We start from the raw sequence: 72089 nt of genomic DNA, 5'->3' as shown, positions 1-72089 counted from the left end.
GTTCTTTAGGCACTAAATTGAAAAGGATTGCGACGCTAAGAAGAAGCAAAGTGACGATATATCAAGAGCCATAGCTGTGATTGTATGTGTGCTGTGCGCCTCCCCATCTCGCCGCACGCCAATCGCCGCATCGACATGAACAGGTTGAATTTTTAGAATTGTATTCGTGTGGACCAGTGTTAATTTTGTTCCTGACTGTTCAATAACAACTTAACTTTTACCAGAATTGTCCTATCATTTAATTATCCTCATCACTAACCTAGACAGGGTCCTTTCCACATGTTGTGCAATCCGAGTGTCCCGAAATGAAGATTTAAAGTTTATGTCAATAAGAATTACCTGCAGACCTATCTATGTTAGAATGATGTTTAAAGTACTTTGCTGTTAATGAAAATATAAGCAAAGAACAAAGGTCTGACGAAGTTGGAAGATAATTTTGGAATTAGTTTAGTAATGAAGCTTAATTAATTTGAGACAAAAATAATGGTAGTTAAATAAGCAAGAAATAAGACAAAAAGAATAGTGATTCATATATTGGAAATCTTGAGTGCTTAATGCTTTCAATAGTTACTAGTTTCAACACAGCGATCATAACAGTTTCAGGGTCCCCCCTCCACTCTTATCTTTTGTATTCATTTAAATTCTGAGGTGTACTGAACTGATTTGACCAGCAAAGTTAAAGTCAATATAAAAACCTAATTTTATCAGTGTTTTTCCCTTCTTAAAATTGACATTGTATGTGTGTTTCAAAAGTGCTATTTCTAGGGTAACCTATGCCCGATTTCAGTCGGATCAATAGACAAAACGCAGTTTGTAGTAATTATTATAGTGTAATGTTGTGTATTTATAGCTTGTCCAAATTAGTATAGAAAGGGAAAATATTAGTTCAGTAGGTTTTTCTGGTTCTAAAATTTTCCATATAATGCAGTACTACTACGTGTTGTTATGCTTGTACGTACATCCACTTGTACAAGGAAAAAACTCACTTAATGCCTAATTAGGCTGGCGACCGTATTATTAACAATTGGTAGCATCTGTTGTGCATGTTTCTTGCCCGTCCTAAGGTGTAGTTGCACTTTAGACTTGCTTGACGTATCATTGTTGTTACTGAGTGGGTGTAAGTCTGATTTTGCCTCCATTCAGGTACACGCGGTCAACATATTTACTAAAATCCTTTTTTATAAGGTGAAGCCCGTCAACCTATCATAGTACAGGCTTTAAAGAGTTAACGTACGCCCTAGCGAAGACGTTACACACCGAGTGTCTGTATTGCTGAAATTTAGCCGCCATGCGGTGCAATTACATATTTTTGTTGACTATAATTAGAGTAAACCAGTGGAATTTTCTGCCTTGTGGCCGTTAGTGTTCTGGTTACCTGCCCTGCCCACTAACGTTATTGTAGGCAGTGTGATTTCCTCACCTGTTGTCGCTGTCCAACATGGTGAGTAAATTTGACGTCTAATACACACTCCATTGTGGATTATAACGTTTGCAACCCTTTCTGTTTGAGTTTGCATGTACTGATTGATGGGAAGCAAGTCGTTGTGTCGGTCGGTCCGTGGCTGTCACCTGGTTGGGTTCCGATGGATCAAGTGTAGTTGGGCTCACCACCTGTCTCGCCTAAGTGAACGAGGGCAGACCGACTTCCTTGGAGGCTTCTGAGTGCCGTTGTCTTTTCCACCGGTGTTTAATTATCTGTTTTCAGCTTCTTAAAATTTAAGGCTTATGGTTATTTTTTCTCTTTTTCTTAAGACTGTTACAAAATTAATTGTGGGCTTTCAGTCTTGCAACCTTATGCTAATAATTATCTTTCAAGCTTAAACATTGCGGTCTTCTCCCTTTAAAACATTATTGTAATATATTTAAAAATTTTGAAACTTAATTGTGGCATTCAGCCATTGGTATTGCACCTTGCATATGTTTGTTCTATCTACTTTGCTATTTCAATTGGATTTTTATCTTGTTGGTTTTTTTAAGATTTCTTGTTTGGAGGCCTTTAGCCGTGAAAGAGTTGCGTTCGGTAAAGGTTCGGCTATGTGCTGCTTTGGTTGTAAATGTGTTAGATTCCAATAAATTACAATTAGTAGATGAAACTGACCCCAATCTTATTTGGCCCTAATTACCTGTTCTGCCCAGCTGGTTTAGCGGGAGTCTCAGAAAGGTTATCATAACTGCTACATAAACGAGACTGCAATTGTAAGAGTTCAAAGGCATGAAAGGCAAGCAGTAGTTGAGAAGGGAGTGAGACAGGCTGTAGCCCATATAAGTTTATGTTTTTTGAATTATACAATTAGTTTCTGTTCGTTACAGTCGAAAAAACTGTAACTGTGGGTTTATAATGTTGGGACTGTTTTGATTGTTGTAAATATGAAAGGTATAGTAGAATCGATGTTTTAAGAAACAACAGTACGAAGTAAAAAGTATAGTTGTACAGTTTGTTGCATTAAAATACTATTTAAGTAATTTTGTAACGTAATACAGGAATTGAATGTTGTTATGGCAACTGGAAAAAGTAGATTTTTCAACAAGTGCATATAACAGAAATCATATATTAATTGAGAAAGCAACGTATAGTGTAAAATATGAAAATATTAAAACATTTCAACATGCAAATATGTAGCACATATGTGAAATAGGGGACATGCTTTTTTAATAAAGGGAATTAAAAAGTGTACATTAAAATGAGACATGAAACAACTAAATAAATAACTCAGTGAAGAAATAAATTGTGAGAGAGTGTTTCGCAAAATGATATAGCATTAACGTCTATGCCCTCGGAATAGGCCCATATTAACCAAGACATTAGTTGTTCGTACTATATTGATGGCTTTTGTATATTTGACAGTACAGCATCGTTTCTTTGCTCATAAACATTCATGGCATTTGATTTTTAAGACAATGACCACACCCATGTGTGTTTTTATTTTCAGATATATAATAAGCTGTTTTGTTGTATTGTGTGCAATTGTGCGACAACTTAACCACGTATGTTTGCACTTCTAGACATAGAAACTGACATCTACTATTATATGACATACGCCATTTGACCGCAATTTTGGAAGCCATAACACGTCAACCTTTCCATGCTGCCGTGTGCATCATGAGATGGTGATACACGGAAACATGTAAGCCGGCCGAAGTGGCCGCGCGGTTCTGGCGCTGCAGTCTGGAACCGCGAGACCGCTACGGTCGCAGGTTCGAATCCTGCCTCGGGCATGGATGTGTGTGATGTCCTTAGGTTAGTTAGGTTTAACTAGTTCTAAGTTCTAGGGGACTAATGACCTCAGCAGTTGAGTCCCATAGTGCTCAGAGCCATTTGAACCATTTTTTTTGAAACATGTAACCAAATGTTTGTCTCATTTTGCTTCATAATGTCCGATGTGCAGAAATTATCTAGTCTCCTTTGTAATAATATGCTTCTTTCATATAACAAATATCCCCAGGCAGAAAAAAATACTTTTTTCAAGTACGAAAAAATGCTAGTGTGGTCTCGTGAAGGGTATGTAATCGCTGGGATGCGATGGATATTTTGGAAAACAGATGAGAGGCAACGGATTATATTTAATATGATGGATGCAGCCTGTAGACAATACTTGTGGTGGAAGGTGTGACGGCGGGACAGGTAGCTGTGTTACAGGCTCACAATTATTGAACTACCGATATATGAAATAAAATCGACATAACTTATGATCGGTTTGCGTTACGACGTTCAAACTGGATGGTTGGCAGCGGGGCACGTTGGGAGTTAGTATGCGCTGTACGGTTTGGTTTAGCGACGAAACCCACTTTCACTTGTATGGGGCTGTCAGTAAGCAAAATTGGCGCAATGTTGAGGACTGACAATCCGAATTTCGCAATAGAGAAGTCTCTTGACCCTGAGTGGGTGACTGTGTGGTGTGCAATGTCCAGTCACGGAATAATCGGTGCGATATTCGTTGATGGCACGGTGAGTATCAAACGGTACTTGAAAGTTTTGGAAGATGATTTCATCCCCATTATCCAAAGTAACCCTGATTTCGACAAGATGTGACTCATGCGAAAAGGAGCTCCGTCCCATCGAAGCAGACGAGTGTTTGATGTCCTAGAGGAGCACTTTGGAGACCACATTCTGGCTCTGGGGTATCCAGAGGCCACCGGCATGAGATTCGAACACATGAAACTCCTTGCTGTGGGGCTATACTGGAGACAAGATCTACAGCAATAACCCCAAAACCACTGCTGGGCTGTAAAAAGTCATTGAGGATGTCATCGACAGCATCGACGTTCCAAAACTTCAGCGAGTCGTGCAGAATTACGCTACTCGTCTGCGCCACATCATCGCCAGTGATGGCAGGCATATCGAACATGTCGTGACCTAAATCCGAATATCTGTAGTCACGTTTGCAGATTGAATAAAATGTGTGCACGCCGTAGTGTGCAACTAATTTGCATTTTTTTCATATAGTTCAATAATTGTCCGTCTGTACATGTGGATGACAATAACAAGTGGGGATACTGTTCTAAGGAATGACAGGATCTGCAGTAGGAACAGGTGTGCAGTTTTATTTTCAATTTTAGTTTGTGTTGTCGTTGCTTGTAAGGACGTTTCGGCAGCATTATCCTAGGCCTTGGGATCGGGAATGCTGTACTTGGAGTCCATGAAGATAAAGAAGCAAGTGGATTGCAGAGAAATGAGTCTTGTAAACATATGCCCGGATAGAAATACTTAACATTTGGCCTATTATATCCCGTATTATCTGTTTATTGACTCTACACAAGATTCTCAATATGGTTATTATTCACTCTAATACGTCCTTCAGACGTCCACCTCAAAGAATCGCGAACTTGTACGAATACACCTGACTGCTGCGACAATTGGTCTATCGTATTCATAGGACACGTGCTCGGTAATGTTGATGAACGTGGAGTCCACCAATAACTTTATGTTATTGGTGATATAAGCGATTAAATTCATTTGAACAGAGAGTCCATGCTACTGCACCTCTTCGATCAGTCTGCACCTATATATGCACGATTACTCTTCGGTTCACACTTACGTATTTGGCAGAGGGTGCGTAGAATCGCTTTGACACTATTCCTCTACTGTTCCACTTTCGAATAGCACGACTGAGAAATGAACACTCTGTTTCCGTGTGGCCTCTGATTTCTATTATTTTGCCACTATAATCTTTTCTCCCTATGTAGGCAGGAATAAAGAAAATATTTTGGCATTCGGAGGAGAGACTTTGAAATTTCGCGAAAATATCTCGCAGGAACGAAAAACAGTTATGTTTTGATAATTCCACCACAACTCGCCTATAATATCCGTGGCACTGTCTCACGTATTTCTCGATAATTTCTCAACTTTTTTGATCATCTGTCAGTTGTACGTGGTAAGTGTGCCTTACTGCGCAGCAATAGTACAGGAGAAAATGGGCGAAGGTAGGGAAGCTAGTCTCTTCAGTAGATATGTGGCGCCTGCTGAATATGCTGCCAGTGACACAAAGTCTATAGTCGCCTTGCCCACAACTTTTTCTCTGTGATGGTTCCATTTTAAGGACTTTCGTAGCTGTAGTCCCTAGATTGTTAGTTGAGCTGACAACCTCTAACTTTATACGATTTACCGTGTAATCGAATAATAGCTGATTTTTTTATGCTCATGTGGAGAATCATATTTTACTGTTCACGGTCAATTTTCAATTTTAGGGCGATAAATATTTATCGCCGAAATAATTTTGTAATTCTGCTATATCTTCTGATGACTTTAAAAGACGGTAAATGACGGCAGCGTCTGCAAAAATTCTAAGGTATAAGAAGGTTGAGATAGACTGCAAAGAACTGCATAGGGCCCGTAACACCTCCGTGGGAAACCCCAGGTGTAACTTCGGTTTCACTAGGTGACTTCCCGTTGGATACTCTGAACTGTGTGACCTTCGTGTCGGGAAATCACAAATCCAGTCGCGCAGTAGAAACCATGCTCCATCAGTGCGCAATCTGATTAGAGGCTTTTCGAACATTTGCGTTAGACACTATCGTGCGAGACGTACGAGGGTGGTCCAAAAACTAATGCACCGCATTTTTTTTCTCTGCCGAGAACAATGCTACGAATGCGAAAAATTACGTCTGTATTATCTGAAGTGTCCTGACAGCGTAGTTGCAGGACGGTTTCAAAATCGCGTGTGTAGCTGATGTACGTTACAAGCAACGTGCCTTCATTGAATTTCTCACTGCATGGAAAGAAACTGTGGGGAATATCCAGAAACAGTTGTGCAAAGTCTGTCGACTATCTGTTGTCGACAGAAGTACAGTTAGTCGCCTGGCGCGGAGGGCGAGGTCATCGGAAGGCGGTTCGGCGGAGCTCCGCGATCTGCGGCGCTCGGGGAGACCATCTACAGCTGTCACACCCGACATGCAGCGAGCTGATGTTGCCATTCGCGAGGGCAGATGCATTACGACTCGGCAGTTGGCACTGCATCTCTCTGTCAGTAAAGGAAACTGAATGAATTTATGCGCACTCTTAGATATTCAAAAGTGTGTGCAAGATGGGTCGTGCGGCGTCTAACGGTGGATCACAAATCGCACAGAAAAAGCATTTGTGTTGATTTGTTGCAACGTTTTGAAGCTGAGGGGAAGACCTTTTTGTCCCGGATTGTGACAGGTGATGATACCTGGTTTCACCGTTTTGAGCCCGAAACAAAACGACAATCGATGGAATGGCGCCATTCCCACTGGCCACAGAAGACAAAATTCAAAGCAAGTGCTTCCGCCGGTGAGGTCACGATCGCCATGTTCTGGGACTGTGAAGGTGTGACTCTCACGGATTTGTTCCAGCGTAATCACAAGCGCCGGCACGAAGATGAAGGACGCACGAGCAGAGAAGGCTGTAGCCAATAGGACGTCATCACGACAGGAGCGGCCTCTACAAGAGGAGGATACGAGCGGCGCTGCTGGTAGCCTCGGCCGCTCAGTAGTGTTCCGCCACTAGCAGAACAATTGTTAGTGATCCACGTCCATCGCTGGTATGGACAGAGTATATAGAGAAGGACACTGACTAATTGCATGTCGCCCATCGCCTGCGATACGCTCTTGTAAATACAAAGTTAAGTATTGTCCATATCCTTTATTGTAATAAAAACTATTAATGTGATTTGCTTGAATTGTTGTATAGCTAAGCGAGAACGTAGCATCCTTTAGGCACCCTATAAGAGAGGAATGGGCAGGATCCCAGAGATGTGATACCAAGAGGCGGTACCATTCATTCAGAACCACATGTCAGCACATTAACAAATGACGCGCCTCTGGCGACTTCGGCGCCACAGAAACCCAAGAGATGTTTTGTTGCAACACGATAACGCTCGGCCCCACACAAGTCTGCAACCTGCTGAACACATCGTAAAACAGGGTTCCACAGTTTTACCTCATCAGGCCTACAACCCTTTCCTTACACGCCTGGGACTTCCACTTGTTTGGGCCATTAAAGGAGGCCATTCGCGGAACACATTTTGAAGACGATGGCGAGGTGATTCAAACAATGAAGCACTGCCTCCTGCAACAGGACAGGGATTCGTACCGACAGGGCATACACGCCCTTGTTTCGCGCTGGAGAAAGGCCGAAGAACGGGATGGAGATGACGTGGAAGAATAGGGTGTGTAGATAAAACACCATTCTTTCGTGTGTATAATTCTCATTGTGTTCAAGAAAGAATTGTCGAAGAAAAAACAAATCTGCGATGCATTACTTTCTGGTCAACTCACGTAGAAAATGAGATGATATTCGTTCGTGTCGTGCAAAAACTGTTCGTTTCTGTAAGGATAACAGCGCTGGAAATTCTTCACGAGAAAATTGATGGTAAACGGAGCACATTAACTTATCTTGTAAAGTGTACGGTCTTCTTAGTCTGTTATCCACAATTCATGCCTACAAACTGGCAGTTAACGAAACCTGCACTTTGCTTCCATGATCGCTAGAGCATTTGCATCTGCCCACATTATGGAACTTTGTGTGACTCTCGCCATATGTGTATACAGGAGGTGGAGAAAGATATGGAACACCAAAAAAAAAAAAAAAAAAAAAACAGCACATTACCACTCGTAATACGGTTTTGGAAACCCGTTGGTATTCAAAGCAGTTTCCACTCGTCTCGAGATGGATAAATACAGGCCCTGAATGGTTTTCAGTGGAGACTTATACCATTCTTCCCGAACATTAGCGGTAAGTGCAGGTAACGGTGACGGAAGTGCACAGCGACCATGCATAGTTGTCTCCAAAGCAGAGCACAGAGGTTGAGTAACGCCGTGATATGGCGACTGTGGTGGCGAACGGAGGTGCGGCAATTCGTTCCCGCTCTCGCAAAACCACTCGTGCACGGTGCGAGCTGACTGCACCGGGGCCCTGCCGCCTTGTAAGACAGCACCGCCACTGGCCAACAGACTCTGCACCGTGGGATGACCTTATCAGCCAAAACGGTCACCTAGTCCTTGGCGGTAATGAGACCTAGCAGAAAAACCGTCGTTCCCGTGGGGTAAATCGGTACGGCTGCCCAAACCATCACCGATCACCGATTTTGGGACGTGGTTGGAAGCAGTGAGAAACAAGACTCATCCGAGCAAATGACTTTCTTCTATTGCTCTGCGGTCCAGGTTTTATGGCTGCGATACCACATTTTCCGTTATGGGAATTTGCATCACTGAGCGAGGTGCCGGGGTGGAGAACGAGACATGCACTCGACGCCCTCCTACCAGCTCATTAATTATGCGCGCAATGGTGACGAAGGAAATGATGGTGGATCCTGCTAGTTGGTAAAATAAGGAGTGCACACTCACAATAATTTAATAAAAATCGTAATCTACTCAAAAGAAGAGAACTTTATCATAATAAACAACAGGAAATGGGATTCTGCCTATATCTGCGAAATGATATGTGCATTAAATATTACAAGGAGATTTATTATATATCAGAATATGAATGCGCATGATTGTTGACACACACAGTAGGTTAAAGGATAGGGTATACTGAAATATTATGAGAATAAGAGTTGGCTCGAGAACAAGGGGCTCCTACTCTCTGCGATGCAATAGATTGACGATAATGAGTGGAGGTCCTGATGAATCAAATATTAATCTCCTGGCTATATAGCAGTATCACAATTAGTAGTGAGAGTTCAAATGGTATCACAAGCAGAAACAAGCAAGGTAGACTTGTAGCAAAGCGAGCGCGCGTGCTGCTGAGGGATTCAGTATAAAATTGGTAAGATCCTACAATGCCGGAGGCGCAAAATACTGTACCAGTACTGAAATGTGCAGCACGTCGTCAGTAGGCAGCGTCCTGATGATGTAGGCGCCGACTTCTGCCGTGCAGCGACTCTGTGTCAACCCCTGGTCGCAAGACCGTCCGACTCCGAGGGAGATCAGATCCCGGATCCCTACCTGCGCAGCACAAGAGCGAAGCCAACATTGCTGAACTGCCTACTCCCCTCGAAAACCGCGAATCAGCATTCAGTGCTGATTCCAAAATACCCCCACAATGTCTCGGAACATCATTTGCGCCAATAGCGACTCTTCCCTCAAATTTCGAACAGGGCTTTATGACGTCAACTAGCCTCAGTTTAAGTTGACCAGACATGCCTCTCCAATTCAGCTGAGGGCACTGAACTTGCCATTTGACTGGCTACGAAAACGACTTGCCTAGACCACCAGCCGTCCGGTGCCAGACAGTCGCACTCAGCAGGGTAGAGTAAACAAGTATTCTCAGAATCATGAGGGCAATACAGTCAGTCGGTGCCAGGAATCTTGGTTCCGGACGTTCCGGAACGGTAAACACAAAAACTGCGGCGACAATCAGACGTCTCTGAACCATACTGTATTTTCAAAAAATATTTTTAAGAATTTTTTTTATTTACTAGTGATTCATGAAGAACATTAACATATTTAATCACACTATGTATGCATGAAAGTAGTTGCCAGGGAGTAACAAATGAAATCATAACCAAATTCCTTTTAACAAATGGGAATTTTATTCACTTTAATAGTGCCTAAAAGCATTTTTTAAAAGAAACAGATTTAAAATTATAATCAGAAAGCACCCTCTAAATATTAAAGTTACAATTTATTCAGAGGCAGAAAGAAACAAGTTTTGACTGTACGAGCTTTCGGACAGAGAACCTTGGCACTCCCTTTTGACACGGCCGTAGTTACAACCGCTCACAACAGCCTCTGAAAGACTATACTGGTGCAAATCTACAACACATGAGATAACTTTAAACTAAGAAGATTAACAATTTAACAAGCACACAAACTATGCACCCTCCCTCCCCCCCCCCCCCCCCCCCGCGTAGGAGGGATGGAATGGTACAAAAAACTAACAATTGGCCAAACAATATTTAAGATGCTCTACAGTACCTAGATACCGCCTCTCAAGATCATAGACAATAATATCAAAGTTTTCAAAGATCAAAACATATTTTAGGTATTAGGCCGTTACACTCCAAGCAATAAATTCGTTAACACACCAAATCCGACAGACATGACAGAGGCAGCTACCAACGTATGGTAGATTGATAGGGAGATTACCGAACAACCCGAACCGCAGGTTGCTCTAACCTGCCCCTACTCCACAAGGGAAAAACCGACCACCCAATTTATAAACAACCACCTTCCCACAGGTGGGCAAACGCAGAAGAATGGTGGGACGACCCCAAACCAAAACGGCTGGTGACCTCACCAAGAAGACAAGTAGAATTTAACAAGAGTAAACCAAACAACAAATCACCAATCACTTAACTTCTAATAAACTGTGATTTCTCGAGAAGACCTCGCGCAGCACCCCCAAATCGCTCTCCCGAACCGTCCGCTGCCAGCCGCTTCAACGGACGCAGGAGCAGCCTTGAGCAGCCGCTGGTGAAGTATCAGTGCAGCAGCAGTGCAGTAGCGAGTCGCATATTTAGCTTTCATGTTTGTTTTGTAGTTTGATTCTTAATTTCTTTCCGAGTGTTTGTGCGCTTGCATATTTAATTACATAAAATCCTCGCGTATTCTCGTATTTGAGAGTAATAATATTGCTTATTGATAGCCGCAGAGTATAAATTCGCGGAGTCGTTAGATATTAGCAGTAGGATGGATAGGGTGTGTGCGTGCTGTGTGCGGGCGCAGGAGGAACTGGGCGCCGTTCGCGAGTAGCTGAGCGTGCTGTTGGCCACCGTCAGCCGCCTTCAGGCTGCTGCCTCGAGGTGCAGCGACGGCGGAGGGTCTGGCGCGCCGCTTGAGACACCCCAGGGGTCGCTTGCTGCGTCCACTGACTCAGCCGCCGAGGCACCTTCTAGTGTACCCGGCACGTTGGGGCTGCCCTCACCTCAGGGTGAGTGGCGGACGGCAACGCGTTCGCGTCATTCGAGGCGGAGGGCCAATGTGGAGGCTGGCCGGCTGGCCTCGCCCGTTCATCCTGTCAGTGGGCAGGTGGCCGCTCCTTCAACAGGGCCCGAGCAGGCACACGGGGGCAAAGGCTTGCTTGTTATTGGGAGCTCCAACGTTAGGCGGGTGATGGAGCCCCTTAGGGAAACAGCATACAGGGCTGGAAAGAAATCCAACGTGCACTCGGTTTGTCTGCCAGGGGCCCCATCCGAGATGTGGAGGCGGCCTTGCCTGCGGCTATCGAGCGTACGGGGTGCAGTCGTCTGCAAGTAGTTGCTCACGTCGGCACCAATGATGCCTGTCGCTTGGGTTCTGAGGCGATCCTCATTTCGTACAGGCGGCTGGCGGATTTGGTGAAGACCGCTGGCCTCGCACGCGGGGTGCAAGCAGAGCTCTCTATTTGCAGCATCGTTCCCAGAGTGGATCGGGGTCCTTTGGTTTGGAGCCGAGTGGAGGGTCTCAACCAGAGGCTTCGTCGACTCTGTGACGGTCTTGGCTGCATATTTCTAGACTTGCGCTATTGGGTGGCAAATTGTAGGACGCCCCTAGATAGGTCAGGGGTGCACTACACAAAGGAAGCGGCTACTCGCGTAGCGGAGTACTTGTGGCGTGCACATGGGGGTTTTTTAGGCTAGGCAGTAGTGCGAGGTGTCCTGATGAACACTCACCAGTCGACGTGCAGGCAGGGAAATCAGGACGCGCTCAGTGTAAAGACACTTCAGCTATCAAGATATTAGCACTAAATTTTCAGAGTGTTCGGAATAAAGTTTCTGAATTTACTGCCCTCCAGGAAGCGTGTGGTGCGCAAATTATTCTCGGCACTGAGACCTGGCTGAACCCTGAGATAGGAAGTTCTGAAATAGATTTGGAAGGAGAATCAGCATTGGTCGTATTTTTTTGTTTTATTATCCGCAAAATCTATTTTCGGTCACTTAGTGACCATCCTCTGTGCTGTAATATACAATTAAAATTGGTAGGCACTGGTATCAACAAGCTTAGAGCCATCACATAAACTGAGCTCAGAATGGCAGCTACCTCTAAATATAGATAAATGAAAATTAATGCAGATCAATAGGAAAAAGAATCCTGTAATGTTTGAATACTCCATTAGTCGTGTAGCGCTTGACACTGTCACGTCGATTAAATATTTGGGCGTAACATTGCAGAGCGATATGAAGTGGGACAAGCATGTAATGGCAGTTGTGGGGAAGGCGGATAATCGTCTTCGGTTCATCGGTAGAATTTTGGGAAGATGTGGTTGATCTGTAAAGGAGACCGCTTATAAAACACTATACGACCTATTCTTGAGTACTGCTCGAGCATTTGGGATCCCTATCAGGTCGGATTGAGGGAGGACATAGAAGCAATTCAAAGGCAGGCTGTTAGATTTGTTACTGGTAGGTTTGATCATCACGCGAGTGTTACGGAAATGCTTCAGGAACTCGGGTGGGAGTAAAGGAAAGGAGGCGTTCTTTTCGTGAATCGCTACTGAGGAAATTTAGAGAACCAGCATTTGAGGCTGACTGCAGTACAATTTTACTGACGCCAACTTACATTTCGCGGAAAGACCACAAGGATAAGATAAGAGAGATTAGGGCTCGTACAGAGGCATATAGGCAGTCATTTTTCCCTCGTTCTGTTTGGGAGTGGAACAGGGAGAGAAGATGCTAGTTGTGGTATGAGGTACCCTCCGCCACGCACCGTATGGTGGATTGCGGAGTATGTATGTAGATGTAGATGCAGAAGGCGCGCCGATCTCCCGTTTCACGGCGTCGCAGCTCGCACCGGCCAGACTGATGTCGTGGGTTGACTGCTATTGCTGTCGTGTCGACCACGAAGCCACTACCCCGCGCTATACGCCGCGGCCCACTGGGCTCACATACCGACCTCACATGCGTCGACGCTCAAGGCGGACATCTTGTGTCTCGGTGCGCGACCGCACAACCGATCGATCCAACCGCCAATGACCATTGCCTGAGCAAACTCGAACAGACTGGCGGCCTAACGCGCAGACAGATGCAGGAACTAAGCCCCCGACCGGGCGACCACTCGTTGAGTTCTGTCACTGCGCCACAAATTCGGACGAGAGACAGACTAGCAAGCTGAGGACGAGAGACTGACCCCAGACTGACTCCAAACTCACCCAGACTGACCGACTGGCGAGCTCATAGCGCCCCTTAAATGCACGTGAACAGGCAACCTTTCCCCTTTCCCTCCAGAGCGAGACACCAAAGCTGCGATTGCCACAGAGGGGCCACCGCCAGAAACGGGGGGCGACTGCTTCACACTACGCGCTGCGGCGCGCTCTTCAAAACAGCAATTTTCACCATGGCTCAGTCTCGCAGGTCGTTTCGCCCTGCATACAATAGACGAAACTCGACCGACGTCAGTCGTTCTGCCAGGCGCTTAAGCCTATTGTACGAACCCCTCGGAATTCAGGGAAGTGCAGCCCCCAACCGGAAGTGCCGTGTGCCGCGTCCACCGATGATCGGCACACCCAGGCCACCCACGGAAGTAAAAGAACATGTTTAGGGTTCAAGTGAAAAGTATTTTTTGAGCTCTCGGTACAAATACTCTCATTACAATAACCTTATTCGGTCTGTTACCACCGTGCAGTGACATAGAAGATTAATAAAATTGATAAAAACGGGAGGAGAGATGCAAAAGAGGGCATGGAACCTCTCAACTGATGTCTGGTTGTCGAATTTCAGTTCGCCGTACAATCACCTGTTTATCGACTTCTCTTAGTGTTGTTTTAGTGCGACAGGATTTGCGATTGTGATATTCAGTGACTTTTCACATAGCTCCGACATACACATCACGCCCTACTACATAGCACACTGTTATGACCCCACTGACACTTCCATCGTATCGAGCACATTCGACGGGTGTCGTTCATAGTGAAATACACTCCAAGACAAAAAGAAAAAAGCGACGCACAACGAAGGAATTTTCCGAATGGGGCGGAAATGGGTAGATGTGATGTACATGTGCAGATAAATGATTGCAGTTTCAGAAAAGCTGGAGGATTTATTGAAGAGAAAGAGTTTCATAAATTGAGCAAGTCAATAACGCGTTGGTCCACCTTTGGCCCTTTTGTAAGCTACACTACTCGCCATTAAAATTGCTACACCAAGATGAAATGCATATGATAAACGGGTATTCATTGGACACATATATTAAACTAGAACTGACATGTGTTTACAGTTTCACGCAATTTGGGTGCATGTTGTTGTTGTGGTCTTCAGTCCTGAGACTGGTTTGATGCAGCTCTCCATGCTACTCTATCCTGTGCAAGCTTCTTCATCTCCCAGTACCTACTGCTACCCACATCCTTCTGAATCTGCTTAGTGTATTCATCTCTTGGTCTCCCTCTACGATTTTTACCCTCCACGCTGCCCTCCAATGCTAAATTTGTGATCCCTTGATGCCTCAAAACATGTCCTACCAACCGATCCCTTCTTCTAGTCAAGTTGTGCCACAAACTTCTCTTCTCCCCAATCCTATTCAGTACCTCCTCATTAGTTACGTGATCTACCCACCTTATCTTCAGCATTCTTCTGTAGCACCACATTTCGAAAGCTTCTATTCTCTTCTTGTCCAAACTGGTTATCGTCCATGTTTCACATCCATACATGGCTACACTCCATACAAATACTTTCAGAAACGACTTCCTGACACTTAAATCTATACTCGATGTTAACAAATTTCTCTTCTTCAGAAACGATTTCCTTGCCATTGCCAGTCTACATTTTATATCCTCTCTACTTCGACCATCATCAGTTATTTTGCTCCCCAAATGGCAAAACTCCTTTACTACTTTAAGTGTCTCATTTCCTAATCTAATCCCCTCAGCATCACCCGATTTAATTTGACTACATTCCATTATCCTCGTTATGCTTTTGTTGATGTTCATCTTATATCCTCCTTTCAAGACACTGTCCATTCCGTTCAACTGCTCTTCCAAGTCTTTTGCTGTCTCTGACAGAATTACAATGTCTTCTCCATGAATTTTAATACCTACTCCGAATTTTTCTTTTGTTTCCTTTACTGCTTGCTCAATATACAGATTGAATAACATCGGGGAGAGGCTACAACCCTGTCTCACTCCTTTCCCAACCACTGCTTCCCTTTCATGTCCCTCGACTCTTATAACTGCCATCTGGTTTCTGTACAAATTGTAAATAGCCTTTCGCTCCCTGTATTTTACCCCTGCCACCTTCAGAATTTGAAAGAGAGTATTCCAGTTAACGTTGTCAAAAGCTTTCTCTAAGTCTACAAATGCTAGAAACGTAGGTTTGCCTTTTCTTAATCTTTCTTCTAAGATAAGTCGTAAGGTTAGTATTGCCTCACGTGTTCCAACATTTCTACGGAATCCAAACTGATCTTCCCCGAGGTCCGCTTCTTCCAGTTTTTCCATTCGTCTGTAAAGAATTCGTGTTAGTATTTTGCAGCTGTGACTTATTAAACTGATAGTTTGGTAATTTTCACATCTGTCAACACCTGCTTTCTTTGGGATTGGAATTATTATATTCTTCTTGAAGTCTGTGGGTATTTCGCCTGTCTCATACATCTTGCTCACCAGATGGTAGAGTTTTGTCATGACTGGCTCTCCCATCAGTAGTTCTAATGGAATGTTGTCTACTCCCGAGGCCTTGTTTCGACTCAGGTCTTTCAGTGTTCTGTCAAACTCTTCATGTAGTATTGTATCTCCCATTTCATCTTCATTAACATCCTCTTCCATTTCCATAATATTGTCCTCAAGTACATCGCCCTTGTATAAACCCTCTACATACTCCTTCCACCTTTCTGCCTTCCCTTCTTTGCTTAGAACTGGGTTGCCATCTGAGCTCTTGATATTCATACAAGTGGTTCTCTTCTCTCCAAAGGTCTATTTAATTTTCCTGTAGGCAGTATCTATCTTACCCCTAGTGAGACAAGCCTCTACATCCTTACATTTGTCCTCTAGCCATCCCTGCTTAGCCATTTTGCACTTCCTGTCGATCTCATTTTTGAGACGTTTGTATGCCTTTCTACCTGCTTCATTTACTGCATTTTTATATTTTCTCCTTTCATCAATTAAATTCAATATTTCTTCTGTTACCCAAGGATTTCTATTAGCCCTCGTCTTTTTACCTACTTGATCCTCTGCTGCCTTCACTACTTCATCCCTCAGAGCTACCCATTCTTCTTCTACTGTATTTCTTTCCCCCATTCCTGTCAATTTTTCCCTTATGCTCTCCCTGAAACTCTCTACAACCTCTGGTTCTTTCAGTTTATCCAGGTCCCATCTCCTTAAATTCCCACCGTTTTGCAGTTTCTTCAGTTTCAATCTGCAGTTCATAACCAATAGATTGTGGTCAGAATCCACATCTGCCCCTGGAAATGTCTTACAATTTAAAACCTGGTTCCTAAGTCTCTGTCTTACCATTATATAATCTATCTGATACCTTTTAGTATCTCCAGGATTCTTCCAGGTATACAACCTTCTTTTATGATTCTTGAACCAAGTGTTAGCTATGATTAAGTTATGCTCTGTGCAAAATTCTACAAGGCGGCTTCCTCTTTCATTTCTTCCCCCCAATCCATATTCACCTACTATGTTGCCTTCGTTCCCTTTTCCTACTGACGAATTCCAGTCACCCATGACTATTAAATTTTCGTCTCCCTTCACTACCTGAATAATTTCGTTTATCTCGTCATACATTTCATCAATTTCTTCATCATCTGCAGAGCTAGTTGGCATATAAACTTGTACTACTGTAGTTGGCATGGGCTTTGTGTCTATCTTGGCCACAATAATGCGTTCACTGTGCTGTTTGTAGTAGCTAACCCGCACTCCTATTTGTTTATTCATTATTAAACCTACTCCTGCATTACCCCTATTTGATTTTGTATTTATAACCCTGTAATCACCTGACCAAAAGTCTTGTTCCTCTTGCCACCGAACTTCACTAATTCCCACTATATCTAACTTTAACCTATCCATTTTCCTTTTTAAATTTTCTAACCTACCTGCCCGATTAAGGGATCTGACATTCCACGCTCCGATCCGTAGAATGCCAGTTTTCTTTCTCCTGATAACGACGTCCTCTTGAGTAGTCCCCGCCCGGAGATCCGAATGGGGGACTATTTTACCTCCGGAATATTTGGGTGCATAGATCCTGAGAATTCAGTACCCAGAGCAACCACCTCTGGCAGTAATAACGGCCTTGATACACCTGGCCATTGAGTCAAACAGAGCTTGGATGGCGTGTACAGGTACAGCTACCCATGCAGCTTCAACACGATACCACAGTTCATCAAGAGTAGTGACTGGCGTATTGTGACGAGCCAGTTGCTCGGTCACCATTGACCAGGCGTTTTCAATTGGTGAGAGATCTGGAGAAAGTGCTGGCCAGGGCAGCAGTCGAACATTTTCTGTATCCAAAAAGTCCCGTACAGGACCTGGAATATGCGGTCGTGCATTATCCTGCTGAAATGTAGGGTTTCGCAGGGATCGAATGAAGGGTAGAGCCACAGGTCATAACATATCTGAAATGTAACGTGCACTGTTCGAAGTGACGTCAATGCGAAGAAAAGGTGACAGAGACGTGTAACCAATGGCACTGCATACTATCACGTCGGGTGATATGCCAGTATGGCTATGACGAATACACGCATCCAATGTGCATTCACTGCTATGCACGGATGCGACCATCATGATGCTGTAAATAGAACCTGGATTCATCCGAAAAAAATGACGTTTTGCCACTCGTGCACCGAGGTTCGTCGTTGAGTACACCATCGCAGGCGCTCTTGTCTGCGATGCAGCGTCAAGGGTAACCGCAGCCATGGTCTCCAAGCTGATAGTCCATGCTGCTGCAAACGTCGTCGACCTGTTGAACGGTTCGTGCAGATGGTTGTTGTCTTGAAAACGTCCCCACCTGTTGACTCAGGGATCGAGGCGCGGCTGCACGATCCCGTAGAGCCACGCGGGTGCCTGTCATCTCGACTACTAGTGATACGAGGCTGTTGGGATCCAGCACGGCGTTCCGTATTAGCCTCCTGAAACCACCGATTCCATATTCTGCTAACAGTCGTTGGATCTCGACCAACGCGAGCAGTAATGTCGCGATACGATAAACCGCAATCGCGATAGTCTAGAATCCGACCTTTATCAAAGTCGGAAACGTACGCAGTTCTCCTCCTTGCACGAGGCATCACAACAACGTTTCACCAGGCATCGCCGGTCAACTCCTGTTTGTGTATGAGAAATCGGTTGGAAACTGTCCACATGTCAGCACGTCGTAGGTGTCGCCACCTTAAGTTACGTTGTGCAAGACGCGACTGCGGCGCTGCCCCCTCCTCTTTTCCCACCCTGGCAGAGGGCGACACGGCCGCAACACGACTGGAGTCGTCGCCGTTTCCCAAGCTCCGGTCGGCGGCGGCGGATTCAAATACATAACAAAAATAAGAATTCCGATTTTCTTGCTGTAAAAAATACTGTATGTTAATGCAACAAAGTTACATCGGCTCCCAGAGTTAGTTTTTCGATACAGATTCTCCTTTTACTTTAAAAAATTGAAAAGTATCTCTTCCGGTTTTGCGTGTTTTTTTCGCTGAATATTACATCTCTATCAATTGTGAGGAAAGTAAAAGGCACAGAAAACTGATGTTTGCGTATCTTACAGTTTCACATCACAGCTTGATAATGAGGTGTCTATTTTTCCGATATTCGTCACAGTTATTCCGATACTTAATTTACAAGTAACCTACTGCATAAAATTTGAATTGTGTACAGTGAAAAATGTGGTCGCTGGCTACTTTACGTATGGTTCACGTTAGGTAATACATCGTTGCCGATGAAAAGAAGCTAACATATCGAAATTATTTTTAAAGTTGGGATCAGAATGATATCGATCTCCGTTTCCGAGATTTGGGCTCATATATCTCCGGGAGCGTCGCGACTAGCCGCCAGTTCTGTCAACGCGTAACGAGAATCGTGTGGTCATCACACGATAGAGAATGCATTTGTTTTGTTTCGCTGACACATTTGGACCTAATGAAACCATTTTATGTCATATATTTCTCCGGTATGAGTTACTAATATTTCTCCATATGCTCTTGACAATTTCAGTTAAAATGCCACGAAATGTAGGTTTCTTAAAGCCAAGTGATCAAGCAGAACCCATTTTCTTGGTTTTGCTGAGGCATCTGAACCTGTTCCAAGCTTTCTTTCTCGTTTATTTCTCTGATACGAGTCCCGAATATTCCTCCATCTGTTTTTGCACATTTCACCTAAAATTCCAATGAAAGATAAGTTTATTAACAATAAGCGCACGCTAGCGTCGTTGCATTGTTTCAAGTTCTTGGCAACAAGATAGGGTTACACCTTAAACATCTCTAGAATTTTCATTCTGAACGTCTACAGTATACACTGGCAGAAATGTGGAAGAAATAATGTCCGTGCTTGTTCACAAAATTTCTCCAAATTATACTTATCAGTTTCTCCCATGCAGAAACTTTTGGAACAAGCTAAGGCAACTTTCATAGCCGACTGACTCTTTATTCCCATCCAAATGAACTTCCATATTCTTATATTCTGACAGCATACATCGTTAAGGATGACATGAACATTTAATCTTGCCAAGCTGCACTCAAAAGATGACTCCAGGATTTACAAAAGACGAATTTCAATTGTGAACTGTGTCAGACCAGAAGGGCCTTGTAAAATAGTAGTGCACTTTTGGCACAAGTTTTTTGAGCACCATCTTCTACCAATGAATTGAAGTGAATGTGACAAATTACTTATTGCAGCATACTGTTTGCGCAATCGGTTGAGAAACGCCTTCGTCAAAAACGAACATCTATTGATTACAGAAAGCTGTACAACAATCTGGTGGTGGTTTTTCACAACTAGAAGGTATCACCAAGACACCAATCTACCGTTTACTTTCAAAGTGAAGGTATTGTAAAATGTAACTTTCTCGTTGTACTTTAGATTGTTCATTTTATAATGTACTTGCCGTTTTCAATTTTTATCGTCACAGAAAAGAGTAATGCGAAAATTGACCTTCAAGTTCATTTTCATTATTCTAATTCTACATCTGCATGGATTATGCTGATTTTCATAGCAGGCCTGAAAAATTTGCATTAATGGGAAAATATTATATATTTCAGTCACCTGCCAGTTTCAACTGTGCACCAATTTCTTCCCAAATTCTGTCTCTGAACATAGTGTCTCTATATTTAGGGTTCTTCAAATCGTAAAGGCAAGGATGTTGCGAGACCAGCTCACAGACCATCACATCCTGTGAGTGGCTCATTTCAGTTTTCCTTGACTGGCTCGCCATCTTTCTGGCAGCCGTACGTCTTCGTGTCGTCCGACTTCCGTCGCAACACTGCTCACTGGTGCAGTGCTGCGGCAGCTGCCGCAACAGTCGCGCGTCGCATCCCAAACTCGAACTGCGCATGCGCCAGCAGGCAACTTCTGACGTCATGTAGCGACCCGTCGCAGTCGCTAGTGTGCGTCGCGTCTTGGACAACGTAACTTTAGCCAACCTTGTGTGAATGCTCTGAAAAGCTAATCATTTGCATATCACAGCATCTTCCTCCAGTCGGTTAAATTTCGCGTCTGTAGCATGTCATGTTCGTGGTGTAGCAATTTTAATGGCCAGTAGTGTATTATTAAGCTTCGCATTGGCAGAGTTGTTGGATGTCCTGAGGAATATCGTGCAAAATTCTGTGCAAATGACTCGTTAGATTTTCAAAAGCGCGATATGGTTGAAGGACTCTGCGCATAACAACGCTCTAGCCGTCCTCAATTTGGGCGAGATCCGGCTACCTGACTGTCCAAGGCAGGTTTCGGCAGGCAAGCAGTAGAAACTGTCGCAGAGTGGGGCGGGAATTATCTTGCTCAAATGTAAGCTCGGGTTGGATTGCCATAAGGGGCAAGAAAAAGGGGCGTAGAGTATCGTCGACTTACACGCTGCTGTGAGGGGTGTCGCCGGTGACAACCAAAGGGGTCCTGCTATAAAAAGAAATGGAATCCCAGACCGCCACTCCTGCTTGTCGAGCTGTATGGCAGGCGACACTCAGGTCAGAACCCAACCGCCGTCCGGGGCGTCCCCAGACACGTCATCACTGGCCTTCGTGGCTCAGTTCCAGCTCACTGGAGACCTACTCCAGCCATGAGATTCCAGGCCGAAGACGTGTCTGCAGACGCCCCAGACAGCGGTTGGGTTCTGACCTGACTGTCGCCTGCCATACAGCTCGACACCCGGGAGTTATTGTCTGGGGTGTTATTCCTTTTCGTGGCAGGACTCCTTTGGTTTTCATCCTCAGCACCGTCACAGCACGGAGGATCGTCTTTGTTGTCCTTCACGCAAAGCTATCCTGGCCTTACATTTCAGCAAGGTAATGGCCACCCACACACGGTGAAAATTTCTGCTGCTTTTCTTCGTGTTTGCCAAACCCTAGCGTGGCCAGCAAGGTCGCCGGCTCTCTCCCCATCTGAGGACGTCTGGTGCACTGTGGGCAGGGCTCTCCAGCCAGCTCGGTATTTTGATTGCCTGTCGCGCCAGTTGGACATAATTTGGTACGACATCCCTCTGGAGGACATCCAACAGCTCTGTCAGTCAACGCCAAGCCGAACAACTGCTTGCATAGGCGCCAGAAGTGGACCAACGCGTTTATGACTTTATCAATTTGAGAAGCTCTGTCTCTTAAACAAATAAATACAGTTTTTCTGAAATTGTAATGATATGTCCATTTTTACATGTACTTCACACCTACTATGAAATTTCCTCGGACCGGTGCATGTGTCAGTGGTGGTCACAGAACTGTGTGGCGCTCGTACAGTGGGTGCTTCGGTAACCACGCGATTTCGTATCTATTCATTTCCCGTGTTTGGTTTAACAGCAATAAAATGATCCTTTACAAATGGAACCTTAGACGTGAGAGACACTGATAGTTCCAAGAAAAACGTTACTGCATTCGTGCTGATTCTTACGGTCACATTTATAAGAATTCTCTGCTGTCCATTTATTGTCGTGAATGGAGTGCTCTCCCCGTTGGGAATCTGTTGGTTGTCGAGTCACACACGATGTGAGAGTCGTGGTTTGTTTCGTTATTTAGGAGCTATCGAGATGACAGAGTGGTAGGTCTTTTCGGAGAAAGCTGCTGTGTACGAAAAACCCATGATTATTTACAGTAAAGATGCCGTAACTTAAAGATAGTGACGTCATCTCGCTGTCCGTGGATGTTGATAAAGTGATGTTTGTTTGCGCTGTTGTTTAAACTAGCTTGAGATAACACCCCATTAGAGTTCGAGTGCAACATGGAAGATTGTTATCTACGGGTATTATTAGCTGCTCTGACACTCTGCTACTACGTTTGCTGCACAGCTCGGCGAGAACTTCACAGTTTCAAAACACAGAGGTACCAGATTAAAATCGTGGTGCAGTAGAGGCTGTATGCGTCTATCAAAAGACAGAAATTGTCGGTACGTTACTGCTGTCCAGTTTCGGTCTTGGTACCCATTTTCAACTGATACGAAGATACTACCAACTACATTATCTGCCGAAATATTACGAAACAGCTCATAGTTTGAGACTGGTTCTGTGTCGTGTTCCCGAGATTATCGTAGGCGGTGTACTTGGCATATTTTTGGTATAGTTTGAAAACGGTGTCAATGGCTCTTACCAACTTGTTAAGTACCAACAAATTTTAGTTTTTGGCACAAGTGAAAAGCTGCGTTGGAACCATCCTTACAGACACACACACACACACACACACACACACACACACCATTACAGGAGGACGTCAGTAATTTCATTACCCACTTGATCTTGCCGACCTGACATGACAAAAGAATGTTACGGAGTCAGCTGTGAGCAATCTTCAACAGACTTAGATCCTCATATTTCTCACCTCCAGAAAATTTTTGGGTTAAAGACAAAAGCTCTAAAATTTCACCATCATACAAGAAATCAAAGCCTCAGACAGAACGCACAACGTGTATGTTCTAATAAACATGGCAATTGATAGCCACACCTACAAAAGAACACTGTATCACGAAGTAATTTCTTATTGAATCTGGCTGTGATATTTTTCGGGACTGAAACTTTAACCTTGAACCAGAAATGACAGCATGGTTCCTAATACATCGTAAGGAATTGGAGTGAAGTCATATTTAATCACCCAGTCGCCACCAAACTGTTGTCTCATTACTTTGTTCCTGTGAATGTACAAACTAGCGCTGTCTTAATAATTTTACCATGGTTTGGAGCCACAGTCGTGTAATGCTTTTTAAGTGAAAGTTCCGCCATTTGACTGTATAAATCGTTTATTCTACTGTATAATCACGGTTTCAGCCTTAGGCCATTTTCAAGCACAACACTGTTGAGCTTGATGAGACGGCTATAAATGAATTCAGCGTCGAAATACTTTAAACTTATAAACGAACTGTACAGTTAATTGGAGAAACTTTCACAAAAAAGGCGCAATAGTTATTCCTTGGAGTGAGATTCTTTTGTGAAGAATACATTTCTCCACAAGTTCGTGGTGGAATGTTACTAGCCGCGCGGAGTGGCCGCGCGGTTTGAGGAGCCATTTCACGAATTTCGTGGCCCCTCCCGCCGCAGGTTCGAGTCCTCCATCGGGCATGGGTGTGTGTGTTATTCTTAGCATAAGTTAAAGTACCGTGTAAGTCTACGGACCGATGACCTCAGTAGTTTGGGCCCTTAGGCTGTCACACACATTTGAACATTTTTTGGAATATTACTGTTACCGGCTCCATAACCAGAGCGTCTCTGTAACACACCCTGCCGAACATCTAGACGACATGACAGCAGCTCCGTTCCTCCCACACACTTCTGTAGTCTCTAAAGGCGACTGTCTTCCACACGCGGCTGCGGTTTGTCGTGCAGTTAAAACAAGATATCATTTCTGCATTGGCTACACGTGCCCAACCTAGTAATGGCACGAGACGAACTCTTCCTGTGTGCCGGAACCGTGACCGAGTCCTCGAAGTAGCTGACTGTGTGGCACTTGGAGACCTACCTAGACTGTGCTCCGAGTGTCACGTGCAACAAGCTGTGCCAATCGAGAGGTTTATCCTGGAAAACCAGATCCAGACGGCCTTCCGAAGGGATTACTTTCTGTACTTCACAAACAGATTTCATTCTTCTCACAAAGAAACTGCAACTGCGAAGCAGAAATTATAAGGGGCGATCAAATGAAAACAAGACACATGGAAAAAATAAGTAAACTGTTTATTATTTTGAAACCAGTCGCTGTATCTGTCAATACATTTATTCCGCTGTGGTGTAAGACGGTCAGTGCCTTCATGGAAAAATGTTCGCCTGTGGAACCATGAATGTATCCAGGCGTCCACTTCTTCGTCCGCTGTGACCGAGCGATTCTAGGCGCTTCAGTTCGGAACCGCGCTGCTGCTGCAGTCGCAGGTTCGAATCCTGCCACGGGCACGGGTGTGTGTGGTCTAGTTAGGTTAGTTAGGATTAGGTAGTTCTAAATCTAGGGGACTGACGACCTCAGAGGTTTAAGTCCCATAGCGCTTAGAGCCATTTAAACTTCTTCGTCCGAAGCAAATCGACGTCTGCGAATGTCTTTGTTCAACGCTATGGAAATCGTGTGGGGAGAGTTCGGGACGTGTAAGGGCTTCCCAGCGAAAATTCCACGGCGTAGGCGAAACGACCTTGGCGACACGTGGGTGGACATCATCCTTCAACAGAATGGTGCCATCCGTCAACATTCCTGGCCGTTTGGACTGGATGGCGCGGTTCAGCTTTTTGCAAAGTGTTCAAGAACCGCTGTGGCGCCGTATTCCAGAAAGTCAGTGAGCAGCTGGCTGACGGACAGCATCACTGTGCTGCAGGACAACGCCCGCCCGCGTCTTGGCAAAGTTGTTTTGAATACGCTGCACATGTTTCCCTGGAAGGTCGTTACACAGCCTTCATTGAGCCGCGATCTCTCCCCATACGATTTCGATATTTTTGGAGCCCAGAGGAAACTCGCTTTTGACGGAAAGGTGCACACCTGGATACAATCGTGATTCCACAGGCAGCCGAAAACATTTTTCGTGAGGGCATTGTTCATTTTGTCCCACAGTGGGATAAATGTATTGCCGGTTAGGACGATTTCTCTTGAAATAATAAACAATTTACTTACCTAGGACGAGGAATTACGCCTTTGAAACACACATTTCCAGTTTCGTTTTACCCAGACATGTTTCAGCAGTTTTTGTGCTACCTTAAGTGCGTTATTTTATTTTTTTATTTACCTGAAGCTATTGGGTATTTATGTTGGTAGCTAGTCTGCTCCGAAATCTACAACTTGTCATGGCTTTGATGTTGCAGTGTCATCTCATGTGTTTTGGCGAGGTGAATACTCTGATTTCTGTGACTAATGGTAGTTTGACGACGCACTCACTACGAAGTTTCAAACATGGGCAGAGTTTTCGCCACCATTATCTGTTGTGTCCTAGTTTCATAGCAAGCACGGATGTAAGAAAAATTGCAACAAAGATGATTAATGGTTCAAATGGCTCTGAGCACTATGGGACTCAACTTCTGAGGTCATTAGTCCCCTAGAACTTAGAACTAGTTAAACCTAACTAACCTAAGGACATCACATACATCCATGCCCGAGGCAGGATTCGAACCTGCGACCGTAGCAGTCGCGCGGTTCCGGACTGAGCGCCTAGAACCGCTAAAGATGATTAATTTACTTACGTTTTTCGAGATGTATCGTTTTCATTTGACTGCCCTTTATACGGAGGTTGGAACTTAAATAGTGTCAACAGCGCTGTGGAGACACTATGCAATGGAATCTACTATTGTAGCTGATAGCATACGTTGTTGGCATACCTACCTTACCTCCGAGCAACTGGACACGCCCATCCCACGTCACCGGCGTCCGCAAAATCGAGGGACAAACAATCACTTGTGAGCGAGCGGTCTAACGTAACAGTGTCACTACATATGTTTTCGAAACAGGAACAACGGAGTTGGATCAAGACTGAAAGTGCCAGAGGTCGTACAGCACGACAGTGTCATCAAGGTCTTCAAGAGACGTGCGGGGAATCGGCTACCGTACTCTGTACTCTGTTGGGTTAAAGCCTTGAACTGTAGCAGACATGCATCGGGCAGGTCGTCCTAGCGTCCCTGAAAAAGAAGTGCATGCTGTTGCCTCGTTAGTAGACAGTGATCGACGCCATACGATTCTTGAGCTCGCCCACGAAACCGGATTAGCGTATGCGACTGTTCTTCGCATCCTGAAGGAACGCCTGGGCATGCGAAAAATTGGGTCACGATGGGTTTCGCACGAATTGATGGAAATGCAGAAGTGGGTGCGTTACGACGCTGCTCAGCCGCACTTGGAGCTCTATGAGCGCGAAGCAGAGGCTTTCTTACGCTGGATGAGACATGGGCCACATCGTACGAGCCAAAACTGAAACGCCAATCCAACGAATGGCGTCATTATGGATCGCCACGAAAGTCGAAAGTGCGTCAGAGCTCCAGTATGGTGAAAGCTACGGTGATTCTCGTGTACGACTGTGATGGTGTTATCCTAACGCATTACGTTCCTTCACGGCAGACCGTCAATGCACAGTATTACTATTCGTTTTTGGAGCATCACCTGCGACCAGCTTTGCGAAAGAAGCAACGACACTTTCTGCTCAACCCACCCGCTATTTTGCACGACAATGCGCCTGACCATACAGCGCAAGCTGTGGCTGCTCTGTTCGGTCGATGGGACTGGAAGTACTGTACCATCCACCATACTCCCCGGACTTAAGTCCTTGTGATTTTGATTTGATTCCGAAGATGAAGGATCCACTTCGTGGCATTCGCTTCACAACTGTTCCAGAGATTCGACTATCAGTAGACCTCTCCATTCTCATCAACAGAACAGGCTCTGCTAACGGTATACTACGCCATCCACAACGCTGGAAGCGGGTTCTACACAACGCTGGTGACTACTACTGGTACAAACATCTAGCTCTTTTGTATCGATTGTGAATAAATAGTTGCTACTATTTAAGTTCTAACACTCTTATTATAGTGCTGCAGGTAACGTAATTCCAGTCTGTATGCAACTTTGTCTTCTCCATTTTCTTCTTTTCCTACTAATTTTTCGTTAGACGGAAGCGCCCAAATTCGGACCCGTGCCCCAAAGCCGCCTCGACTACCTTATCTGTGAATTTTCATGATCTATAGCAAGATTAATTTAGGTCTGCGCAGAAGCGCAACTGTTACATTACAGGTCGTCATTAATTGGCGAGTCGAAATGAAAAACGTTCTAAGTGCCATTTTTTCAGGAAACACATTTTCAGTGCTGTTGTGTTTTCGGTATTCCGTTGCATGTCGCTACACTTGACCCATGTGCTAAACCACGAGGAAAGCCTTTCAAACTGTGCTTCCAACTGGAACCCCAAAATTTCAATGATATGTGAAGTGATTGTCATTTTCATCTGTTTTCCGTCATTTCCTTTAGTTGCTCTAAATTAGTGGAGGTATGCACTGTCTATGCAGCTGAATGAAAGCATTTTGTTCCTTACCATACGCGTTTCGCTTCTTTTATTTGGGAAGCAACAATTCTATAGTTCTACCAATTAAAAACTTGATGATGTATTTCTATACTTGTGTCACTAAAAGTAAAATGCAGTGCTCAATATTAACAGCGCATAATAAATGAATTCCTCCCTCCTATTTTGTGAAAAACAAATTTTTGATACCGTGGCTGTGTACAGCTTGACCCCTCCAAAGAAGAAAACAGCATCCGACCATTGTAAATAAAGCTATTTATTTACACAAATAACGTTTTTACATGTTTGGAACCGACAGACTACTCTTCAGATGTAATTTCACAAGCATATTACATTTGCTGTTGTTGTTTGCAGTAGTTGTTGGGAATAAAACAGCCAACAACTGGATTTGGTTTTCATTTATGATGAGTATCACAAGCTGTTACAAGGCAGCGGTGCGCTTGTGAGGTAAAAGGCATCGTGGTTGTGCTAAATCCTTACAATATGTCTTTGAGAACTTCATAAAAAGATTTCGAGGAACCGGAAGTGGCAAGAATGAAATGTGCCAACAAAAATGGACAGGAATTGATGGAAGGAAAGCAATTAACATTTTAGCAACAATAATACACAATCCACAATGAGGCGGCTTCAATGCAGCTTGGTCCCATAGTCCTTACCACAAAAAATTTCAATGTGGGAGCGGGATCAGTCAAAAGAGTGTTCAAACGTATTTCACCCTTTGTACATATCCTTCCGTCAACAGATTCATGGCATTCACTTTCAAAACCGCTGACAGTTTCCGAATGGTGTCTACGAAAACTGCAAAGTGATGTGGCGTTACCGTACAAGACTTTCTTCACGAATGAAGCATCGTTCACGAAGCATGAGCAATTCAGTCTTCGCAATATGCACCGCAAATCAGTTGGTATTCAGTGTGGCTCGGAAGAGCGGTTAAACCACGACCTTGGTCTGTCAACTGGTTGGACTCTGAATAGCCGCCAGTATCTACACTCCATATCAGACATAATGACACAGTTACTGGAACACATCTCATTCGACAATCCATATGGTATCAACATGACGAATGTCCTGCCCATGCTTCACAGGTAATTACAGATCTTTCTGACACAACATTTGGAGAGTATTGCACCGGTCATTCGTCAAGCTGACGAAAATGCTTCTTACACTTACCGCCTCTGACTTTTTTCCGTATATGGAGCTAAAATAAAAAGTATTCGAAGGAACACATATGAATCCCGAAGACATAAAATGCAATACAACATGGGAATCTGCTGTGATAAGCCTATATGAAATTCAACGTGCACTATTACCTGTCCGGGATCGCTTTACAGCAATTATCGATACTAATAGTCAACATTTTGAGAACTTGGTATGGCAGTCATAATTATAGACATACGAAACATGTGGATATGAAGTTGCGCTTGTAGTTGATGCAGTAGGTCAGATTTCCTAAGGTACTACTTGATAAACCTCCACACATGTTGCGTCATTGAAGTCGTCTTCAAAGACTCTTTTCAGTACTACAGAAAACAATATTTATGTCCACAAAAAAGAAATAGTGTCGGTGTCATAAATGTGCAATTATAAACTTTATACACTACTTGCGTATGTTAGAAATTGCATCACTTTGTCCGGCAAAATTTGGTGAAAACTGCACTCCTTCTGCGTCCACTTTGGGTTGCATCTTTTACGAAAGGATTTTAATAAGTAATGTAACACTTTTTTGTAAAAGCAGGCTGGTTTTACCCAGGATTTCAGCACACCATATTATCGCGCACTCTTTTGGTTACAAAACTCTATTTTTCAACACGATCTCCGTTCAGCTTAGTAGAGAGTGCCTTTGTGTCCGTATGATAACACTCTGCTGGTCGACGTCGGAGACAACATCTTATTGCATCAAAAACTTTTCTATTATTGGCGAGCGCGGCCTTCATTGGGCAAAGCAGATGGAAGGTTGAAGTTGAGAGATCTGAGCTGTGAGGTGGATGAGGAAGAAGAGTCTAATGAAGTTTTGTGACCTCCTCTCGGCCCTAGGGTAGCAGACTTGTGTGACGCCTTGCGCCTCATCGAGAAGGAACAGTTCCTTTGCATTGTTGTGGCGACAATCACGCTGAAGTCGTTTCTTCCGTTTCCTGAGGGTGGTACAATACGCGTTAGACTTGATCTTGCACCATGAGGGATGACATCAAAGAGAGTAAATTCTTCAGAGTCCGTCGCAATGTATGTACTGGCTGAGGGTATGGTTTTGAACCCTTTCTTTGGAGGAGGGTGTGGTCCCACTCCATGTACTGCCGTTTTGTTTCAGGTCCGAAGTGATGAAGTCATGTTTCATCGCCTGTGATGATGCTCGACACAAAATTGTCACAGTAAGCCTCATAACGCGCAAGTAGTTCCTCACAGATACGGGAGTAATGGTGACCTGTCAATCACCTTCAACAAGTGTGTCCGCAGCAGTCAGTCACAGACACAGCTGCGTGAGGCCGGCCTGCGCGCGGGAGTAATGGTGACCTGTCAATCACCTTCAACAAGTGTGTCCACAGCAGTCAGTCACAGACACAGCTGCGTGAGGCCGGCCTGCGCGCGGGAGTAATGGTGACCTGTCAATCACCTTCAACAAGTGTGTCCGCAGCAGTCAGTCACAGACACAGCTGCGTGAGGCCGGCCTGCGCGCGGGAGTAATGGTGACCTGTCAATCACCTTCAACAAGTGTGTCCGCAGCAGTCAGTCACGGAGACAGCTGCGTGAGGCCGGCCTGCGCGCGGGAGTAATGGTGACCTGTCAATCACCTTCAACAAGTGTGTCCGCAGCAGTCAGTCACAGACACAGCTGCGTGAGGCCGGCCCGCGCGGGAGTAATGGTGACCTGTCAATCACCTTCAACAAGTGTGTCCGCAGCAGTCAGTCACAGAGACAGCTGCGTGAGGCCGGCCTGCGCGCGGGAGTAATGGTGACCTGTCAATCACCTTCAACAAGTGTGTCCGCAGCAGTCAGTCACAGACACAGCTGCGTGAGGCCGGCCTGCGCGCGGGAGTAATGGTGACCTGTCAATCACCTTCAACAAGTGTGTCCACAGCAGTCAGTCACAGACACAGCTGCGTGAGGCCGGCCTGCGCGCGGGAGTAATGGTGACCTGTCAATCACCTTCAACAAGTGTGTCCGCAGCAGTCAGTCACAGACACAGCTGCGTGAGGCCGGCCTGCGCGCGGGAGTAATGGTGACCTGTCAATCACCTTCAACAAGTGTGTCCGCAGCAGTCAGTCACGGAGACAGCTGCGTGAGGCCGGCCTGCGCGCGGGAGTAATGGTGACCTGTCAATCACCTTCAACAAGTGTGTCCGCAGCAGTCAGTCACAGACACAGCTGCGTGAGGCCGGCCCGCGCGGGAGTAATGGTGACCTGTCAATCACCTTCAACAAGTGTGTCCGCAGCAGTCAGTCACAGAGACAGCTGCGTGAGGCCGGCCTGCGCGCGGGAGTAATGGTGACCTGTCAATCACCTTCAACAAGTGTGTCCGCAGCAGTCAGTCACAGACACAGCTGCGTGAGGCCGGCCTGCGCGCGGGAGTAATGGTGACCTGTCAATCACCTTCAACAAGTGTGTCCGCAGCAGTCAGTCACAGACACAGCTGCGTGAGGCCGGCCTGCGCGCGGGAGTAATGGTGACCTGTCAATCACCTTCAACAAGTGTGTCCGCAGCAGTCAGTCACGGAGACAGCTGCGTGAGGCCGGCCCGCGCGGGAGTAATGGTGACCTGTCAATCACCTTCAACAAGTGTGTCCGCAGCAGTCAGTCACAGACACAGCTGCGTGAGGCCGGCCTGCGCGCGGGAGTAATGGTGACCTGTCAATCACCTTCAACAAGTGTGTCCGCAGCAGTCAGTCACGGAGACAGCTGCGTGAGGCCGGCCCGCGTGGGAGTAATGGTGACCTGTCAATCACCTTCAACAAGTGTGTCCGCAGCAGTCAGTCACAGAGACAGCTGCGTGAGGCCGGCCTGCGCGCGGGACATCCGACAGGTTTGCGCGACACTCTTGCAATGCTGACACAGACCTGCATTGCATACGAGTTCACCTGCTCTCAGGCGAGAAAGGGGGCAGGCTTCGTGGAAGGTCAATACTTCTTATACGATCAAGTTTGCGAGCTGCTAGCTTGATTCTGTGACGAAAAGGTGGCACCAACAACAAATAGTCGATGTAAATATGGAGCAATTGGACTCGAGGTACCGCAGTATTGCACATCCTCAACAGTTTCTAAACTGGACCGAAAGGGTGCGGGTAGTCTTCTCTCGTGAGTTACAAAACTTATTCCCTATTAAACACTTTGCAGTCATTAGCGTACGAAAGCCATACGGTGTCAGCGCGTTTCTCGTGCAGCGAATGTTTTCACAGTCTCCTAACACCAAAAACTGGCTACTCTTGAACGATCTGTTTGCGAGTCCACACCCTGAGATGACGTTCACTCCCCGTGTGGTCCATGGGATGTGGCCGAGAACAGCCTCAATGCTAAGATTAAAATATCGTATTTTTGCTGCCCTAGGGTTTCAGAATATTAATTCAACTGAATCTCCTTGGAATCGCAACGGGTATTCGTGATGGCTGAATACTCCACTATGTGCCCTTCCACAGTTCGGAGAAGCGAAACACAGAGGTAGCTCCTGATACTTGTGGAGATATTCCGGCACCTTAATCGCTTCCAGCACATTTAGATACTGATTGTACATAAAATATGGTTGCTGACAAACTAGCTACGTAAATGTAATTGTGGGGCTTATCAGCGTATTTCGGTGAAAGAGAGGAATGTAAAGGAGGAGTAAAACGGGTATGTGCCTTCCCTTGGCCTCAAAAGACAGTGCAAGTAAACGACCTTGACTGATCTATTCTTGCATTCGTTAACAATATCGTTACGCAAGCATTCATTACGACTGGGCGGCTAAAGTACCTCCAAACAGCTTAAAATTTTGTGAAAGTGTCTTCGACCGGAAGAAGATGGTTATCACGTGCAGTGAGGGGCTCAGGCTGAACCTGCTGATAACTCGATCGCGCGATTATTCTCCGATACGCGTGCAGCACATATATAAGGGCCGATTGCAAGACTCGTTAGCAAGCCGAGATAAAATGGCTCGTCTTGTCATCTTCACATTCTTCCTGGTAAGAAAGACTACCGTTTGTTTTGCGTGATTCTGAAGTCGCTAGGGACGACTCGCAGTCTTGTACTATTCCGTTCCTGAAGGTTCAAACCTTAATGATCTGTACACAACAGGATTTTTTGCTTCTTTCACTACGTCTTATATTGGTCAAGCAGCCGCGAGAAGCGGATTTTTGTAAACTAATAACATATGTTGATAACTAATAGCTAAATGTTACTGCCTTTAATCGAACTTGATCTTTTATCGTGTTACAAGAATATCTTATAACATCTGAGTTTTGGCTGTGTTGGAACAAGGTCAACTGGAAACTCTTTTAGCATACAGCAACCGACCACTCATTCAGTTGCACGATGACTTAGATATTCCCACATAAAAATATGGAACTCACAGTCTTAAACATACAGTTTTACTGAAACATCACAAGATCAGATTATCAGATGTTTGATATGATCTTTGAGTATTATTGAGATTTATCAAAGTTGGTTCCATAAAACTTAGATTCTGAACAACTAATCTCACTCAATTTTTATCGGAGATTCCTTCTTCCTTATTGTCTTAAATGAGTATCAAATGAGAAGTTAAAAGTCTGTTAAAATGGAAAATCTGAGACCTTTCCGTGACATTTATTCTACGCAACATTTTTTCCTTGAATTGTCTGTTCAATAAAACGTACGAAAGACACCGTAATTAATAGCTGAACGGTGGAAGAGATCAAAGCGACTTGAAAAGTACGTACGTAAGGTCCACGTGATTATTGAAGCAGCTGCAGCGTTTCCAACGTGTCAGCAGTAGCTTCAGTTTTTTGACAGCAACCTGAACGGAAGCTGGCTTACTGCTGTCAATGAAATAGTGCAAGACATAGAATATTCTTACCCTAAACAAAAGTATAATTCCATTTTTGTTGACGAAGGTGAATTCATCAATTTTCATATTCTTATCTAGTTAGATTTGTTTTTTATTCTATCTGTCCACGTATTTAGTTCTCAAGTGTAACCTGTTGAGATTTGTGTTTTCGTGTTCATAGGACCAATGCTCATGTCTGTCGTTTGGCTACAGGCAAACATGCTATTGCAACTAAGTTCTATACATTTTGTACACATGTTAGAATTAATCTGTGTCTAACAGTTAAAACCGAATAAAATGACATCAAAATACGGGATATGTGTTTCTACGGTCCATGGAGGCCATTTATTTGTAAAACTCCGCATTTGTGAACAATCGCTGTTTGAAGAGGACTCACAAGGCACATATAAATGAGATGTTCTCCTGCAAAAGCCCGAAAATTTCCTTAAAACAATGTGTATTATACATGTAGTACGTACACAGTCGTATTTCAGAAAGCAGAAATTTCTGTATTTTCATATTTATTTCTATTGTTCATAGTCGAAGTCCAAATGTAAAGTTTCGACGAGGTTATTAAAACAAATCGGAATGGAACAGCTCGTGGCTAACAAGGGGGACCACTAGACCTGTACAGGGACCTCACCAAGTACCCTGCTAGTGCCTTTGGATACGACGGCCTGTAGTTACCGAGAAAATCGATGTTGAAGTTTTATACGTATCCACTACACCTGTAACGTTGGATCTGCCGGAAGGAAATGATTTTAGCATAGTATAGGTAGTAATTTCATTAATAAATCAATCACTACAACAAACTTTCTTCAAATGTGTGTTCCGTTTCTTACGGAATTGGTTACAGAATCGTCTTGATCGCTATCGTTTCATGTGCTAGAATTTAGGGTGATATTTGTCGTAGAAAAAAACCGCTACACGCATTCTTGAAACACCATGCATATTTAATGAAAGTTACTGTCTTGCAGCCACGCGGATTTTTCAGAAGGGATGCCAGAAAACACATTCCATTTGAATTGTAAACGACTGTTCTTTCTTCGATCAACTTCGATGCAAACCGTGTGTATTTGATCATTCCTGTCAAGGCAGACGCAGTAAAGTGATTCAGAATTAAAGAACGTGTGTTAATGGTACTCCCATCGAAGCAATTTGCCTGTTAGTCTTTAGGAAGCCAGGAGCAATTTGAATTTTGCGCGACGTTTACTATTTGACGGCATTCAGAGGCAATAAATTAAAACGTTATGAGTGATGGTCAAGTTTTATTGTATGAACAGTGGAAATGTAGCAAGAGATAAACTTTTCTCCTTTCATTATCATGCGGGTGGTGACGGCAAGGAAAACTTTCGAGAAAGTTTGAAATTATGTGTAAAGTTTGATGGAAGCCGTCAAGTGCCCTTAAAGTACTGTATGAATATAGCGTGGGTACTTTGGGTGCCTCAACACGTACAGGATGTAAATAAATTCCCTTTACGGAGTCTGAGGACTTGTAGTGAGGACCAAGATGGTTACGTCTAGCATAGGAACTCGTGTCCGGAAAGCTACCGTTTTCGCGCTAGACGTGAAACACGACACCACACATGCTCTCCGGTTCCTGCTGCTCGTCGTTCGGGTCCATTTAAAGTTGGGCTCGACGTGGCGACTGTCGACGTCGACACGGATGTCGTACCTCCGTACGCACGGTCACCGGTCGTCGGTCCTCCAGCACTGGCTCTTCCTCGAATGCCACAGAGGTCTGGCAAGTAGAGGATTTCATGTGACCGCACGGGCAGCGTGCAGACCGAGCAGTCGCGCCACCACGAGCTGTCCACTGTCGGCACGTGGAAAACGAGTTGTTGCGACAACGCGTAGAAATCGCATGTTTTCACTCACATCTAGTGGGCGTAGGACATGAGTAGATCGGTGAATGATGTATTTAATTTACGCTGGAAAGGAATGGGTTTCAGTTGGGTCAGCAGATGTAAATCTGGCGATGTACACCGTCTGTATGACATCCACGCTCTCATCTGACGAGCCATAACCCGAGTGAACAGTACGGCTGTACAGATGACAGATGGTGCGCTCGTAGTGCAACTGTTTTATGTGAACGTCAGCAATTACGCTGCTGCATTGAGAGACTATCGCCGACTGAAAGCCCTGAGCGGGGTTACGATGTCATTAAATGCTTTAAACAAGACGATAATGAGATTCGAGCTGGATGTGGGGTAGCTGCTGCTTGCTGTAAGTGACCGCGCAGCACGTGTTCTGGGTAGTGTGAGTGCTCGTGCAGGTCACAAAAATTGTCCGACCCGCAGTCAACAGTAGGGAAAGTAATGCGGTTTACAGTGGTACCCGTACAGTATCCTGACGGTGCAGCAACTGAAGCCACGTGACCTGCAACAACTCTTCCGGCTTCTGATGCGGATGAAAGCTGATGAAATGCGGCCAGGCAACATTCTATGGAGTGACGAGGCGCATTTTATACCGGAGCGCAGTGAATACACAGAATGCAGATTTTGGGGTACTGTTGGACACGAAGAGCCATTGCATTCGGCGTATGTGACAGTGTGGTGTCGCTTCACAAGCTCCTTCATTCTCGGTCCGTTCTTCTTTGAAGAGAATACACCCAGATGGCCTGTCAGGTATACCGTGGCGTTTTCACTTTCTCGAGAGTTCCTGCTTTGCAAAGCAGTATTTTCTTGCAAGACGGGCCGACACCTCACGTCGCTCGCCGAATGAAAGATCTGCTTAATGACACGTTAAACAAACGTGTTACCTGCAGAGGTTTTACAGAGGCATGACCTGCAAGATCACCTGATGTGAATCCGCGTGACTTTTGACCGAGAGGATATCTAACAGCAGGCATTTATCAGGCACACGTTCACTCACAACCTCTACCTCTACTCCTCCTCTATACTGGCCTTCAGCCAGTATAGAGGAGAAGTAGAGGCAGAGGTAGTGAGTGAACGTGTGCCTCTATACTGGCTGAAGGCCAGTATAGAGGAAGACGTTGCCCTCGGAACTGCTGCGAGCAGCTCTCGATCACGTCGTCTTATGGATGCAGCATCTCGTCGATTTCTAAGGTGCTCATACTGTACGAATTGTCTAAAGAGCCCTCCTCACTTGTTCTACTTTTCTGCCGACGCCCCGTTACTCATCCATTACATACGGAAACGTTTCTATAGGTCTTTCTTGAATCACAGCTACTGATTTGCACCTGGTGGCCAAAATGGGAACTAATTTTGTTCCAGTGTACATCCGTTCCGTATTAACTCATTAGAATATCTACCAAGTTTCGCTGCCATGAGGTAATTACAGCCCAAATTGGATCTCTGTGAGTAGCTGCACTTTATATATAACGACCATGTACTTGACACAGTGTTAAACCTTCGAAACAGCACGAACCTCTTGATGAGTGGATTGTGACAGCGTTTTAAATTTCCGAGTTCCGTCCATAATTATAAGAAATACTCAAAATCAGATTCTGGGTAACCCGCAGCTGTTTGTAATTGGGACGGTTGAGCTCGTGGCGGTGCGACCGTTCCAGACTTTAGCGACGTAGGCAGTGCCAGTGTCTGAGTGTTGCGCTCGCCGTCTCGCCAGGTGCTGGCTGCCGCCGACGCCGCCTCCGGAGGAGCGCCCCCGCGCCGCCCGCTGCCCCTGCCGCCTCCGCCGCCCCCGCAGCCCCGGCCGCTGCTGGCCCGCTGGCTGCTGCCCGCTCAGCAGGGCGACTACAGCGAATGCGACAGCTTCGGCGCGGGACAGACCGTCTGCGCCGATAACTGCACCAAGGTGAGCTTCGCTCTGCTTGTCCGTCCACAGACGAAACACTAAACTACGTGTTTTTTTTAAATTATTTCAATAATAATAATAACAATAATAATTATACAACATAACCCACTTCCTTATATGATTAGTGGATCCTAATTTGTTCAAAACATCAAATGCAGCTAATTATAGGTTAAATTAATTTGTGAGCTACAGCTATAACTAACGACAACGGGCAGCTAAATTTCTACTATTATTATTACTAGTATTTAATGTATAATCTCTTAACTAAAACTCTACTGCCTGCAGCGTCACAGTTGTGTCAGAAAAATATAAACCTACTTTAGTGCCTTCCCCATCGAGCTAATCCCGATGGGCGTGCCCCTGACACTGGGCAGGCTAAGATATTATTCGCTGCAGGTTCCTAATAGCTAATTTTCTAATCTAAGTCCTACTAACTAGTTCTAACCTAAGTCAAGTCTGGTGCTTTGTCTAGTATTAGCGATATTGTTCCCCACTCCCCCTAGTCCTGTACGTGGCGGATTCCAGACTGCGAGAAAGTCGGTCTATCCACGCGCAGGCGGTATAGTAGTAGGGCGTGCATTCAGTATTCAGTATGTCTCAATTTTTACGTTAATTTATGTCCCTCAGGTATTCCTTTAACACTTTCCGTGATACCTCGTCTGCTAGTTTATTGAGAGTTTGAAAAGTGTGTTCTTGTCTCAGTAGTTGGTATGTGTCACGGTCAGGTAATTGGTCACGTAATGTGGAAGCAACGGCATTGAAAAGGGGGCTCTCTTAGATCAGATGATCGGGGGTACCCTCCGATTCACCACATTCACTCGCGGGTGTCGCCCTTTTCCCGAAAGGACATAAATATGTCGGGTATGGCCCATGTCCAGTGAGAAAATGGATCAGTCCTCCAGTGGGTTCAAAGTATCTCATTTTCAGTCGTTCTCTAACGCTTGGAAGAAATTCAAAAGTTCTACGCCACGTTTCATCCGCCTCCCATAGTTATTGCCACAATTGCTCGCCCTTTGGCCGTATCTCACCCTTATCCCCCGGCCCCAGTGCCTAATATTTCTGTCTTCGTGATGTTCCCTTTCTTCATCCAGAACCACGCAGCCTGCTCTCTAATTTTAATGTCCAGGGGGTAGAGCCCCATTATGACTAATAGGGCTCCCCCTGGACATGTTCTATAGGCCCCCACAGGTCTGAGTATCATATTTCTCTGAACCCTTGTCACTGTCATGGCGGGCACAACCCTCGCGAGCCTGTGTGGCCAGACTCCCGAGCCGTAACCCACTATTGGAAACACAACTCAGGCAGGTACGAATGCGTGGTCTCGCGGCGGTATGAAATCTGCTCGGGCTCCCAGCTGCATGAGGTGGTCAGAAGCCCACGAGCCGTCGACCGAGCTCTGTCCGGCAGGCGACCGCGCTGCCGGCGGCGACGTCGCCGGTGCTCGCTTCCTCGCCGCATGTCACGTGTTTCCGCCCCGCGCCCGCGCCCGCTTCCGCCTCGCCACGGCCGAGTACCGGGATGTGCTCGGCTGCAAACCACCGTCCTCGTTAATAAAGTTTTCAGACATTGTCATTCCTATCACTTCTTTTATGACACTGTCCCAAAATCTCTTCGCCCTCGTAATGACAGATCTTTCGTCGAAAAGAATTCGGTGTCGATTTTCTAGAAACATTTTAATGTTGTCTCCCTGTTTACGCGCGTTCCTGTCAAAGGCGGTACGGATCTTCTGCCTCATTTATCGTGCCACTGTTCAGGGACACGTCGACGTCGTCGCGTTTCCCGTGCGGTGGCCAGTATTTCGACCAGCTGGACGGTGCGGCGATGACAGTCCGTCAGCTCCGTCCGTAGCCAACGTTTCTGTGGAGAAATATGAAGGCACCACTTTGGACACGGCTACGGAGAAGCCTAGTTGCTTTTATCGCTACCTCGACGACACCTTTATCGTCTGACACTACGGACGTGAAATACCGGCAGAATTCTTAGAATACCCGAACGGTATTCACGACCACCTTCAGGTTCACTGTGCAAGTAGAGACAGGTGGCGCACTGCGCTCCGTCCGAGTACCCGTCCGCCAGAAGACCGACGGACACCACAGCCGCGGTGTGTACAGCAAACCTACACTCGCGGATCGGTATCTGCACGTTCTCGGCAACCACCACCCAGCAAAACAGCGTGGCGTTCTGGTCGTCTGGTCGTCTGGTCGTCTCGGACGCTGAACATCTGCCAATAGAAATAAGGCGACTCCGAAAAGTCTTCCTGGAAAAGGGCTACAATCACCACCAGGTATCACAGGCTATTTCTGGTGAGACGCGCGGGAGAAAAGCCACCGAAGAAGGGAACAAGAAACTCGCGTTTTTGCCTTACTAGATTAGCCGGCTTCTGAAGAGAGAGACATCTCATCGGTGTTCAGGACGCCAGCAAAAGTACGACAGGTATGAGCCCTGTGAAGGACGGTGTAGGGCTTCGGATGCACGGAGTAAGTACCATCTCAGTGTGGCTAAAGCTACGTCGGCTAAACAGTACGCACTGCGCAGCCACGCTGGACGCAACACGAGAGGTTCAAAAATGCTTTAAATGGCTCTCAGCACTATGGGACTTAACTTCTGAGGTCATCAGTCCCCTAGAAATTAGAACTACTTAAACCTAACTAACCCAAGGACATCACACACATCCATGCCCGAGGCAGGATTCGAACCTGCGACCGTAGCTGTCGCGCGGTTCCAGACTGTAGCGTCTAGAACCGCTCGGTCACAGCGGCCGACAATCTCATTCTCTGTGAGGTACCATTTCGCCAGCGGTTTAGTTGGCGCCTTCCAGTGATCTCCCCTCGTATAATTTGGAATACCTTGTCGCACCTGCCTTTCTTCGACCAGCACGCTGCTGCTCTCAGATGGAGCTGCAGACACTGCCACTACCACGCACAGCGCCTCCGCCGATGGCCGCCGACATCCTGAGCGCAACACTTCTCTGGCCACGCCTCACGGTGATTTTATGTGTTTCAGGCCTCATTCGATGAGCCAAGGAACTCGCTGCAAAGCATACAATAGCTTCCAATAATGCGATATGATACGAACGTATTGTCTCTACGGGTAGTCTATATTTAGTGGTGTTTAGTCTTGCTAATTTATGTATTATTTTCATTGCTTTGTCAGTTGTAAGTCTTATATGTTCTGTGAATTTCAGAACTTCATTTTGACGCCAATGTGTAAACCTAGATATCTTGTCACTCTTTTGCGTTACAAGGTTGTGTTACTTAGCTTGATGCTGGACTTTCTTTGAAGTTTGCCTTTCAGTAGTACGTACCCCATTTTATTAGCTGGAGTAATAAGTTTACTGCTCATTTATTGATGTCTACGAGCAGAGGAGAGAGCAGATAGGTGGAAAGAATACATTGAAAGCCTCTATGAGGGTGAAGATTTGTCTGATGTGATAGAAGAAGAAACAGGAGTCGATTTAGAAGAGATAGGGGATCCAGTATTAGAATCGGAATTTAAAAGAGCTTTGGAGGACTTACGGTCAAATAAGGCAGAAGGGATAGATAACATTCCATCAGAATTTCTAAAATCATTGGGGGAAGTGGCAACAAAACGACTATTCACGTTGGTGTGTAGAATATAGGAGTCTGGCGACATACCATCTGACTTTCGGAAAAGCATCATCCACACAATTCCGAAGACGGCAAGAGCTGACAAGTGCGAGAATTATCGCACAATCAGCTTAGCAGCTCATGCATCGAAGCTGCTTACAAGAATAATATACAGAAGAATGGAAAAGAAAATTGAGAATGCGCTAGGTGACGATCAGTTTGGCTTTAGGAAAAGTAAAGGGACGAGAGAGGCAATTCTGACATTACGGCTAATAATGGAAGCAAGGCTAAAGAAAAATCAAGACACTTTCATAGGATTTGTCGACTTGGAAAAAGCATTCGGCAATATAAAATGGTGCAAGCTGTTCGAGATTCTGAAAAAAGTAGGAGTAAGCTATAGGGAGAGACGGGTCATATACAATATGTACAACATCCAAGAGGGAATAATAAGAGTGGACGATCAAGAACGAAGTGCTCGTATTAAGAAGGGTGTAAGACAAGGCTGTAGCCTTTCGCCCCTACTCTTCAATCTGTACATCGAGGAAGCAATGATGGAAATAAAAGAAAGGTTCAGGAGTGAATTAAAATACAAGGTGAAAGGATATCAATGATACGATTCGCTGATGACATTGCTATCCTGAGTGAAAGTGAAGAAGAATTAAATGATCTGCTGAACGGAATGAACAGTCTAATGAGTACACAGTATGGTTTGAGAGTAAATCGGAGAAAGACGAAGGTAATGAGAAGTAGTAGAAATGAGAACAGCGAGAAACTTAACATCAGGATTGATGGTCACGAAGTCAATGAAGTTAAGGAATTCTGCTACCTAGGCAGTAAAATAACCAATGACGGACGGAGCAAGGAGGACATCAAAAGCAGACTCGCTATGGCAAAAAAGGCATTCTTGAAAAAAGAGACATCATTGTGATTGCCGTAAGCTTAGTGACAACAGTGCATCCCAATTTAAGTTATACAATATAGCACTGAAGATGGTCACTCAGTGACAAAAAATCGATTTTGCAATAGTAAAAAATGTACGACCAATGCTGTCTCTTTTTTCAAGTATACCTGTTATGTGGTCGTAGTGCACAAGACAACATGGAGTCGCCAATCAATAAAAAAGGCATTTCTGGCCAAGAGAAGTCTACTAATATCAAATACCGGCCTTAATTTGAGGAAGAAATTTCTGAGGATGTACGTCTGGAGTACAGCATTGTATGATAGTGAAACATGGACTGTGGGAAAACCGGAAGAGAAGAGAATCGAAGCATTTGAGATGTGGTGCTATAGACGAATGTTGAAAATTAGGTGGACTGATAAGGTAAGGAATGAGGAGGTTCTACGCAGAATCGGAGAGGAAAGGAATATGTGGAAAACACTGATAAGGAGAAGGGACAGGATGATAGGACATCTGCTAAGACATGAGGGAATGACTTCCATGGTACTAGAGGGAGCTGTAGAGGGCAAAAACTGTAGAGGAAGACAGAGATTGGAATACGTCAAGCAAATAATTGAGGACGTAGGTTGCAAGTGCTACTCTGAGGTGAAGAGGTTAGCACAGGAAAGGAATTCGTGGCGGGCCGCATCAAACCAGTCAGTAGACTGATGGAAAAAAAAAAAAAAACGAGCAGCCGCATAATCTTCTGTTCTAAGAGTCGTCTCGAGTTTCCCGACACCACTATGAGCCAATCAGCGGCGTTCGCTGCTGCCCCCCCCCCCCCCCCCCCCCCTCACACACACACACACTCCGCCGCCTCTCAGCGGCTCAACGGCAACGTTGCGGAATGTGGGTCCACCCCTGTGGGCAACCTTTGGTGATTTTCTTGACGATTATTCGGTGACCCGCTCGCCATTCTGCACCTCTGTCTCTGCAGTAGTCGAGGAAACTGTTGCATTAAGCTGTCGGGATTTGCATCTGTCTTAACTTTGCGAATAGCTCAGGCCACCAAAGGTTGTCAAAACCTCCAGGTACACCAATCAATATTGCCACCACAGATCTGTCCTGTGTGCTCTGAGTTATGTCTAAAGCTCTCTTTACTTTACTTGTGTGGCCGGAACCCTTACTGATGCGGCCCGAAGACCGGAGTCTCCCTCTGTGGCTGTAGTTTGTCCCGCAGTAACCGCTCCTGGACCTTCCCTGGCTAGATTCAGGAGACATATCGGTCTACGACTTTGGGTTTATTGCGTCCCTCTCTTTTGATTTTTTCATAATCACTGCATTGACCGTGTCCCAACGAGTGGGTAAGGAGTCATTAAGTAAGTCCGTCAGGTAGGAGACGATCTGTGGAAGAGCAGTTTCAATCGTTTCTGTCTGGGCCCGCAGCTTCCTTCTCGTTAAGTTTCGTTGTTGCCACTGCAGTCTCCCCACGAGCGAAAGGAGTAGTGGAGTAGTCGATGTCCATTTGTCTGCCTAGGTTTATGTCGTGGTGTTGGTCGTGCGAAGTGTCGTCCTCTGGTTTCAGCTTGTTTAGCGGGTAGTCTGCCGTGCATCTCCAGCCCTGCGCAATTGTACCGTTTGGTCGCTTTATTACCATCGAGGTTTCTGTTCTCTCAGTTTGTGTTTTGAAGGGCTCTACCCTTGTCTTATTCTGCAAGTTGGTCCTGACAAAGCTGCCCTAATGGTCCGGCTTTGTATTTTGTAATTCCTCTTTTGGCTGCAAGATGTTGTCGAAGCCTGGCTTCTTTTTTTGTGTTGCCTATGCTCGTTGGTAGCATCGCCTTTTATCTCTGCAGTCCTCCCTTAGTTTTGTTAATAATGCCGACCACGGTGTTCTTTTGTTTATGCCTGTTATTGATGTGTGGGTTTGCAGCGATTTGAGTTCTACATCTACATATACATCTACGTGGTTATTCTGCAATTCACACTTAAGTGCCTGGCAGAGGGCTCATCGAACCATTTTCATACTACTTCTCTACCATTCCACTCTCCCATGGCACGTGGGGAAAAGGAACACCTAAATCTTTCCGTTCGAGCTCTGATTTCTCTTATTTTATTACGGTGATCATTTCTCCCTACGTAGGTGGGCGTCAACAAAATATTTTAGCATTCGGAAGAGAACGTTGGTGATTGAAATTTCGTAAATACACTCCTGGAAATGGAAAAAAGAACACATTGACACCGGTGTGTCAGACCCACCATACTTGCTCCGGACACTGCGAGACGGCTGTACAAGCAATGATCACACGCACGGCACAGCGGACACACCAGGAACCGCGGTGTTGGCCGTCGAATGGCGCTAGCTGCGCAGCATTTGTGCACCGCCGCCGTCAGTGTCAGCCAGTTTGCCGTGGCATACGGAGCTCCATCGCAGTCTTTAACACTGGTAGCATGCCGCGACAGCGTGGACGTGAACCGTATGTGCAGTTGACGGACTTTGAGTGAGGGCGTATAGTGGGCATGCGGGAGGCCGGGTGGACGTACCGCCGAATTGCTCAACACGTGGGGCGTGAGGTCTCAACAGTACATCGATGTTGTCGCCAGTGGTCGGCGGAAGGTGCACGTGCCCGTCGACCTGGGACCGGACCGCAGCGACGCACGGATGCACGCCAAGACCGTAGGATCCTACGCAGTGCCGTAGGGGACCGCACCGCCACTTCCCAGCAAATTAGGCACACTGTTGCTCCTGGGGTATCGGCGAGAACCATTCGCAACCGTCTCCATGAAGTTGGGCTACGGTCCCGCACAGCGTTAGGCCGTCTTCCGCTCACGCCCCAACATCGTGCAGCCCGCCTCCAGTGGTGTCGCGACAGGCGTGAATGGAGGGACGAATGGAGACGTGTCGTCTTCAGCGATGAGAGTCGCTTCTGCCTTGGTGCCAATGATGGTCGTATGCGTGTTTGGCGCCGTGCAGGTGAGCGCCACAATCAGGACTGCATACGACCGAGGCACACAGGGCCAACACCCGGCATCATGGTGTGGGGAGCGATCTCCTACACTGGCCGTACACCACTGGTGATCGTCGAGGGGACACTGAATAGTGCACGGTACATCCAAACCGTCATCGAACCCATCGTTCTACCATTCCTAGACCGGCAAGGGAACTTGCTGTTCCAACAGGACAATGCACGTCCGCATGTATCCCGTACCACCCAACGTGCTCTAGAGGGTGTAAGTCAACTACCCTGGCCAGCAAGATCTCCGCATCTGTCCCCAATTGAGCATGTTTGGGACTGGATGAAGCGTCGTCTCACGCGGTCTGCACGTCCAGCACGAACGCTGGTCCAACTGAGGCGCCAGGTGGAAATGGCATGGCAAGTCGTTCCACAGGACTACATCCAGCATCTCTACGATCGTCTCCATGGGAGAATAGCAGCCTGCATTGCTGCTAAAGGTGGATATACACTGTACTAGTGCCGACATTGTGCATGCTCTGTTGCCTGTGTCTATGTGCCTGTGGTTCTGTCGGTGTGATCATGTGATGTATCTGACCCCAGGAATGTGTCAATAAAGTTTCCTCTTCCTGGGACAATGAATTCATGGTGTTCTTATTTCAATTTCCAGGAGTGTAGATCTCGCCCCAAAGAAAACCGCCTTTGTTTCAGTGACTGCCATCCCAACTCGCGCATCATGTCAGTGGTACTCACCCGTATTGCGCGATAACACGAAACGGGCTGCCTTCTTTGCACTTTTTCGATGTCCTCCGTCAATCCTACCTGGTAAGGATCCCACACCGCGCAGCAATATTCGAGCAGAGGACGGACAGGTGTAATGTAGGCTGTCTCTTTAGTGGGTCTGTCGCATCTTCTAAGTGTTCTGCCAACAAAGCGCAGCTTTGTTTCGCCTTCCCTCTGTAATAGATCAGGTAATATGTGTGTTCTGAAATCAGTACTTACTCAGGTGGTGTGTAGGGGCAATTCTGCTATAGCGTATTTTAGTGTCTGCCAGTTTGCCTTGTTTAGCAGCAATCGTGGTTGTTGTAGAGTGAACGTGTGTGTCTTTATTCGTGTAGTCTTGAGCACGATTATTGCATTGCGATCACTGTGTGTTGCTCTGTCATCTACTTGTCAGTCAGTGATGTGTGTTACAGATGTTCCATTTGCTTATGAAATGTCTATGTTACTGATACCTCCGGCAGTTCCACGGTGTGTCGGGGCTTGCCTTGCGTTATTGGGCACAAAAAGGCTGCTCTCGTTTCCGATGTCCGTTATTACCTGTTCTTTGGCATCTGTCCTATCAGCATGCCAGAGTGCTGAGCGTGCGTTCATGTCCGCGACTATGAGTAGTCTTTTGTCCATGAAGAAAGCTGCTATCGTGCGTATAATTATGCGACTGTCCATGACTCCCTTCCCAGTGTAATATCTGCTGTTTCAAGGTGTTGAACACATAGTTATGTTATTTTTGTCTCTGTAATTCCTGTTTTTGTTACCACTACAGCTGCTTTTGCGTCCTTTACCCCTGTAATTGTCATGCGTTGTGTTGGGACACCAGGTATTCTACAGTCACGCGTGTAGGCTTCCTGTAAACAAGCGACACCCGCCTGTGCTTCGTCCATCAGCTTGCTTACTCCTGCACTAACCATTGTGTTTCTCTTACTTCTGTCACTAAGTCCTTGTAAACGCTGTTTAGGTCCAAAGCCACTTACTTCCGTACCCCCTCCCCCTCCAGGACTCCACAGAGCTCTCGTTTCTCAGTTGGGAGATTTATGTTTGTAGGACCATGCGATCCATAGCATGGTGACACATTTTATTTCCTCCTGGTTGATTAAGTCGTGCTACTAACCGTAGGGCAGATTGAAATACATCTCTTGTTTTCGAGCCTGCTTTAGCGTAGAACCCCCTCAAGGTCCCTGTAGTCAATTGTTGTCCCTTTGTTGTCTTCCTGTTTACTGTACGAATTTTGTAATATGTTGGTCTGCTCATTTGTGTCTGTCGTTAGTGCTTCTGTGGTACTCGTGTTTGCCTTTGTTATTTGTTCTCTGTTGTTTGTGTCCTCTAATACATCGTGTTTGTTGTCTGTGTTTCTTATTGGTGTATTTTTAGCAGTTTTGTTTATCTCTGTTGGTTGCTGACGGGTATGCCGTGCGTCAGTTCTTGGTTTATCTGATAACTGCATGTTTTCAGTATGTTGTTTGTCCCTTGTAATTCCTGTCATGGTGACGTAACATTCCTGTTTGTTTCTGTTGTTTTAGTCTCATATTCTTGTCTGTTTCAGTCATGAGTACTTCTGCTATGAACAAAGTGTACTGGTTTTATCTACAATATGTACTTTGTGTTGTCTTTGATTTTGGTTGTTGATGATATTGTGTTGTTTTGTACACTCGTCTTTGTTGTTGTGTTTGCTTCTTGTCCTGGCGACTTCTGTGTATCATAGTCATGCTCTAAGTGTGTATGAACGTTTGTGAGATGCCTTGCCGTACTTGCATGTTTCTCTGATTTACGTAATTTTGTTGATTTTTCGTTGTTACTGCAGACAGCTGCGTCTTCCAGCTCCTCCATCCTTATAAGAATCGCAGTCTGGAAGGATACCTGCTGAAACATGTCACGTTTAAGCTGCCTAACTACGCAGTAGTCAATGGCACATTGTATACATGCATAATCAGTATAGTCTCTTATAAGAAGGCATTCAAATGGTTCAAATGGCTCTGAGCACTATGGGACCTAACATCTATGGTCATCAGTCCCCTAGAACTTAGAAATACTTAATCCTAACTAACCTAAGGACATCACACAACACCCAGTCATCACGAGCCAGAGAAAATCCCTGACCCCGCCGGGAATCGAACCCGGGAACCCGGGCGTGGGAAGCGAGAACGCTACCGCACGACCACGAGCTGCGGACAAGAAGGCATTTGTTCTGCACTATTGCAGATAATGATAGTGACGGCACTGTCTCGATACCTGGTCAGCGGTTTGCTGTAGCCCCATTTTCTGTGTCCGGGCTACCACACGCCGCCAAGCTCTTATGGCATGGCGATTTGTGTTCACGCCTGTTGTAGTGATAAGAGGGCGATGATGTGTCTTACACGTAGCCTAGTCTCATATCAGTGAATGTTGCTGACGTCGTATGCCGTATGGGAAGCCGACTTGACAGCAATGATGTTCAGACTGTGCGCAGCAGGATTTGCATTGTTAGTAGCGTTAGTGCCGCGACTCGCCGTTAGGTGGCTGTACTGGAGCGGCGGCGAGCAGCAGCGTGCGTCACGGCTGCAGTCAGTTGTCGTGGGTCCGGGCAAGGTCGGCAGGACTTCACTCGTCAAAACAACAGCAATAGTGCTGCTGCACGGAGAGGTCCTCTTCCACACTGAAATTGAAGAACATAGTTTGCAAGTTGGAATTCACTGGCGTTTCTGGGTTTGGCCGACGGCCGATGGCGCCACAAATTGTTCAAGAAGTTACTCTTGCCACGGTTGAAAATGCTGGACGCAATGCGCGATCTTCAAGCACTGCACGTGTTGCGTCGGGACAACTGAACACTGAGCGGTCCACCGTTGTTTCGGGGAGCATTAGAGCAACCTCCAGTGCGGTTCCAGACCGTCGTTCATGAAGACGATCGCCCCAATAAGTGACCTGGAACGTAAACGTGGTACGCGATTATCAAATGTTACCTTCTCATGTGGAAATTAAAATATGTTTCTTTCAATGATTTATTCGTTATTTTTTTCCGCATGTCTGTACAAATGTTTCATTGTCTTACGGTCAGTTGTTTTTCATGGGGCCCTCTCAAGTAGTGAAAGTGTGATAATTGTTGTTGGTATTCAGTCCAGAGACTGGTTTGATGCAGCTCTCCATGCTACTCTATCCTGTGCAAGCTCCTCCATCTCCCAGTACCTACAGCACCCTACATCCTTCTGAATCTGCTTAGTGTATTCATCTCTTGGTCTCCTTCTACGATTTTTACCCTCCACGCTGCCCTCCAATACTAAATTGGTGATCCCTTGATGCCTCAGAATATGCCCTACGAAGCAATCCCTTCTTTTAGTCAAGTTGTGCCACAAATTTCTCTTCTCCCCCCCCCCCCCCCCCCACAACTTTCTTCAATACCTCCTCATTAGTTATGTGATCTACCTATCTAATCTTCAGCATTTTTCTGTAGCACCACATTTCGAAAGCTTCTATTCTCTTCTTTTCTAAACTATTTATCGTCCATGTTTTACTTCCATGCATGGGTACACTCCATATAAATACTTTCAGAAACGACTTACTGACACTTAAATCTATACTCGATGTTAACAAATTTCTCTTCTTCAGGAACGCTTTCCTTGCCTTTGCCAGTCTACATTTTATATCCTCCCACCATCATCACTTGTTTTGCTCCCCAAATAGCAAAACTCATTTACTACTTTAAGGGTCTCATTTCCTAATCTAATTTCCGCAGCATCACCCAATTTAATTCGACTACATTCCATTATCCTCGTTTTGCTTTTGTTGTTGTTCATCTTATATCCACCTTTCAAGACAGTGTCCATTCCGTTCAGCTGCTCTTCCAGGTCCTTTGCTGCCTCTGACAGAATTGCAATGTCGTCGATGAACCTAGTTTAATCATACTGGAGTAAATACTCACTCAAAAAGTATACATTGCACAAGAAAGGTAGTTTTATTTGTGGGGTTCTCTCACGTAAATGTTAGAGACATGCCTTTCAGCAGCTGCGACTATTGAACTACTGTACAATCCTTCTTAGTTCGAAGCAACAGAGACGTTGACAAGTACAACACAAGAGGGAAAACTCTTTGCATCACCCTCCAATGAATCTAATTTTGACACAGAAAGGGGTGAAATACGCAGGTATTAACCTGCTTGGCAATCTACCCATGGAAATGAAATGACTGGCACGTAATAGAACTGTTTTCGCATGTGGATTTCTTATATTTCTCAGTAACAACTCGTTCAAAATCACAGAGAAAGTCTTGTGTGGAAATAAACAGTTACCGTTAGAGAAAAATTATAAATTGCCTCGTAACCTTTATCGTGAATACGGTCTAAGGAAAAAGTAGCAGACTAACTAATTAACTAACTACCAGGAGAGTTCGACCTCGTTTGGGCAAGAAGAACTCTTTTCTTTGTAGCGCAAATAGGGCCTTGATGTCAATGACATTTTGTTTTCATAATGCTACGACATGTGTGCACTATAGCCTAGGTCGAAACTTGCTTTTACACAGTTCAGTCACAGTAACGTGTCCACCGCTTATGTCAGACGTCTACGTGCGATAACCACTCACAGACGGCGGATGGTACCGCTAGCAGTGGAGGGTATGTGAGTGGAGAGAGAGAGAGAGGTGGGGAGGGGGGGGGGGGGGCGGGCGGACTCGAAAAACACTGCAGTTGTTGTAATGCGGAAACAGAGCGATCTATCCGGCATACAAAAGGACACGATCATTGGCTTTCGGGCCAAGAACTTCCGAAAAGGCTACGTTTTCAAACTGTTGACGTAGACGTTTGAAAGCAAACACACTCCAATAAGTCTGAAGAGTCGAGGCGGGAGGGTATTCCTTGTGTGATGTCGCCATTCTGGAGGGTACAATGGGTCAACGCGAGTATGCATCTATTCTTAGTGGCCGTGTCCACCTCTACGTGCAATTCGTTTTTTGCTGGCCACAGTGGCACATCTGCGATCAGGGCAGTGCAGCGTGTTACGAGGCTCGCAGTCTACGTGCGTGCTTCGAAGAGCACCGGGGTGGGTTGCCGTACTGCCCTGGCTGCCAAACCTCCCGGATTTAAGGCCAGTCGCGAATCTGTGGGAGGTGGGGCTGTTTGCGCCGCGGATCCTCAACCGAGGAACCTGGCGCAGCCGCCCACCACGTGGCACACCTGCTGTTCGTATCCTCCCTACCACGGCCATCGTCAGTAATTTTGCTACTTTTGCTGTCTCATTCCTTAAATTCACTTTCCATTTCCTCACTGATTTCGGCTACATTCGTGTGCCCTTCTTTCAATTGTGTTAATACTTGTCGTATAACCTCTTTTGAAGACCATCCATCCTGTTCGGCTGATCGCCCAAGTCCTTAGTCGACTCTGCCGGAATTACAATGTCATCCGTAAACCTTAAAGTTTTAATTTCTTCTTCCTGAATTCTAATCATTTTTCCAAATGTCTCCTTCGTTTCTTTCACTCCTTGCTCAATGTCCAAGTCGAATAACTTTGTGCTGGGCTACAATCGTGTCTCACTCCTTTCTCATCTACTGCACCAGCTTCCTGTCCTTCGATTCTTGTGACTATGGTCTTGTTTCTGAACAAATTGTAGGTAGCTTCTCGCTCCCCGTATTTTATTCCTTCTAACTTCAGAGTTCGAAAGAAAATTGTAGCTCATCTCTGCCGAACGCTTTCTCTAGATGTGTCTTTTTTTAAAGTAAGTCGTAAAGTCAGTATTCTCCCCCGTGTTACTGTATTTCTCTGGAAATCAAAGTGACCTTTCGCAAGGTTGGCTTCTATCAGTTTTTTCTATTTTCATGTAGATAATTTGTATTAGTATTTTGCTGCCATGACTTATTAAGGCAATGGTTCCATAGCACTCATGTCTATCGGCACTAACCTCCTGAGCAAAAGGAATGATTAAATTCTTCTTGAAGTCGAAGGATATTTCACCTGTTCATATATAACAGGTGAAATAGCTTTTTGACAGCTGGCTCACCCATGGAATTATTAAATTCTGAGATGATGTCGTCTAATCCAGAGGTCTTGTTTCAGAGCCTCTTCGTCTTCTCCTTCTACAATATTGTCTTCAACTTCATTTCCCTTGCATAGCCCTTGTAGGTATTCCTCCGTTCCTTCAACTTTCGCTGCATTACTTAGTTCTGGCTTACCGTTTGACCGGTAAATATTCATACAGGTGCTTTTCACCACTCCAGAGGTCTCTTTAATTATCGTGAAAGTAGCATCTGTCTTTCCCTTAGTCGTGTACGTTTCTAGAGATTTGCAGTTTTACTCTATCCATTCCTGCTTAGCCGTTTTGCATTTTCTATCAATCTCATTTTTGTAGTCTTTATTGCTTTTTGCCATCTTAATTTGCTGAATTTTTAAAATTTTCCCCGCCGTCGATAAAATTCGTTACCTGTTGTGCTAGGCAAGAATTTCTACTCTTGTTTATACGTTTCTCTGTTTTCAGAGCCCACAATTGATGCTGAAAGTGTTTTTCAGTTGAAACTTGGTTTCTAAATCTCTGTTATCTACAGATGTCTCATACGTATACAATCTTCATTCGTGATTCTGAAACAAGGTGTTATCAATCATTAAATTTGACCAGGCGGTTTCCTCTCTTATTCCTGTCGATCAGTCCGTGTTCTCCTACTATTTTTCCATTTCTTCAGTTTACTATCATTGAATTCCAGTCTCTGTACACAATTAACATTTCGTCTCCCTTAGCGATCCGAATAATTTGTTTTACCTCAACATACAGTTTTTCAATCTCTTCGTCATCTTCGAAGCTAGCTACTATACGGAAAAGAAAATTCTGCTGGAGCAGGGCACCCATTATGCTCCTAGCGATGACGGTGCGGGTAAGGGAACGATATACGCGACGTGCAAAAATTAAAAAAAGCGACCGATGATGGTATCGAAAACAAAGTTTTCACAGCTGCTGCACGCATTGTTGAGAGTATCAATGATATTTCACCCCTGGAAGAGTTATTAGGGTTGGAAAGAGTGTAACTACTCGTTTTGCACTGTGGAGACGCTTCACAAATTTTTCGTATCTAAAATGAGGTACACCGTCTGCCCCAGTTCGATGAGCAGACCGTGACGTGCGCAGCGATGAGAGCGCACCTCTCAACACCGCCCCCTTTACTTCCCGCACAGCGTGAGACACAGTGTTTGCAGCGCCCTCATATGTCGTGTAAGAGGCATTGGTGTATCTGGCATAGTTCCAAGCTATCTGAATTGTGTGTCTGGAAACTAAATCGTATTTCCAAACGTGAGGTGGCTGGAAACTACGCTGAGTGGAAACACAGCTTTAGAAAGTTCTTCTGCGACAGTGGATGGGAGAAATTTAAGACATTTTAATCCGCAGGTGCTGCTTTGCATGGGAGGTACTCTCGACCCTATCGTTCTGGAGGAATGCGAGGAGCCTCTGAAATGCAACCAGCAACAGGGAGCCTGTGTGAATGGCACGTCGTCCTGCGAGACGGTCACCTCGACCATTCAGTGCAACGCCCTGGGCATGTTTCCTGACCCATACGACTGCACCGCCTATCACATCTGCCCCGTAGTTGGAGAAGAGTCTGTACGGGCAAAGTGTGAGAGTGGGTACGCCTACAATCCCAATACAACGTTGTGCAGGTAAGACATAAAGATCCTCTGAGTCCAATGGACTTACAAAATATTGCTCTAAACGAAACTTTGCCTTGATGCTGTTTTGGAACTAAACTATGTAAGGTCACGAATGACAATGTGCAACGCACGTCTAGACGTTCAGTGGATGGTACCAGTAAGCAAACAAAACATCTGATATGCAGGCTGTATTAACATTCAGTCATTACCTCAGTAGTAGGGTAATGGCGGCACGAGGACAAGGTTTTTTTTACACAGGTTGCATACATTTAGGGGCAGATATACGTTCAGTGGCAAATCTATAGTTATGCTAATTGATTTATGACCCCCTGAGAGTTCATTTATGACCCTCTGGAGATAACCAGTCCTTACGAGAAACACGCCATGCATTTGCACCATTAATGGGGAAGTTTGTAGACAAATTATGAGCCAACGTTCAGTTAAGGGGTTACGAAAAATACATCCTTTAATTCTGTTGGGCAGCATAAATAGCAATAATCAGTAAGTGAAATCAGATTAAGAGGAGAAAATTGTTAAGATGTTAAAGAAAATCAGTTCATTTTCAAATATCACGTGTTTCGTGTTAAAGAGACCTTCTTTTTTAAGGCACACAATGGCGCACAACTGACGAAGTATGGCTTAACTGTCGACACGTTACGTAACTAGTTTTACAAATATATAACATTTTACTCAGTAACTGAAGAATTAACGATTTTCTCGAAACAGCTTTAATATATTATACAGCACTGAAATATGTACAACTAGCAGTATTTACAAACGCTGTAGAAAACACAGCCTCATGTCTCATGACAACAATGACAGTATGAAGTGCTGGAGACCGCTTGTTGCAATTTCTACAATGCTTGATTCGTTCAAGAGATTCTAAAATCAGTCACTGGATTGAAACGCCGAAAAAAGGTCAATCCAGAAGTCGAAGTTTCTGATTTGGAACGTAATATACTAATATACTGAAGATATGCAGTGTGAATGCTAACGTTCAACATGTAATTGTGACAGTTGCAAAACTGAAATGGTTGAGCGATGCTTTTGGTGAGACAAACCGAAGAATAACGAAGTATTATTAATAAAGTCTCGTCAACTTTTCTATTTCACTACTCGGCACTGGTCCAAAACATCACTTCTTATTTTCATTGTTTGATTGGAGCATATATTCTGTTCCAGCAAAAAGCTGACGGACGATGTGTGCACTAACCTTCCGATCGAATGCACCGGACTGGGGGAGACCAACGTGTTCCCTGGTAACACGAACATATACTACATCTGCGTCGCTGACGAGGACGAAAACTTGTACCCCAACTTGTACAGGTGTGAGCACGGTGGAGTTTACAATCCGGACTCATACACGTAAGTAATCAGTGGCTGTTGGTGTAATTGAGGTAATAATTTTCATACAGGAAGTTTCACATAAAGCTGACACTACTAAAAACATTACATAACCTATTCAAAATAATGAAATAAGTTTTCAACGATTTTATTTCAAGCAAGGATCGAGAAACTTTGGTACAGTGTTCATACTCTTAACGTTTTCAGTTAGGGAGTTACTGAGGAAATACAGAATAAGTAAACTTAAATGCTGTTTTCAGAAACGGTTGAGATCTGTTGAACAGAAGAATAGTCATTATCGTCATCAACGTTTAGATATTCATCGCTGCACAGAGGGCTTTCCCAGACTTCTCCACGCTTATAGGTTTCGACTATTCGGATCCTTATTCTCCCTGACACGTTTAATGTTATCAATTCGCTTTAAATGACGACTCCACATGAATTTTTTTCTTACATACATGAATCAAACACATGACTTCTTTGGTCTACTTACCATCCTCTATATGCCCTGTGGACGTACATTTGATTTTTATTTTGTTCGTAATCATCTCTTTCGCTCTAGTTTGACCTCTCACCCATTTGTTTGTTTTCTGTGTAACCGAGTAGTTGCCAAATCTCGCTGAACAGCGCCCAGGACCCGCGCAGTCTCATACTTGCCTCGTCACCGTAACTCAGAACTGACAGTTCGCACTTGTTTTAAAGGTTTTCATTGAGTTGTGTGGAAATCTTAGCGCTGACAACTCTTACTGAAGTACTAAAAATAATGTCTCTCTCCTCTCTTTGTTTCTTTGCCTTAAACTTTGCTAAATACAAAACCACATTTACTAATTTTGTTACTTGAGAGTCAGTTTGCGTAAATTTCCTTTCGGCTTGTTGATTATGTATTATTTTACTCTTGTTCTCAGACCTCCTTCATACCTTTCGCTATTAATTTCTTATTTCAGTTATTGTTCATCCGCACTATAGGTAAACAGTATAATGTCGCTAGAAAAATGTAGGCAGTTCGGTTGTGTTTCATTGATGCACATACCTCCTCTTCCGCAGTCTAAACATTTGAAAAAATGCTGCTAGAAGAAAATTTGGTGAGAGGTACTGATTCCTGTTTCAGTTCCAATGTTTTTCAGTCGTGATTAAAGTCTAATGGAAGTTGTAGCGTTGAAATTGTATCAAATGTTTTGATAAATCCTATGAATCCCGCGCAAAGCTGTAATTGACACTTGTGGCACGGTCCTATTTCATTCACGGCTAGCAAACCGTCTGCTGTGTGTATCCGTTTGTAAAGGCAACTTGCTCCTTTGTTTGACCCAGCGTATCTTCTGGGCTCTCGGTAACGATTTCTGTGACTGCACCCACAGTTCCTTCAATAATCGACCTCCCGTGTGCCAAACAACTTCAAACGTTTCCAGAATGAGATTTTAACTCTGCAGCGGAGTGTGCGCTGTTATGAAACTTCCTGGCAGATTAAAAGCGTGTGCCGGACCGAGACTCGAACTCGGGACCTTTGACTTTCGAGGGCAAGTGCTCTACCAAACACGACTCACGCCCCGTCCTCGAGTCTCGGTCCGGCACACAGTTTTAATCTGCCAGAAAGTTTCAACTTCAAACATCTGATTGCCTTATAGACATTAAATATTTGACGTCAAGCATGTAAAACCATTATAACTAAAGTCGCAAAAATCGCATCACGTTGGTATTATTAGTTACGGATTACCCACCCGTAGACTAATGACAATGACAAAACTGTAACTTTTAAATGCCGTCATATATCCTGAACTACGTCTCATACAGTGATATAATTGTGCAGATACATTCAGTGGTGTGTGTGAATGCTGTCTGAAGAATGTGTTGCGAGTGGAGTTGTAATAAATTGAAACGTCACATTTGATGCTAAAATTTTACAGGATGAAGAGCGAAAGTGTACACTTTTTTCCTTCCTTTATTTTGTGGGGTGTCAATAAGAAAAAGTATCGGCCGCGCGGTTCTGGCGCTGCAGTCTGGAACCGCGAGACCGCTGCGGTCGCAGGTTCGAATCCTGCCTCGGGCATGGATGGGTGTGATGTCCTTAGGTTAGTTAGGTTTAACTAGTTCTAAGTTCTAGGGGACTAATGACCTCAGCAGTTGAGTCCCATAGTGCTCAGAGCCATTTTGAACCAAAAAGTATCGTCAAGTTTTGTAATTATATCTAACTGTTATTAAGAGTTGCTAAGTGTTCGGACTCTCAATTGCTGGGTGAATGTGGTCTGGACGATTTGCACACTGTGAGTTGGGCTCACTCACGAGCGTACGCGGTTGCTGACTTTAGTACTTGCATTATTGTGTTAAAACTCACAGACAGCCACTTTCGCTGAAATTATCGTATGGCAGCAAAACTTGCTAGATGCGTTCAAGCGGAACTTATTAACGCTGAAAAAAAGGGGGAATTAGCTCCAATTAGGTGCAAATACGGCGCTCTGAATGCAAGAAAGACCTACAGAAATGATTCCACGTGTAAGAGATTCAGAGCAGGACGTAGGCAGAAACAGTCAGACAGACTTGATTTTACTGTTAACCTCTGCTCACACAGCTTGCTCAGTATGCGCACTGGAGACGCCGACTAGAGGCTGCGTCCAGTACACAACGCGATCAACAGCTGCTCACAGCAGTTCCGGTGGCGACGTCTTCCTGCATATTGGCCTTCAGATCAGGTGGAAACGAACACGTCTCTGGTAAACGTGTTCTGTGAGATATCCCCCCTAGCCACAGGTCACATGGATTCATGTCAGTTGAAATTGAAGGCCACGATCTGTAAAACCTCTGCAGTTAACACGTACGTGGAACGTTGCGTTAAGCGGATCTCTCACTGGGCGAGCGACACGAAGTGTTGCCCCTTCTTGCACGAAAAGAGTGGCCTTGCAGATTAGGGACCGTGCGCTGTACAAGGAGGTCTCGCCAACGTACAGACAGACGCCCCAGTATGCCTGACAGCCCGTCTGTCTGTATTCTCTTCAAAAAAGAACGGACCGAGAATAGAGGTGCTTGTGAATCCACACCACACAGTCTCATACGGCGAGTGCAGTGGCTTTTCGTGCGCGGTTTAACAGTTGCCCAAATTCGCCAGTTCTCTGTATTTACTGTGCCCCAGTGTAAAATGTACCTCGTCACTTCACACAGTTTTGCCTGGCCACAGGTTATCTACTGGGATCCGCGCCAGAAACCGAACAGCATATGCAGGACGTTCCTACGGATCATGAGGTTTCAGTTGGTGCACAGTCTGGATCTTGCACGGGTGCCAGGTGTAAAACAGACCGCAGGATTTTTCGTACTGTAGACGGTGGGATGTGCAGTTCTCGCGACACTGGCGCCAGCTGCGTGGGCAGCCACAGCAGCAGCAGCCTGGTTAGCACCTGACACCGGGACAGGTCGGCCTCCTCTTCCGGGTTCCACACCAGGCTCAGCCGTGGTTTCCAATTTGATTACCATTTTCTTTCAACCATTCAATGACTTCGGGCCTCTCAGTCGGCGATAGTCTCTCAGTGCTTTATCCAGGTAGCCACCATTAAACGAAATAACAGCATTACTGACACGAGTCTCAAAATATTCGTCACATCAAATACGTTCTCTGTTGTAAGAGTCCCAATTAGGTTGTCGAACGACCTGTTTTGATTCTGGGTACAGCCATGAAGACACTTTCTAAAAAGATCAGGATGTCCGAGGTCTGTATGTGTTGGTTTAATTGGTGCTGTAACAGCCACTGGGATAGAGTTTTTACTGTGATGTGATCCTCCAGCAGCTTCAGCTTTTCTGACGTTGCACCGCTACTGAGAAATGCCTGGAGAAGCCAGATGGAGGGTATTGTCATCCATCAATGATTCGTGTAAATTGTTGCCCATACAGTTTGTTTCATCACCTTCAAGTCATTTACGTTACATCCTATTGCCATACCGCAGTACTGCTGAAGCTGATTACAATTTTATCTCATACGCGACCTCTCGTATTTTTCACATCGAGACTGAAACCACTAAATCACAGATAAAAACTGGATTGTAAACACAGATGATTGCTATGACAACGGTACCAACCGAGAGATCAAAGTATCTCTTACAAAAAACTTCTTTAGCCTTCTGTGTCTCCTGTTTTCAGAAATGCACAAGTTTGAATACGAACACATCCCAAGTTGCGTAACTTTTGTCAGAGCACATCTGTTTTGGAAAATGATGAAAATGTTTGTGAATATAATTTATTTAAAAATTTACACCCTTTTAAGCAGAAATTTTCGAATTAATTTATATGCTTAAAAACGGAAAATGTGATTTTTTACCATTTTGCGCAATTGTGACTCCAACTATTCAGTGATAGCCTTATATTGTACTCCGCATGGAGGGGCTGTTTAAAATTGTTCGATAGTGGTCCAAGCCCATTTCTTTATACTTCTGTACTTGCCAGCTCACTTGGTCGTGCAGTTAGCTAGAGACTTCCGTCTGGAGGCTTCACCTGCCACTGTAGGAGAAGAGAGCCTTACATCAGTGCTGTTTGTCAGACATTTCGTGTTGATGTATTTACAATTATCCCGAAATGTTTTGAATGTAGGCGGATGCACTTTTTCTGAGAAACTGGTCACTGAGTCGTGTCTGTGTCTACTCTGAGGATCAGCCTTCGAAGGTCACCAGCTGCTCTCAGAGTCACAGCCAGGGAAGTTTCCATCCTGCCGAATTTGCCTTTATTTTCCTTCGCAGATGACTCGCAAAAAATGTAATTGCGAGGCTGTGCATCGTCTTGTCGACTGCATTTTCCAGGTCGGGTACACTCATTTCGACGCTTTCTCGAGTCCAGAGCAACACCTCAAAAGATCCAGAGTATTTTTCTCAGTGTAACTGCCATCAGCTTTAAGTAAGAGCAATTGTGATAAATTCTTCATCTAGTGCTTACTAGTGAATTAAAATATTGTTAATCTGTTTGGAAGATTTTTGATGACAAAAAGTGCATAAGTGATCGAAACCTTCTCGTTTGATAACTTCTAAAATTGTGATGCTGTCCTTTAAAGATCTCATCCATAGGAGCACCCAAAAGTGTAAATCATTACGTCGTAATTAATGAATGTTATCTGCTGCGTTAATGCGTGATTTCAATACCTATTACCCAAACAGGACACAATAGTGACGGCGTGAAATTTTATTGTCTATAACGAGTACCGATTCTGAGCAGAAAGAGTTCGTCTTCTTGTGGTTTCAGTACGTTTTTGTGTATGACAAAGCATCTCTGAACACTTGTTAGTGTCTGAACTGCAGAACGGTTTTAAGTAATACAAACTAGAAGTGTCCCAGTAATTTCTTCAAGGACTGCCAGTAACAGAAAGACAAACGTTACGACTGCAACTACGTAACGGCACATAACCGAATTAACTGCTAGATTTGTCAATAAAACTTCGCTGGCCATAAATAAAGGACTCTCTCCTAAGATTGAAAAAGAAAGTAGTTTAAAGTCACCTTTGCCATCCAAAATAGCCGGAATCTTCTCGGGGAACGCCTATTTATAGTTCCAGAATGGTGATATATATACATACACACACACACACACACACACACACACACACACACACACACACACACACACATATATATATATATATATATATATATATATATATATATATATATATATATATATATATATATATAAATCAAATGGCTCTGAGCACTATGGGACTCAACTGCTGTGGTTATCAGTCCCCTAGAACTTAGAACTACTTAAACCTAACTAACCTAAGGACATCACACACATCCATGCCCGAGGCAGGATTCGAACCTGCGACCGTAGCAGTCCCACGGTTCCGGACTGCGCGCCTAGAACCGCGAGACCACCGCGGCCGGCTATATATATATATATATATATATTCCTGGAAATTGAAATAAGAACACCGTGAATTCATTGTCCCAGGAAGGGGAAACTTTATTCACACATTCCTGGGGTCAGATACATCACATGATCACACTGACAGAACCACAGGCACATAGACACAGGCAACAGAGCATGCACAATGTCGGCACTAGTACAGTGTATATCCACCTTTCGCAGCAATGCAGGCTGCCATTCTCCCATGGAGACGATCGTAGAGATGCTGGATGTAGTCCTGTGGAACGGCTTGCCATGCCATTTCCACCTGGCGCCTCAGTTGGACCAGCGTTCGTGCTGGACGTGCAGACCGCGTGAGACGACGCTTCATCCAGTCCCAAACATGCTCAATGGGGACAGATCCGGAGATCTTGCTGGCCAGGGTAGTTGACTTACACCTTCTAGAGCACGTTGGGTGGCACGGGATACATGCGGACGTGCATTGTCCTGTTGGAACAGCAAGTTCCCTTGCCGGTCTAGGAATGGTAGAACGATGGGTTCGATGACGGTTTGGATGTACCGTGCACTATTCAGTGTCCCCTCGACGATCACCAGTGGTGTACGGCCAGTGTAGGAGATCGCTCCCCACACCATGATGCCGGGTGTTGGCCCTGTGTGCCTCGGTCGTCTGCAGTCCTGATTGTGGCGCTCACCTGCACGGCGCCAAACACGCATACGACCATCATTGGCACCAAGGCAGAAGCGACTCTCATCGCTGAAGACGACACGTCTCCATTCGTCCCTCCATTCACGCCTGTCGCGACACCACTGGAGGCGGGCTGCACGATGTTGGGGCGTGAGCGGAAGACGGCCTAACGGTGTGCGGGACCGTAGCCCAGCTTCATGGAGACGGTTGCGAATGGTCCTCGCCGATACCCCAGGAGCAACAGTGTGCCTAATTTGCTGGGAAGTGGCGGTGCGGTCCCCTACGGCACTGCGTAGGATCCTACGGTCTTGGCGTGCATCCGTGCGTCGCTGCGGTCCGGTCCCAGGTCGACGGGCACGTGCACCTTCCGCCGACCACTGGCGACAACATCGATGTACTGTGGAGACCTCACGCCCCACGTGTTGAGCAATTCGGCGGTACGTCCACCCGGCCTCCCGCATGCCCACTATACGCCCTCGCTCAAAGTCCGTCAAGTGCACATACGGTTCACGTCCACGCTGTCGCGGCATGCTACCAGTGTTAAAGACTGCGATGGAGCTCCGTATGCCACGGCAAACTGGCTGACACTGACGGCGGCGGTGCACAAATGCTGCGCAGCTAGCGCCATTCGACGGCCAACACCGCGGTTCCTGGTGTGTCCGCTGTGCCGTACGTGTGATCATTGCTTGTACAGCCCTCTCGCAGTGTCCGGAGCAAGTATGGTGGGTCTGACACACCGGTGTCAATGTGTTCTTTTTTCCATTTCCAGGAGTATATATATATATATATATATATATATATATATATATATATATATATATATATATATATATATATATTCGAGAGGTCCTTTAACCTTTCTTCTTTCTTATCTTCAGTTTCTTCTTCGTGTCTTTTTTCATAAAGGACACAGTGGTTTAATGGTATTCCAATTCGCAGATTACGGACACCAGGTGAGATTCACTTTATCCTCGTGTACATCATACTAATCTCGGACATACGGGTTGGGTGTGCTGGGGGACACTGCAGAACTCCGAACTACTGTCTACAAGTTCTATGAAGCGCATGTTCCAGCTGTAGTATTGACAACAGGTTTTGTGAACACTAGTAGTATTAACTTCAACTGACCGCTGTGAACAGAACAGTTGTGAAATAATTTTTCTTCTTCTTGCAGCTGCAGTGACAGTCCATCATAGATGGGACACCCTTCGGCGACGACTTTGTCCACTCTTCGGCAGACATCATCGACGAGTCTTTGAGAGACGCATGCCATCTATTCTGCTTCCCGTCACGTCTTCCGTGCTCGACCCTTCAGCGCTGACAACAAGGTTGCCTGGAACTACGGTTCCGACTGCAGTATTGCCCAACCTACTGCGTTCTGCCGCCCGCCTGCATTCTTCGATTGGCGGTACCGGCGCAGCTGACGAGAGCAGCCGCGCCCTGTGGCTGCAGCACAGAGCGCAGTGGCAGCCCCGCGTCTCACACGCATCCAGTTTGTCGTCTTGCACCCCCTCGACTGCCCATACTCTGGTATCCTCTCATTGGCTTCACAATTATCATTTTATGCTGATATTTATTTTGATACTTGCAATCACGTGACATAGAAAGTGAAACTGTATGTAATTCTGCGATGAATCTGCCGAAGGAAATAAAGAATTTCATTTTATTTTATTTTATGTTTTTATTTTTATTTTTGTAAAATTTCGGATTTAAGCAAAGGTTAGAAAAACATTTCTTCAGTGTCAGAGAAAATCCCTAGCCTATTTTTTCTGTCTAGTAAGGATGAAAAGAAATTAAGAAAAGGGTTTCAACCATGAAAGGAAAAGTCTCGTTAATTTTTCTGTCTACTGCACATGCTAAATAAAAAGTATTACAAACATCCTAGCTTGAAATAATGATATGAATGTAAAGATTGTCCATGGATACCTACTTGCATAAATTAACAGTTGTCCTACAGCGTATGAAGAGGTTATCATATTATAACTGTATGTGTTCACAATAACTCTATAACCCTCATCATCTAAGAAATAATTTCGATTTTCATATTTTAGGGTACACGTGAAGAATAGATGACTGAAATAACTTTCTTTACGTGGCGATCAAAGTTTGATCTTATAGAGATTTGTAGATGTCCACATATATCCTATAAGTATGATTCAGACATGAACTTAAAGTTTTACCAGAATTTATTGTGAACTCAGAATTTTAAGGCGATGAATATGTCGCCCTGAATTCCTAGTTTCGAAATAAATAGATGCCAGTTCGACTTATTTCCTCCTACCCAAAGCACAACAACAAATGACCATGAGCCACTAATGGATTACAGCAACACAAGAGTGATTTTTCAAACATAAGCTTTTAATGACCCATTTATTAAACACGCAAAATCATGTTATTAGAAGAAAGGCTGTATTCGCATATATTAATAGCTGTCAGATTTGAAAGACTTGTAAAGGTCAGTATATAAATTAGTATTCTATCAGTTTCATCGAGACACAAAGAGATTTGAACGCCGGATCATACCGGAATTATCTTAAGAAGTATATAAAAATTGTACTCTGGGATAAATAAGGGTATCTTGAACATGACCAGATTTTTATCACGTTATTCAAATGACGCACGTTACGTTCACATCCTACTGGACTCGTGTGAAATATCTAAATTCCTATAATTAACTCGACTCAATAAAGGCATTAATGTTGACTATATGCACAACACATAACGAGAGGACTAGTAGTCAAGCTCAGTGATACGTACCATACGACGGTCGCCCAATAAGTGACGCACCACTTTTTTTTTTCCCCGCAGCCAACAAGACTGACACGAAAGCGAAATTTAAGTATGCACTATGTGAAGTTTCCGAGTGCCCGCTCAAATTTTTCATTTCCTCCGACAGATAGCGTAGCTGCAGTAATGTCTCAAAATCACGTCTATAAATGATGTACGTTTGCCATGCAGCGTGTCGCTACTGAATTTCTCAGAGCTGAGAAAGAAATGTGACTAAGTCTTATCTTTTGTATAAGAGCCTATTAAGATAAATTTGTGAGGCTTTGAAGATGTGGGTAGCATTTTTTGTGGTTTGTTGTAAGTTAACAACAAGCAGTATTAGTATTCAAATGGCTCTGAGCACTATGGGACTTAACATCGATGGTCATCAGTCCCCTAGAACTTAGAACTACTTAAACCTAACTAACCTAAGGACAGCACACAACACCCAGCCATCACGAGGCAGAGAAAATCCCTGACCCCGCCGGGAATCGAACCCGGGAACCCAGTATTAGTATTACCAATTCTTAGCGTCACTCGTTATAAACAATTGTTATTCGTTGTAATACTCACACGCAATGTATGCCACTAACATGCAACTCTTATAAGAAACTCCTCCCCCCCTCCCCCCCCCCACAAAAAAAGGCGTTATGCACACTTCAGACTGGCCACCCCAAGAGAAGGGACAAAATCTTTAACTGGATTGAAAAACAAATAAATAACGGTTGGGACTGTACCACAAGTATTTTATGTGCTCTGTAGCAGCCGTTGACACTGAAAACGCTTTTGCCAACGTGAAATGAGATAATCTATTTGAAATTTGGCAAATAAGAGACATAGGCTTTAAAACTGGCGCAGTAATATAGAATTTATACAGACATGAGAAAGACGTTATTACTCGAAAGAGGAAACGACAGATGTGAAGACTGGAAATGGCGCAAGATTTTGCTGTGCACTACCACTACGGTTTATACGCGAAAAAGAAACGCTGAATGAAGTTACAAAAAAGTAGTAAAAAATTAAAATTTGTAGTGAAAGAATGAGCTTACTGAGGTACGCAAATGATATTGCCGTTCTGTTTTCTGACTCGTAAAAATCGGACAGTAACTGGACACGACATACACTTTACACATATTGTGTTCAACTTTCACTTCAAATTGGAGTTTCTTGGATCTGATAATCGACGATTCTGTCCGTGACACCAAATTATGTGTTGTAAACATCACGTGGACTTCATCTATGAATGCCTCAGCAGTCAACGTTGCATAATCGCTTCTGAAGTGAAAACGATTGGGTCTGACAGTCAAGTGGTAGGAGGAAAAATTGCTGCAGTGATTACCTGTTGTTACAAAGCAGTAAATTACGAACTTATTATAATAGGAAAACAGAAAATATTACGAAAATTAGAGAATAAATTTATCTTCAGCTGTAAATCTCCTTTGACATCACAAGTGATTTTTTAAAGACAGTCTAAGTGGCTATGGTATCTCGTGTTACTCGTATGCTTGTGTATGTGTGTGTGTGTGTGTGTGTCGTGGCGGGATTGCGTGGATGCGCATATTTGTAAGAGTGAAGAGGGAGCAGGAGTGTGGAACAGCAGAATGTTAACCGCAAACATCAGTAATCCAGTGTGGGAGGTGCCACGTCAGATTACTTCGGAAAACACCTCCAATGGAAACGTACGTTTAGGAGAGACTTGATCTTGAGAGAAAGGTGGACTGTAATAACTAAACACCAATCAATAGACAGAGACTGCTCAGCAAATATTTCAAATATATTATCATTCAGAAATAGTTCATAAGGCTGCAAAGACGTCATTTTCTGTACTGGTAGAGGTGGAAGTGATCCTTTCGATTCTACGTCTTGGAGCATGAAAACAGTTTTTTCTGAATTTTTAGTCAGCACGCTTACGTCTATGTTTCACTTGCTGCTACTGTGATTCTGCATCTTAATTTGTGTTACGGTTTTTCACGTGTGCTTCTGGCTGATATTCTATAATATCATCACTTCTGAATAAATCATCATGAAATTTCAAGAAATCGTCATCTGTGTCGTATAATTACCGTTATAGGCACATACTCTCTCAGTATTATTACCTGGGTTACTGAACTACACATTTGGAAGTCCACATTCTGTCTCTTGCTCTTCCCTAATTTCTGAAACTTCCAGCCGCTTTCTTCCTTTCCACCATGTGAATGAAGTTAATGATAGCTGCTTCTGCAAGAGAATGTGAAATTTCACCTATTTCGACAGTTTCATCATTTTCGACCCCAATATCTAATATGTCACTGTCAGGGACAGCATTGCATGCACTGAATTCATAAACAGGTAAACGAATTATAATTTCCAGTTCAGCGTCAGTCAAAAAGCCAGACATAGTGAAGATAATGAAGCTGCTTAGTTATGACTTTAAACATAAAAATCAAAATTTAAAGAGACTGTATAAATGCATTTGTAAATCGAGGCACTAAATTGTGGAATATCCGCTTAACTCCACTGTTGAGTTGAAGCAACATACGATTTTTCGCACTGCATCTTACCTAGAATGTGTTATCCAAGATAAATTTATGATTTGCTCGAGCAGGAATGATTGTCACAACAAATGAAGATTATTTTATTGTAAACGAAAGTCAAAAACTTGCGAATTTTAGGCTGCTTTTATCGTGAATTCAAAAATATTACGAAAATTAGAGAATAAATTTATCTTCAGCTGTAATTCTCCTTTGACATCTACTTTGACCATCTCATGCTCTTGTGTTTCTAACATTTTTTTTTTTTTTTTGAGGAACAGTTACAATTGGCATCAGGCTTCAAGCAAACAGTGGAAAAATGTGGTTAAAACCGATCTGATGTAAAATATACCTACAGAAAGATTATTTTCTGTAAGCAACGGTGATGAAGCAAAGGTTAAGAAAACACCGAATGCGGGAGGATATGAACACATTTTACTACAATGTGTGCGGCAGGGAGACGGTGATGGTATCACCAGAGCTGTACAGCCTGTCGTAAAACAGCTTCTGTCACGTAGTGGTTCGTGGACAACAACATCCCAACATTTTTTTTTTCGGGAACAGCTGCCTAGAGTCCCGACGTTAACCCAATGGAAGGCCTTCGGAAAGAGACAGGACGTCGATTTGGTACCAGAATCCAGCCAGCGTCCAGCATCGCTATCTTCTCCAGCCTCGGCACTCCTTCAGTGGCGCTGACACCCCGGCAGAGTCCAAGTCGCCACGTATGTGAACACGCCCCGTGTTTGCACCAACAGCTGTCAGGATGCTATTGATCATATCGTGGACGTGCCTTAACTACTACACAGCTCTTGTTAGTGATGAATTTAAGACGCGAGGCGACTGTAACGATTACTATCTACTTACGCTACGATTAGCACTTTTCTGTTACATCAGCGAGCTACTATTTGACTGGCACACAAGTAGAAAGCCAGCTACCAGGTACAGAGAGAGACGCATAGTTCACGAGCTAAGTAGAAAATCTTAAATGAAACTGTATTAACTTATGCTACCATACACTATGTGATCAAAAGTATTCGGACACCTGGCTGAAAATGAATTACAAGTTCGTGGCGCCTCCATCGGTAATGCTGGAATTCAGTATGGCGTTCTATAGGATTCAAGCCAGAACTCTATGTAGGCCAGTCAATTACAGGGATGTTATTGTCGTTTAACCACTCCGCCACAGGCCGTGCATTACGAACAGGTGCTCGATCGTGTTGAAAGATGCAATCGGCATCCCCGCATTGCTCTTCAACAGTGGGAAGCAAGGAGGTACTTAAAACATCAATGTGAGCCTGTGCTCTGAAAGTACCACACAAAACAACAAGGGGTGCAAGCCACCTCCATGAAAAACACAACCAGACCATAACACCTTCGCCTCTGAATTTTACTGTTGGCACTATACACGCTGGCACATGGCGTTCACTGGCCATTCGCCATACCTACACCCTGTCATCCGATCGCCATATTATATACCGTGATTCGTCGCTCCACACAACGTTTTTCAACTGTTCAATCGTCCAATGTTTACGCTCCTTACACCAAGTAGGGCGTCGTTTGGCAATTACCGGCATAACAGGTGGCTTATGAGCAGCTGCTCCACGATGAAATTCAAGTTTTCTCGCCTGACACCAAACTGTCACAGTACTTGCAGTGGATCCTGATGCAGTTTGGAATTCCTGTGTAATGGTCTGGATAGATGTCTGCCTACTGCACATTACAACACTCTTCAACTGTCGGTGGTCTCTGTCAGTCAACAAACGAGGTCGGCCTGTACGGTTTTGTACGTGTCCCTTCACGATTTCAGTTCACTGTCACATTGGAAATAGTGGACCAAGCTATGTTTAGGAGTGTGGATATCTCGAGTACAGATGTATGACACAAGTGACACTCAAACACCTGAGTTCCGTGAGTTCCGCAGAATGCCCCATTCTGCTCTTTCACGATATCGAATGACTACTGAGATCGCTGATATGGAGCACTTGGCAGTAGGTGGCAGCACAATGCACCTGAGCCGTGAACGGCTCGTGTTCATGCCGTATATTGTTTGTCATCTTCTCTTATAGTACTGCCGACTCGTTTCCTTACTCCATGTACTGGTGTCACTAACTTCCTACATTAACTGCCCGTGAGTGGCAGCAGCAGCACTTATCGGTAAGTGCACTCTCGTACCATCTCTGGAGGTAGTTGTGTGTCTGCAGTTCAGTTGACAGTTCATTCAGGACGTAGCAGCAGTGAAGTCGAGGACAGAGTGCCAGTGAGGCGCGGACAACCAGTGCTCGCTGACTGCTTGCGACGCACACGAACTGTTCGACGGAAGGAGATTGGAGCGGGACGACCGTTGGTTGTTCGTTCGGTTGGTCGTCTCATCGGTGGACACGTATGACGGGTGTGGCATGTCACACTAGGAGCAACGCACCTCGTGCTATTCCGCCATCGGCGGTAAAGATATCTGCTGCTCGGGGTCACCTCGTGTGAGAGAAAATGCGTTCGGCGGCAGCTCACTGCTGTGCACACCCCGTGGAGCGTTTGCGCTTCCGCGCATTACATCGGCCGCGGTGTCCAGGCGAGTAAGCATTTAGATAGGAATTTCTCAGGTGCCAAGTGTGCCTCATGCGTGTGGGATCCGAGCAGGGGGCTGTGTGTAGTTTGACAGCTGGCGGCCATGTCACTTCGCGCTCTAGTGGACAGGGGGCGGTGCTTGCGCCTGTCGATTGCATTATTTTGCAAGTGGGCCTGCAGGTTGTGCCATGTGCTATTTGGACAGTTTACAAGTACTGAGCGTGTCTACACATCACTGTGCTCCATTATTAAGGAGGAGATCTGCATGTCTGTACTTAAATTATTTCGGTATATTAGGAGTTGTATGCATTTCTGGAGAGAGTTATTTAGGAGTAGTTTACTCTCCCCAGCAGCCCAGCGCAGCCTGAGTCATTTTCGCACCATTTTCCCTCTACAGACCACCATCAGGGATTAGGTCACAGGAGGGATGACAGTACACTCTGGTGGCAGTAATCCGTACTAGTTCAGTTGTAGTCTAGATCTTGGGGTGGAGACATTGCTTACAAAATAATAAAGACTTATGTTTAGCATAGGCAGAGTCGTTTTCCCGCCATTTTGCCCAACCACCTTGGATGATGTCATGCGCTGTGAATGTTAGACATGTTAGTGCACGTTAGCCCAACAACATGGGCTTGTAAGGGGACATGGCGGTCGGTTGAGTATGGTGGTGGAGAATTGAGCTATTTGTTTATAAGGTCAGGTGAGGGTGGCATTCGTGAAAATTCATTCCAACTCCACGGTAGTTGCACTCTACTTTTGTCAATATGTACTAGGCCTTGTGGTGAACACATTGGATGCCACCATCTTGAATAACGGCGCTTGCGTTATCACCTGATGCCACTACTGCGCCCTCTGGTGCCGGTACTGTATACTAAGTCATTTGGAGTCTTCAGCTCTTGGTGAACACACTGTTTGCCGCCATATTGGATTAAGTTACAGATGAAAGCGCCCTCTGGCTGTGGTGATGTGTACTAAGTCAGTTGGGGTCTGTACCTCTTGGTGAACACACCTGCATGAAAACGGTTAAATAATAAAGACTTATTTCCAAGTCCTTTTTCCTCACAAATCCTTAGGAGGAGGTGGTGGTCAGGAGACTGAGGTTAGTACATGTGTCTTTTCTTTCGCGTCATTTTCTTAGCCTTGTAGAGATATGCGAAATGACCTTTGTTTACTGCCAAAATTCAAACTCGGTGCCAGTTGGTAGGAAGAGGTGGCGGTCGGCCAACTTACGCTAGTGGAAGTAGCCCAAGTGATCTATGTTCCCGCGATTTTCTTTGTTTAGTAGAGATATCCGGCGTGTGATGCATTATCCTGTTGGAATTCAAACTTGGCGCCCGCTAGTAGGAGGAAGTGGCGGTCGGGCGACTTACGTCAGCCCACGTGAGCTATCTTCCCGCGGTTTTCTTTGCTTAGTGGAGATAATCGGAATGTGATGCTTTATTCTGTTGGACTTCCCACCATTTTTCTGGAGATAGGGGGGTGTAGGTTAGTGGAGGTAGCCCAATTGCCCTTCTTCCCCCCAAAATTCAATCTTCCCTGCCAAAATCCGCCATCTTGGATAACCGTACTTGCCTCATCATCAGATGCCATGGCCGCCATTTAGGATGACGTCATCGCCGTCATCTTGGATAACAGGACTTTGGCACAGACCACAGATTGTTCCAATACTCATTCAACTTCAGTGTCCAGGATCGGTGGGCGACGAACTTCGTAACCCTCGCAAGAAGCACCTCACAACTCCAACCACGCGTGCTGCACCAGCGGAGCTGGCCTGACGAAGTGCCACGGAGACATCCTCGCTACTCCGACCGACCGACTTCCCTGGCCCGGAAAGGTTCAAAGGACCAAATACATGTCCGCCGATGAGACGACCAACCGAATGACCAACCAACGGTCGTCCCGCTCCAATCTCCTTCCCTCGGACAGTTCATACGTGTCGCCAGCAGGCAGCGAGCACTGGCTCTCCGCACCTCACTGGCGATCTATCACCAACTTCACTGCTGCTGCGTCCTTACTGAACTGTAGACACACGACAACCCAGAAATACTATCGGTCGCTCCAGAGATGGTACGAGAGTGCACTTATCGATAAGTGCTGCAGATGCCACTCACGGGAAGTTAGTGACACCAGTACATGGAATAAGGAAACGAGGCGGCAGTACTATAAGAGAAGATGACAAACAATAAACGGCATGAACACCAGCCGTTCACGGCTCAGGTGCATTGTGCTGCTACCTACTGTCAAGTACTCCATATCAGCGATCTCAGTAGTCATTAGACATCATGAGAGAGCAGAATGGGGCGCTCTGCGGAACTCACTGACTTTGAACGTGGTCAGGTAATTGGGTGTCACTTGTGTCATACGTCTGTGCTCGAGATTTCCACACTCTTAAACATCCCTAGGTCCATTATTTCCAATGTGACAGTGAAGTGAAAACGTGAAGCGAGAGGTACAGCACAAAACCGTACAGGCCGACCTCGTTTGTTGACTGACAGAGACCACCAACAGTTGAAGAGTGTTGTAATGTGCAGTAGGCAGACATCTATCCAGACCATTACACAGAAATTCCAAACTGCATCAGGATCCACTGCAAGTACTATGACAGTTCGGCGTCAGGTGAGAAAAATTGAATTTCTGCTCATAAGCCACACATCACACCGGTAAATGCCAAACGGCGCCTCGCTTGGTGTAAGGAGCGTAAACATTGGACGATTGAACAGTTGAAAAACGTTGTGTGGAGTGACGAATCACGGTACACATTATGGCGATTCGATGACAGGGTGAATGCCCAGTGAACGCCATCTGCCAGCGTGTATAGTGCCAACAGTAAAATTCAGAGGCGGTGGTGTTATGGTGTGGTCGTGTTTATCATGGAGGGAGCTTGCACCACTTGTTGTGTTGTTTATTC

The 72089-nt window shown here is 45.1% G+C and overlaps 1 protein-coding gene across 1 annotated transcript; it reads left to right on the top strand.

Moving 5' to 3' along the window:
* Window positions 1–33047: 33047 nt before the first annotated feature.
* Window positions 33048–63014, top strand: LOC126260802 (uncharacterized). Its single transcript, XM_049958164.1, has 5 exons — window positions 33048–33080; window positions 37511–37699; window positions 53226–53494; window positions 54668–54850; window positions 62518–63014. Exons 1-5 carry the CDS (start codon window positions 33048–33050, stop codon window positions 62537–62539), a joined length of 696 nt encoding a protein of 231 aa, XP_049814121.1. The 3' UTR covers window positions 62540–63014.
* The last annotated feature ends 9075 nt before the right edge of the window (window positions 63015–72089 follow it).

Source organism: Schistocerca nitens, chromosome 5, assembly GCF_023898315.1.
Source record: "Schistocerca nitens isolate TAMUIC-IGC-003100 chromosome 5, iqSchNite1.1, whole genome shotgun sequence".
Taxonomy (NCBI): Eukaryota; Metazoa; Arthropoda; class Insecta; order Orthoptera; family Acrididae; genus Schistocerca; species Schistocerca nitens.
This window is presented reverse-complemented; position numbering and strand designations above follow the sequence as displayed.

Coding starts and splice junctions, on each gene's coding strand:
- LOC126260802 (XM_049958164.1), top strand. CDS start 33,048: ATGGCTCGTCTTGTCATCTTCACATTCTTCCTG. Junction 37,700..53,225: donor GCGCCGATAACTGCACCAAG/GTGAGCTTCGCT, acceptor TTTAATCCGCAG/GTGCTGCTTTGCATGGGAGG. Junction 53,495..54,667: donor CCCAATACAACGTTGTGCAG/GTAAGACATAAA, acceptor ATTCTGTTCCAG/CAAAAAGCTGACGGACGATG.